At 31.8% G+C, this 51,084-nt stretch overlaps 4 protein-coding genes across 4 annotated transcripts; 1 reads left to right on the top strand and 3 right to left on the bottom strand.

Moving 5' to 3' along the window:
• Window positions 1-3,972: 3,972 nt before the first annotated feature.
• On the top strand, window positions 3,973-6,814 carry LOC120085068 (organelle RRM domain-containing protein 2, mitochondrial). Its single transcript, XM_039040915.1, has 4 exons — window positions 3,973-4,302; window positions 5,035-5,103; window positions 5,193-5,299; window positions 6,432-6,814. Exons 1-4 carry the CDS (start codon window positions 4,050-4,052, stop codon window positions 6,519-6,521), a joined length of 519 nt encoding a protein of 172 aa, XP_038896843.1. The 5' UTR covers window positions 3,973-4,049; the 3' UTR covers window positions 6,522-6,814.
• LOC120085069 (organic cation/carnitine transporter 4-like) lies at window positions 6,629-9,323 on the bottom strand. The gene is made up of 2 exons (XM_039040916.1): window positions 8,853-9,323; window positions 6,629-8,543 (listed from the first exon to the last, which is right to left on the bottom strand). Exons 1-2 carry the CDS (start codon window positions 9,292-9,294, stop codon window positions 7,384-7,386), a joined length of 1,602 nt encoding a protein of 533 aa, XP_038896844.1. The 5' UTR covers window positions 9,295-9,323; the 3' UTR covers window positions 6,629-7,383.
• A 3,003-nt stretch (window positions 9,324-12,326) lies between these two features.
• On the bottom strand, window positions 12,327-14,309 carry LOC120084797 (organic cation/carnitine transporter 4-like). The gene is made up of 2 exons (XM_039040617.1): window positions 13,925-14,309; window positions 12,327-13,531 (listed from the first exon to the last, which is right to left on the bottom strand). Exons 1-2 carry the CDS (start codon window positions 14,307-14,309, stop codon window positions 12,327-12,329), a joined length of 1,590 nt encoding a protein of 529 aa, XP_038896545.1.
• Window positions 14,310-19,276: 4,967 nt separating this feature from the next.
• LOC120086509 (scarecrow-like protein 21) lies at window positions 19,277-22,033 on the bottom strand. Its single transcript, XM_039043191.1, has 2 exons — window positions 21,782-22,033; window positions 19,277-21,590 (listed from the first exon to the last, which is right to left on the bottom strand). Exon 2 carries the CDS (start codon window positions 21,451-21,453, stop codon window positions 19,675-19,677), a length of 1,779 nt encoding a protein of 592 aa, XP_038899119.1. The 5' UTR covers window positions 21,454-21,590; window positions 21,782-22,033; the 3' UTR covers window positions 19,277-19,674.
• Between the last annotated feature and the right edge of the window lie 29,051 nt (window positions 22,034-51,084).

Here is a 51,084-nt window from a genome sequence, read left to right as displayed (position 1 = left end):
TTAAATTATTAATAAATATATAATATATTTATATTTTACCTTATAGTTTGATATCACATATCTACTATAGTAATTTTCCTCTACCTTTAGGCCATTATATCATATATAATTAAACCAGTCCAATTATATCATATGTAATCGAACTTTCTCTTGTCAATTTGAAACATTTCAAATTAACCCAAACACTGATTTTCAACTTTATCCAAGCTACCCAAGGAAACCTAATGGACCTGCTGAAGGACAATCAGATCTGAGATTTCTATGAGCAGACGCGAACAGGTCTATTCAAATTACATCATGAAGATTAACATACATTTTACAGTCCGGGGACTTCACAATAAACGGTTATGCGATGTATACAGAGAAATTACAGCATGAATAAACTCAATAAATTAGATGATCAAACTCTTACCCGCCACATATGATTATGCCGTCTCCACGCTCCGTTGCGCGACTCTATCGGAACAACAGCAACCACGAGTGCCTCGATCTATAAACGACCGCATCACAGCATGAACACCGGCGCCGAAACACTTCGCGCTGGTACCTCAACAAATCTCTCCTCGATCAGAAACTTCTTCGCAACAACGAACGGTACTCTCAGCACCACGAACAGCCTCCAGAAGACCTCGACGGTGTCAAGTTGAGTCTGACACACCAACAAGGCGACCTTGGTATTCCTTGGTATGGAGGTAGACAATGGAGGAAACCTCGCCCTGATCGGGGCAAGGCCCCACGAGGAATTTTGCCAACCCTATCGCACACTAAGTCCTAAACAATCGGTTAGCTTTCCTAAACGATCGTATAGTGTGTCTTGTTTGCTAAACGATCGTCTACTGTTTTCTAAACGATCGTTCAATAAAACCTACACGATCGTGTAGTTTCTTCTAAGCGATAAGCATCTTGCTATGCGATACCTTTATATTTTCTCCCACTTGCTTATCGTCTACATGATCAGTTATTCCTTCTACCTCTACCAAACTCACTAAAAACCACGCTTTGGTTCTCACTTCGAGAATACCTGGGGCTTCTTTCTGGTGGTGTCGTCCCCGCTGCATTCGTGTGTTTGCGGTTGTTCGTGCTGCTGTAGTCGACGCATCTGCTAGGCGTTGGTTGTTCGGGTAGAGGTCTTCCGCTGTGTTGAGTTCCATAGTTTGAAGAGCGTTTTCAACTGGTATGAAAACTCTCTCCCGTGTTTTTTTTCTATCCATAGCATGCCATTAATTATTGTTTGTTTGCATAATTGTGCGTTTGAATGTATCGGTGTATTTCGGTCACTGTGAAATTGGAGCGATCCGAACGCGCTCATAGAACTCTTCGTTAAGAGATCCTTCATGGACCTCACGGTGTGAACTTTCTAGAGACTAGAGTTGTAATAAATATATCGTATACTTGATTTTACATTGAACAACTTCCCTTCATTCACCCTTGATATTGACCCCATACAAACACTTTCCGAATGGAGCAGTTGAGGTTCATAATCGACAGGAAGCGTTACATGGATCTCACGTGTGAACATCTTAGGATGTGAGAATGAAAATCAAAACATTACTTTTGATTTTGCTTGTGAACAACTTCTCCTATTCACCTGATCTTGATTCATGCCAACAATTTCTTAATGGAGCAGTCGATGTTCATAATCGACATGAAGTGAAGCATGGATCTCGATGTGAACTCTTAGGGACGTGAGAGCTAAAAATAACATATCGTATACGTTATTAATCTCTAACTAAAGCATTCTAAATTTCCGTTGAAATGTTCTAATAATATATCATTAAACTCCCACTGAAGTGTCCTAATATTTATTTGGGTATATCTTTACTTAGGTTTGTTCTGGCTAATTAAACAACCTAAGTCTAGGTTTTTATCCAAGTATAACATTTATATTTGGATTCAATGTTTAAGTGATAAACCAGTTTTAAAACCTCACACCGCTCACATATTGCTCATAAAACTGGTTAACAACGCTTAATTATTCGGCCATAATCCCAAAGTAGAAGGTGTTCCATAGACCATCAACTTAAATACCTCCAACCTTAGACAAAATTATATACCGGTTGAGTTTGTAATCATATTTTACAAGATGTCGACCTATTTTAACTATTAAAACAGGTGATTAACCTACGTGAGCAAGTAACTTATCTTTGTTATGGATTTTAAATGTCTAACCTAATTTTATAACAATTTACAAAGTTTTAGACATGCTAAGCATCCAGAACATACATCAAAGGCATTCAAAATTTAATATAACTTTTATATTAAAACATATGAAACCCTGTGCATGCATACTATATATTATCACACTTTATAACATACTTTCAATGTATGTAACATGCTTCCTATGATGAGATTTTAAATTTACATGGCATACTTTATGCACATACAATTTATTTAATTATAATATATATCACATGCAAAAATAATTAAATACAAACTGATATGGTTTTCATTTTGGCATTTTTAAGCAAGCAAAAGCCTAGATATTACAAAAATCAGCAAAAACCGGCTCCAAACACTTGTGAAATGCTCGATGCCTGATACCATACTCGATGGTATTCGATGCTCATACTCGATGGTATTTAGTGAAATACTCTATACACGATGGTACTCGAAGGCATACTCGATGGTTTTTGCCCAGTGCTGGTATTTAGTGAAATACTCGATGTATGATGGTGCTTAAGGGCATACTCGATGAACAATTAGTTTGTAATCTGATCATCAAACTAAGTCCCTCTCGGGTCGATGAAAGGGTAAGCCCCTTGTTCAAGACCCGGAGTCAGCACTTAAGGGAACAACCTATCTACTATCCCTAAAAGCGGGTATGAGTGAACTCCATCTTGTACTCTATGTCCCCAGCTATCTACCTTGTCTTACCCTTGAAATGGGAGGCTTATTGAGCGGCGCTATTGAGCCAACCCTCACCTCTACAAATCTAAGGATAATCCCGAATAAATAGGAGTTCATAGTTAGCTTAGGATTAAGGTTAAGTTACTCAGGTCATCATTTTGAGACAGTTAGTCTTAAACAGTAAACAACGTTTTAAAGTAAGAGTGACTTATTTTGTGGTCTGATTTTGTGCAAACTCATTGTACAGGATGCCCCCACTTCTCATGTCATTACACGTACGAATTAGGATCACTTCGTTTGTAGCACTTTACAACTCCTTGTAACAACTACAGAGTGGGCCGCATCCGATAGTGTTATTAGAATAAGGCATCCAATCTTATTCATATACTATAGATCATTTTGACTATTTACTCGAACTTGATCCACTTTTATTTCTCCACATGAAGTTTAAGTACTCATATAATAGTCATGAATCTTTTAGTTTATTGGATTTATTTCTAAAACGAAATAAACAATTCATATATTCAATAACAGTTTATTGAATTTTCAGAATAAGTTTATTGTTTACAAACCACGAGTTTTAAGATATAAAACCCAACACTTTGGTCCCAAGACTCAATGCTTTATTTATTTTTTATTTTTTGGTTGTGTGGACTATTATAATGTCATTGGGCTTGGTCTTTGCCTAAGACTACTCTCAATAAGTCTACTTACTGTGAGAAATATTATTAAGATTCAATGAAATTTTTGATACATGTAAATTGATAAATTAATTAGAAATAAAAAAATATGTATAAATTATAAAGACTAAGTTATTATATATTAAAAAATATTGGGATTAAATCGTTACAACCAAACAAAATCATTATTTAAAGCCAAATTTATGGACGAAATGTGTTTTTACCCAACTCTAGAAACACTTATTGGGCCGGCAATTACAAACCAGAGGTCCATATGGCATATGAGACAGTTTGAAGGGCCTCAATTTCGTGCCCTACTAACGAAATGGCAGAAAGCCAAATTTACCCTTAAGAAGAATGCAAAACCTTTCTCCCAAATTCAGGACATGTCGGTAATTTCAATACCCTCTCTTTCTCTTTGCGTTAAAGAAGAGTTCCCCATTCGTCCAAAAAATCCACTTTTCTGTTCAATTTCTTCCTCGCTTCTTCCAGAAAGGGTTTAGTACCTTAAACCCCAAGGCCATGGCTCTCAGATCGGCGGCGGCGGCGGCTCCTCGGAGTTTGAGGCGGCTCATTACAGGGACCTCAACTCGTACTCTACCGATAATCTCCCAGACTATTCATGATTGGGAGAAACTGGAGCCAAGCACCAATGCTTTCCTTTCTGGCCGCCTCTTCTCTAGCGCTTCTACTTCCAGTTTCATTCCTCCGCCGCTCCCTCCGTCGGCTCAGCAGCGTGAGCAGCCTGAGCCTAGCACTAACCTTTTCGTTTCCGGTAACGTGTTCTTTCTTAATCTAGACGCCTTAAATTTATTTGCTTTAACAATCATGTATTTGCGTTTTGTATATCGCTTCTTTTGCTGGTAGTGAAGCTGCTAACGCTATTGTGCTTATGGTTTTATTCCTGCCTAATTATTTCTATGCAGTGTTGTTGTCGATATATATTGGATTCTGGGGAATTTCATTTTTCCCGTTCTTCGTTTGGTCCTATTTTAGCGATCTAGTAATGGAGAAATGCTTGGTTACCTTTCTTCCTCTTCTTTTTTAACCTTCAATGGTCAATTTGTTCGGTATCTTTTTAGTTTGTTTTAAGGCATTTTTTTTATTTTTATGCCCCTCCCCGTTCTTAACTTTGCTTTTCCCCTTGGTTTTGAATTATTGAGATTGAGATGCATCCGTATATTTTTCGAATTTCTAGATGCGAAAGTTAAATCGTTGGTAGAATAGTAAGTGTTGTGTACTAAAATTTATGCTTGACTTGACCTTACGAGGTGGCTATCCGTGCTCTGTGGGCGTTGGCCTCCTCTACTTTGATCTTTTTTAATGATTGATTCTTGGAAGCTGGAATTGAAATTTGGCTATGAATGTGTTGAGCTGTGTTTCTGTTTCTTTTCCAATAGAGGAATTATTCTGGTTTTTAATTATATAATTTTGAATTATCGTTATATTTCTAAAAGAAAGAACTCTGTTTGTGATGCATATAATGTTGATGTTTATCTTCTTTCAGGCCTCAGTAAACGCACTACTACTGAAAAACTTCATGAAGCCTTCGCAAAGTTTGGAGAAGTTGTTCATGGTCTGTCTATTCGCTGTTCTTATGTTTGATTTGTGCTTAAGCCTGAAAATTTTCCGTCTTTGACCTTTTGTTTTCCCTTCTGTTTACAGCAAGAGTTGTGACTGATCGAGTGACTGGATATTCTAAAGGATTTGGCTTTGTTAAATATGCCACTTTGGAGGATGCGGCTAAAGGCATAGAAGGCATGGATGGCAAGGTGAGTTGGCATCAAGTCCCTATTTACTCGTTTTTGATGTTGAAGTTTATATGGTATGTATTGTTATCCACTTTTATACAAGATCCCTCGATTCCGCACTCATGTTTTCCACATATGGTAAGAGAGAGGCCAAGGTTGTTGACTACACTTTAAACAGAAACATTAAGAAATTTGATAGAAAATAAATCAGAATGTGCCTTCATTGTGTTAATTGGCATATCCAAAATAATTACAAGATTCCTGAGTATCAAATATGGTCTGTAGTGTTATCCACATATGCGTACGGGATAGCATTTTAGAGTATTTGATTGGTATTTGGCAACATAGATAATATATTACATCTTACAGCCCTCACCTGTTGACTATGATACGTGCTTTGCAATTTTAAATCTTATTGTACCTGGCTTGTGCTGATAATTTTGCGGATTACTTGGGTATGCAATTTCTCCTCTATTCTCATGTGCAATGGTGTTTGCTTTATTTAATTCTTTCATAGTATTATCTGTGAAAATTCATAAATCTATTTATACGTGCTATAATTTGAATCTTTAGCCATTTGAGCAACATGGTGGTGAGAGTTGTTCCATTTTTTTTTTTTTTTGGTGTATGCTTGTGTGGTGTTGTGGGTGGGTGGGGGCAGGTCGAGTGGTGCATTTTTTTTAAACTGGGTCCTTGAGTTTTAAAATTATTATTACTATTATTATCATTTTTTAAAACTGTTGCCAATATGTGGCTAAATAATTGGTGAATCTATTATAGTCAAACGCTCTAGAAAGAACAGTCTTGACAATGCAAATCAGTTGTTATCGAACTATTTATTGATCCATGTTTCTTTTATATCCATTTTCTCAAACTATCTATTACTTCCCGTGGTTTGGTTCATTGTAAATTTTGAGATTTTAATAGAATACTCCTCCTGTTATTAGCCGTTCAAATTGATTTGATTCCATGTGTTTTACCTCCTTGATCTCTAATTAAAACATCTACTCTGATAAACCATACAATTATAATGCTTGGATATGATTTACGAACACTGGGTTGGATGCTTGCTTTTGAGCGCATGCTGCAATTTGTTAATTTATAATTGAATGATGATGAATCTCTTTTTGTTTTCCCTCTTAATGTTATCCAGTTCCTGGATGGTTGGGTTATATTTGCCGAGTATGCAAGGCCAAGACCGCCTCCCGAGAATAATGGTTTCCGTCCACATGGCCATCAATGACAAGTTAAGTTTCGCTAATGCTTCCCTGCCCACTGAACTCTCTCGGTCTGCAAAACGGCATGCAACTATATTTATATGATTTAAGTTCTTTCTTCAATGGAGGTTCGTTGTTGTTCTCTTCTATTGCTGATAGCTTTTTTGTTCTGCGGAACTGTAGATTAGCCGCAGGTGAGTATATTTAAATTGAGACAGAGCATTTATAGGTACCATGTATGACCTATTTTTGAACACATTTAGTTAAAAACTAGTTTATTTATATATATGTTACGCAAATAGACGTACTTTGCACTGCATTTTCGTTACTGATAAGCCTTATTGTTTGGTCTTGTCTTGTATGTTTTTGGATTGATTTCTAGTTTATGGCACATTGACTAAAGAGTAGCTACAATTAGATTCAAATATTGAAATGTTTTATTTATGGTTAAAGTACCATTTTGAGCTTTGGTTCAATTTTCATTTATGTAGTTTAATGGTTCAAGTTTAGTTTTATACTTTCTAACAAATTTTAACTTTAGAACTTGTACTTGTAATAAATCTTAAATTTAGTCTTTTCATATTTTCTCAATTTGTAGAGGGGAGAGTGTTCATACACCGATTTTCACCTCTTGATGATTCATTTATCTGTTTGGTTATTAAACTTCCTCTTTCATAGGACCATTTTCAAACCGAATCGAAAGGTAAAAAAAGTTTCTTCATGCCCGTTTGAAAGTAATACAAAGTAGTACCATATGTATGGATAAAGAACTTCAAACGGATGTAGAATAGTACATTTTTGTATTAACATAGAAGAGTATCTCAATCCTAAACTGAATTTACCTAGGTACTGTAAATTTTAATAGAGACTAATTCAAATGAGACTAATTCAAATGACTATCTTACCTCTTTCCCCGTACTCCAATCCAGCCATGGTATCATAGAGAGGCTTATTGAGTGTCTCCGGCATGAAAAATACCAATATCCCACCCAACAATCCACATCCTGCAAACACCCCAAATGCCAAACCACCCCCCAAAACCACCACAAATGGTGCCAAAACTGCCCCCGTTTGAATCGCCAAGGCTGCGCCGCCCATTGCCACATTCCTCACCACCGTTGGAAATAGCTCCTCCAAGTATAAAAACAGCAAGTTATAGTTCCCAGCCATCCCAAATACCCCCATAATCCCACACACCATCCTTCCTACCTTCCACCTCCCATCGTTTCTCATCAAGCTCCCAATAAAGCAGAACCCCCCACTGAACCAGAATGTCCCTACCCCTATCCCTTTCCTCCCAACCCTACTTAACAGAACTGCTGTAATGGCAAATGCCGGAGTCTCTGCAACAGCATTGAGTAGGACACTGAGATAGAGATTCGTCTTCAGGTTGATGACGTTTAAGCTTAAACCGTAATATATAACTGCCCCTACAAAGCTTATAGCCATTGCTAGTAGTAGTCGAATTCTTGTGATTGGTGAGCCAAGTAAGGCTACTAAGTTACCCTTTTCTACATGTTTGATCTCTGATATCCGGTCATCTTTGTTGAATGCTTCTCGATCGAGTAGAAGGATGACTCCTTCAGGGAGGTGTTTGCCATTGCATTTGGCTATGGACTTCATCACCTTCATGGCCTCGTCGATCTTCCCATGAACTAGATACCATCTTGGGGATTCAGAGACAAAAGGTAGGACGACAAGGAGGAAGACAAGAGAGGGAATTGAAGAAGCGATGTAGAGTTTACGCCATGGGCGAATGGTGTAGGCCAATCCTGATAGTATGGCAATCCCACCGGAAAAAAAGTAGAATGACGACATTCCAGCTGCCCCACGTTTTGTCGGGCCAATGGGTTCTGTGGCGAGTACGAAGGCGCATACGGCATTCCCACCTGTGCTGATTCCGGTCAAGGAACGGAGGAGGACATAAGTCCAGTAATATGGAGACGTTGCTGTTAATAAGCCAAATATGGCATTTAATGAAGAAACTAAAACAAGGGAGCGTTTCCTTCCCAAGACAGAGTTTGAGAGGTAGCCGAACAAAGTAGATCCTGATGATATATTAAGAATGATTAACTCATAGGGATTAAAACAAACTTCTTAAAAGCATAATTAAATCGAGACGAAATACAAAAACTTAAAGTATGTTTAGAGTTGAGATTACTTTTTCTTTAGGTCTAAAATCACTCTAAAGTATATCGTTATCATTAAAAAAATAACTTAATATTTGATTTTACACTTTTAAATTGATTTTTAAAGATGTTTTGGAGTGATATGAAACATTTTAAAAATATGATAAAAAAAAGTTATTTTAGTGGCAATCGTTGGCTAAATGAATAACAAATATGAGAGAGACTAACCCATCATGCAACCAAGAAAGAACATAGACTGAGCCAAGCCAACTTTATACTTATCACCACAGATCAAACTCCATTCTGCCACCGTCGAGCTCCGGCGGCCTTCTACCCATTCCCATGATCCAGGTTTCAACCCACAAATGCTCTTTGCAGCTGCGTCGCAGTCCGTTCCATCGACGCATCGCCAATGGGGGTGGTGGTCGGCAAAGATGACGACCATGGTGTGGAGAGCTTCTAAGGTCCAACTCAAATTGGCCAACACGAAGTTCTTCCATTGCCATGCCCCAAACTCGCCACAGTACTTTTCAAGCATGTCATCGATTGTAAGCCTCTCTGCTGCCGATTCTATGGTGGGTTCGATCACAGGCAATGGAGGTGGGTACTGTTCTTGGAGCTCAACTTGATGCGATGTCGATGTCGATGTCAATGCCGTCATGCCTGACATCTTGTTTGTAAGTGAGCTATAAATTTATAAGAAGGGAAACTTTTAAGGAAAATACTTGAGCTGCATCCAACTAAAAATTGACAATGCCATTTCTTTTAATGATTAAAAAAGTATATTTTTTTTATGTGTAGAAGAAGAGAAATATGAATAAAAGTAAATTTAAATCTAAAGCAAACTAGTAAATTGCCTTTCTTCTACAAGGTCATCAAAACAACATACACCTTCTAGCGATGGTTGGTTGTAGATTCAAAAGTTTTCATACAACACAAAAAAATTAGTTTTTGTGGACGTTTTTTTTCATAATAATATCTCACTAAGTCTACAAAAAGTTAAAAGTTCGCAAAAGCTCTCCCAACTAAGAACTAACGATGCCACTCTCAACAATTGATGTTTCGTCCTAAACATCTTTGTTGACGCTTTTTGACGTCGGACAATCTTTGAATTCATCTAGTGATACTTTTAATAACTATCAAATATAAATTTGAATCACTGTTATAGCTTATTTTGGCTTCTTCAAATAATTTATTCGTTAGACAACAAGAAAATGGAACAGATAAAAAAGAGAGGAGGGATTCATTTGATTACCTTGAAACTCAAAGGGTGTGTGGAATTTGTTGAAATATGGAGATTGGAGAGAATAATTGAAGCTTGGGTTTTTGATTTCTTGTTTTATGGACTGAAAGGCTTTTGTGCTTAAAGTGGCATTATTTGAGTTTGACAACAATGGAAGTTGGTGAGTTTTGTTTTTTCTTTTTTGAAACATTAAGAAAGAAGAGAAAGTGAAAAATGGCAGTGAGAGTCTATGAGTTGTTGCCATTAGGGAGCTTCAAAAAGGCAGATGGCAATGCCAGACATAAACTCTCAATTAATTTGGAAACTTTGAGATCTCTCTATACATTATTACTTTACTTTCTCAAGTTTGATTTTTCCAATATATCAAATATGAGAAATTTGGAGGGTAAGTTAAAAAATAGTGTATTTTTTTTAAGTAATAACAAAAATATGGTATATAGGAAATAAATTACAAAAGTAAGGTTAGCAAAATCGTGTATCCGGTACACGATTTTTATGTCAGCTAATAAACTCGTGGACGGGATCCACAAGTTCCATATTTTTATTATTTTTTATTACTTTTATTATTTTTTATTGCTTTTTGATTTAAGTGGATACAAAGGGGAACAAATATATTTGAATTTCACATTAAAACAAATCTATGTGAAAAAAAATCTACAAATGTACCATTAGCACTAGAAATTTGATTCAATTTTTATTTTACCACAGACCTTTAAAAATTTGAATTTTACAGTAAAAAATTCTCCAAAAATACAAAAAGCACTAAAAAAAAATAAAAGAAGACCAAAGTTGGGAAAAATGTGAAAAAAATAGATTTAACCTTAATTTGTGACTATAAATTTAATTCAATTTTTATTTTACCATAGGTCTTTAAGAATTTGAATTTTCACAGTAAAAGATTCTCCAAAAATGTAAAAAAAAAAAACACTAAAAAATAAAAGAAGAAGACGGAAGTTGGGAGAAAATGTGAAAAAAAAAGATTTCGTCTTAATTTGTGACAAAAAATTTGATTCAATTTTTTCGAAAATGCAAAAAAAAAAAAAAAAACACTAAAAAATAAAAGAAGAAGATAGAAGTTGGGGGAAATGTGAAAAAAAAATTTAGAATTAATTCTTGATTAGAAATTTAATTCAATTTTTATTTTACTATAGACTTTTAAAAATTTGAATTTCACAGTAAAAAATTCTCTGAAAATACAAAAAAAAATAAAAAAAAAATAAGACAGAGAAAATGTGAAAAAAAAATTAACTTTAATTGGTTGCTAGAAATTTGATTCAATTTTTATTTTACTATAGGCCTTTGAAAATTTGAATCACACTAAAAGATTTTTGGAAGATGCAAAGGCGCTAAAAAAATATAAGAAGACAAAAGTTGGGAGAAAATGTGAAAGAAAAATTTAGGTTTAATTCGTGGTTGCCTCAAAAATGGTGGACGACCCTATTTTTGTCAATAGTTTCAAACCAACTCTATTTTTGTCAATAAATAGTAAAATAACATTATTTTTTAAAAAAATTCGAAATTTTGATTGGTGTTGGTTATAAATTTGGTACAAAATACTTTCTATTCAAAAAAAAAAAAAATACAAGAAATAAATTACCAATTTTGAAATTTTAGCTTATAATAAATCCTAAGCAATTTTCAAATCAAAAGTGTTTTTGCCTTTGAAATTAGGTTAGACATTCAAAATTAAGAATTATTTATCAAAAATGGTAAATTTAAAATACTAGCAAAATTAAATTCTCCATTATTGTGATTATATAACTCAATAATATGCTCCATCTCCATGCTACATATTTGTTATACTCCATTCTTAAAACATATCATTTCTATAAGAAATGATCAAGACTTTATAAATTTTTATACCATTGAAATTGAGTTACAACAAATGATATAGACGTACACTTCAACGTTTGTTTAGACAAAGACACATCTCCATATATGCTATGCCTTTTCTTTGTAGTAACAGCTTTTGTGTGTGTTTTTGAAAAAAAATCACAAAATAGAATAGAGACATTTTCTTAAAGTTTGTTCAATATAGTTTTTTAACCTCCATTTAAGAGTTTTGAGAACGCGATATAAAGTGATCCATGGACCTTTTTCTTTAGAAAAAATTGATAGAAATCATTCTCGAGTAGGTATAACTCTTATACTTTTCCTTGTCTTACATTTTAGTAGAACATACATCAATAGTATAATACTAAATGTAGCCCCACATTAGTGAAGTAGTATAAATTTCCATCATATTCTCTCATTTTTATCTTATTATTCTTATTTTTGTAGAAGTTTTAGAATAAGTTTATCTATTCTTTTATGCTTCCGGTTGTTGATTCTGTTATATTTAGAACATGAACCGAGACTCGACAATATTTATACTAACATGCATTTGGTTGGATTGAATTTAGATCAATATAACTTTATCCCTAATCGAATGAGTGAAAGTAGATTTAGCCCTTAATAGATCAAATATTATTCAAACTCATTGGCACAACATTGATGGAAGAAGAAGAAGAAGCAACATTCGTATTATTCTCTCCATCTTCCAAACCAGCCAAAGTATCATAGAAAGGCCTATTAAGAGTTTCAGGTAGAAGAAACATAAGCATTCCACCCACAATTCCACACACTCCAAACACCAAAAATGGCCACCTTCCCCCTAATACCACCACAAAAGGTGCCAAAATTGCCCCCATTTGTGTGGCTTGTGAAGCACATCCCAAAGCCACATTCCTCACAACTGTCGGAAAAAGCTCAGCAACATATAACCCCAACAAATTGTAATTCCCAGCCATCCCTGATAACCCTAATAGCCCACAAACCATCTTCAACACTCTCCATTTCCCTTCATCACTACTACTACACTTAATCAAACTTCCCATCAAACAAAACACCCCACTAAACCATAAGGTCCAAATCCCCACCCCTCTCCTTCCCATCTTCCCCAACAACGCCGCCGTGACCGCGAACGCAGGCATCTCCACGACTGCATTTAGGAGAACGTTAATGTAGAGATTTGTTTCTAGGTTGACGACGTTTAAGCTCAACCCGTAATACACCACCGCATTCATGAAATTCACCCCCACTCCAATGACAAGTCGCGTTCGAGTGGTAGGCGAGCGTATTATGTCGATAATGCTGTTGTTGTTGTTGTTGTTATCAATTGTTTGATCGTTTTTTGTGTCGAGCGAGAGGATGACTCCTTTCGGAATGTGCTTTTTGTTGGAGTTTGCTATAGCGGTTAGAGCTTTCATGGCCTTGTCGGGCTTCCCTCTCACGAGAAACCACCGCGGGGACTCGGAGAGGAAGGGGATGACAAAAACGAGGTAAAAGAGCGAGGGAATTGAAGAGACAATATAGAGTTTGCGCCATGATTGGAATATGTAGGCAATGCCAGAGAGTAATGCAATGCCACCAGAGAAGAAATAGCATGAGGACATCGCTGCCATGCCCCGTCTTGTGGGGCCGATGGGCTCTGTCGAAAGAACAAAAGCGCAAAGTGCATTTCCGGCGGTGCCGACCCCGGTCAATAGGCGGAGGAGGACATATATCCAGTAAGAAGGGGAGAGAGCTGTTAAGCAGCCAAAAATGGTGTTTAGGATGCAAACTAGAATCAATGATCGTTTTCTTCCAAAGCTTGAGTCTGAGAGATGCCCAAAGATACCTGCACCTGTGGATTAAGCCTTACATATTAGATCAAAGTAAATGAAAAGAGGAAGATTTATACAATGTTGAAATATATATTTGTCCATAATAACTTCAATTTTTCTCGGGTCAAACTTTAGAAACTATCTCATAAATCTTGGAATAACTTTCAATTTTGTGTCATAAGTCTTTGGATATTTTGAAAACATCTAATAAATTTATCATAAATTTTCAACTTTATGCTTGATAGGTCCATGAATATTAAAAGTTTTGTATATCATCGAAAATCTATTAGTCGCAAAATTGAAATTTCAGAAATCTATTAGACAACAAATTGAAAACATGTTATCAAATTAAAAAGTTTAGGATTAAACTATAATAATGTATATATTATATATATACATAGTTTTAGAGAGACCTAATGTGCAACCAACGAAGAAAATGGCCTGAGCCAAACCAACTTTATACTTGTCCCCACAAACCAAACCCCACTCCACCACCGTTGAGCTTCCACGGCCACCAACCCACTCCCATGACCCAGGTTTTAGCCCACATACATCTTTTGCCGCCGCGTCGCAGCCGGAACGATCCGAACACTGCCACTCCACGTCCCGATCGGCGAAGATCATAACCATTGTATGGAAGGCCTCGAGGGTACAACTCAAATTGCTCAACAAGAAATTCCTCAACTGCCACGGCCCGAACTCACCGCAATACTTCTGAAGCATGGCGTCAACGGTAAGCCTCTCTAGCCCTGATTCCACAACGGGTTTTCGATCGGGTTCCTCTCGGGCGTCGACCATACCGGAACTATCAAATATCTAGGGGGTGAATGAGGTTGTCGGGAAGATTTGGTTGTAAATTGTAACAATGTAGGTTATCTTTTTTTTGGTCTTGGTTTTGTCATAGGAAAGATGTGTTTTAAGGTGAAGAAAGTGGTCGTGCATGCTTTACATGATACGTTGGTTGTTCGAGGGTTGAGATTTATAAGGTTAATTTTCGATCCTAATAACGTGTGTAAGGCATGAGCATTAACATATACACAAATTCAGACCTTTATTTTTGGTGTTTCAATAGTTATATCACTACTTTGTAGGTTCATCAAATATCATTTTTGGTTCCTATCATTCTTTTTTAGTTTATGCATTGATGTTTAATTTTTTTTAATAGATAATATTATTATACAAGAACAAGAGGGATCAAAGCACCACAACAAACAAAGCACCTACATAAATAATATATAGACGAAACAAGCATAATCATAGTATAAAGACAACCCAACCAGAAGAAGAAAAAAAAATTAATGTTTAATTTTAGTCCAATTATTGCAATATATCTTAAATTTAGTCAATGTTGTTAGTTTATTGTTGTAAAAAAAAGTTCTTTACCGGCATATTCCCTCAAAATTTTTGAAAATATATTTACATTGTTTTTTTACGTATAAAAATTATTATTATTATTTGTTTTGATAAAAAGATAAAATTTGATGGACTAGATTGAAGATTTATTAAAAGAACAAAGATTAAAATGAATTGTGTTGAGGGTTACTCCAAGCAACACCCAAAGTCCACCGACAGACCCAAGTCCAAGAGTTGAGGAGGTGGCATGGGAAAACTTGCATCACAAAAGTGGAAAAATTAGAGCATCGAGTTTGGGGCCTAGTAGTGCTAGAGTAGTCCACAGGTGGGCCCAAGTCCAAGAATATTAGAGATTGAGTAACCACCTAGCAAACGGTTACAAGTCTTTTGGTTCTTTAGTGACAGAGCTATCTTCAGAGGATTTAACCGCTATCTGTGGGGGAAAACAAAACATTTGAAAACGGGGCGAGCTTACGCCCAGTGAGTGACTGAGAAAACATAGTAAATTCTCATGCATGATTTTCCGACAGCCTCACCATGAACACTAGACTCTCTTATTTTTCAGATGGCTTTGGAATTATATCAAACGCTCGAGTAGATTGGGAGATCTCCTCATCTCAAGTTGATCTTCATTGCATGCGATTATCTTGTCTTATGTTGTGCCCAACACCCCTTTAGAGCTACTCGAGAGAGAGTCTAAAGAAAGAACCTAAGACTTGAGAGAGCTAGGTTAGAATCTAGACTTGAGAGAGCGAGAAAATAATAGTCTTTTAAAAAAGAAAATCACTCACAATCTCATAACAAAAATCACTTGAAAATTATCTATCAAATCGGGAATCACTTTCTCATAATTGCTAAACATCACAATTTTAGAAGAAAAATGTGATTTTAGGCTTGTCAAAAGTTCCTACTGGTCCTCTAATGAACAAGTGGTTTGTGATTCAATCACCAAACCAAACTCTCTTAGCCTAGTGAGATGGTGGGGCTCCTTGTTCAAGACCTGGATTCTAACTTATTTCACTATTTTAACACGTAACAATCCTACTATTTTAACACGTAACAATCCTACTATTTTAACACGTAACTTGTTCAACATAAACCTTATTAATCTTGATAGTGTTAGAGTAGGATGTTTATATATTATTTCTAACTTATTTGTTTTCACATTTATCCCAAGTAACAATCCTACTATTTTAACACGTAACTATTTTTTTTATACACAACCATCTTTTATAGGTTTTTTCCTTAAAAATTGGTGAACTCTAAATTATGGAAAAGGACACAAAATAAAAATGATGAAAATTTCGGATAAATTTAAGGATCTACAATAGCTTCACAAACTCCATTCCAATCATTGAAGAATTTAATTGCGTATGCCTTTAACTTAGTTTTGAGTAAAAATAAGTATGTTGCCTTTTTTCTGGATGTTCAGATTTTTCCATTTCTATCCCCGTTTAATAAACATTTGGATTTTAGTTCTTAATTTTGAAATTTTTTTAAAAAATATATATATAGTTTTCCAATTTTTTTTTTCTTGTTTTTGGAATTTTGGTAAGTATTTCACTATTTACTTAAGAAATATACATACCATTGTAATATTAAGATAAAATAGATTTAATTATCAAAATTCAAATGATTATCAAATGGGGCTTAAAGTTCTAATTAATTAACTTTGTTAGCGTAAGTACGATCCCATGTTTCAATTTTTTTTCTTTTACTTGAACTAGTTGTTGAAATGTTGATATGCAAAAAGGGAATGTGTTTAATTATTTAGGTTACATTACAAACGTGATTTCTATAATTTAAAGAAAATTAGAATTTAGTCCATCTTAATTTTAAAAGTTCGGATTTAGTTATTATAGTTTCATAAAATCCTTAGAAATAGGCCCTACTATAAGAACTATTTATGAGAGTTTTTTCAAGCCATAAAACTAAATTTTAATTATGAACTATGGAATTAAATTTAAGACTACTAACATGGCCATTACAAGCCAAACCCTTTAGCGAATTTAACCAAAATCAAACAAATTTTATAAAATAAATAATTTTAATAAATTAAATATTCAGATATCTCAAAACCTTTGTTCGGTGTCCTTAGAATATAAATTCAAAACAAGAAAAATACATAAAAGTTTCAAGAATGCAAATAAGGAAACTATAAGTTCAAACATTTCAAGGCTTGCAACATAAACACGAAAACTATGCAGAAGCTAGAACTGGCCCTAGTGTCGGAGCCAAGAATTTTGTATAAGGCGCACTATGTAAATAAAAAAATGCAAGAAAAATGTAAAAAAAAAATTCATAGTTCCATAAATTAATTAATTTAATACATATTACAACTGTGCTCTACGAGTTTTCATGTTCTGAAATCGATCTAAATTTCTTGAATTGAAAAATATGATTATAAGGCTGATAAGGACATTGTTGTAAATATGCTCTACAAACTTATTCTTAAATATTATCATTATATTTATAAATTTTAGTTCATAGACCATGATCTATAGGTAGTTCTCCTAAATTGATTTCTATATAAGATATATCAAAATCAGAAGTAAGTTTTATTTCTTTCAAATGATGACTATGGGGTTTCTATTGTTATTTTTCTTTTAAAATATCTCTTTATATTGATATAGACCCTACAAAAGTATTATCAATAAAACTATTATGATTTATTATACAGATTTAAAAATATGAAAATTAAAAAGGTTGAGAAAAATTTATGGTTCTTTGAATAATTTGGAGATGGAATGATTTTGTTGGGAGAGAAAAACATTTTTCCAAAATCTTCAACAATTTCAATATTTTCAATAGCTTACAACTCCAACACATTTTGAAGTATTTATAATAGTGCAAGTGGAAGATGAAATAATCTTTTTTTTCATCTTTCAAATAATAATGAGAGAATTTATTGAAGAAAATAAAAGGTTTATAAGTTATTTGAAGAAAATGAAAAGTAAAAATACATCTAATTTAATAAAACTAGTTTTCATTTAATTAATATGTACTTTAATTAACAACTAATTTTATCTAATAGAAAAATATACATGTAATTAAATAAAATGAATTTTTATTTAATTTTTATATATACTTTAATTTAATGTTATATATATATATAAACAAATTCTCTCAAATATTTAATATGCACCAAATTCATATTAAGATTGTTTTTTTTTTCTCTCAAATTATATCTCATACAATTTTATATAAATAATTTCCTTTGTTAATTTGAACAATTCAAATTAATCCGAATTAATTGATTATCATTTAATCCCAATTGAGCTCACGAGGAGACCGTATGGATCTATAGTTTGAAGCTCCAATGGTACTCGATTAATTAATCTAACTTTTTGATTAAATTAATCAATTTCCATTAACTGTTAGTCACTTCACTAAAGATTGACAACAACACTTTTTGCACTACAAATATATTTCTGTATCCATTGTATATAACCAATCAATGGTGCATTGATCCTTCACAAATTGCTCATGTGTTATATTGGATTTGAATTAGACTTTGGATCAATCTATATTGATTGACTGCCTGCATTATGTTGTGGACAACTAACGTGGATTGAGCTAGATGAAGGTGAAGTAAAAATCAACAACCAACGTACCAAAATAGTGGATGACCAAAATCTTGGATACAATTGAGATCATCTATACAAAATCACTTTACCACCTAATTTAAAACTGAAACCCTAGATTTTTTAGCATGGTTAACTTATTTGGTAGTCTAGTCGTCCAATAATACAAGTCATCTCACCATTATGTTTAAGAGTAAGCACTTTTTAAAATTTAAGGACTAGAATGAACATTTTCAAAAGTTTAGACTTCATTTGGTAACCATTTGGCTTTTTGTTTTCCGTTTCTAAAAAATTAAACCTATAAACACTTCTCACACCTCCAAATTTTTTCACTTGTTATCTATTTTTTACCAATTGTTTAAAAAACCAAGCAAAATTTTGAAAACAAAAAAAAAGTAGCTTTAAAATTTTGTTTTTGTTTTTAAAATTGGCTAAGAATTCAACCACGTATTTGAAGATGCAAATCATTGTAGGAAATGAGAATGAAATAGATTTAATTTTCAAAAGCCAAAATCTAAAAATAAAATGATTACCAAACGAGATTTTAGAGGTTAAAATAGGAAAAAAAAAAAATCAAAGTTCGGAAATCAAAGTAGGATTTAAATCTTATTTTTTTTTATTATTTATCTCTACTCACTTTCTATAGTATCTCTAATTCTCAAACTTTTCTTATTTAAAATTTTCTCATTTCCCTTTAATTTTTTTTCTCAACAGAATCTCTCTCGATCTCAGCATTCTTTTTTCACAAATGTAAAAGCATTGTCAAAAATACTTTTTACAATACTAGTTATAGTTCAATCATTCTTTATAAGAACAAAATATCAAATCTTTCTTGTTAATCAGATGCAAATAATTTTTTTCCCCTGATCAACACTGCTTGATTTTAAAGGTATATATTCCATCTTCAAATACAACTATTTCTTCTACAACTTTCACCATTGAAAGTCCAAAAAATAAATATGTAAAAATAAAATTACACTACTTAACAACGGATTCTTATGTCCAAAAGCTTTAAAGACCTTAAAACAGTTACACTTTTACACATAAACACAAAGCAGACATCATTTATCTTGTGCACAGTATTAACTTGAATGTCTGTCAGTTCAATTCAATGGTTGATATAGCAGCAGCTTCACTTGTGTACCACATCCGAGTGAGGCCACTGATGAGTCCCCGATACCCCAGTCTCATGAGCTCGGTCTTCGTTTTGCTGCATTCCCATGTTCTTAATACCAGGCCGATGCAGAAATCAGGTTCCTGTTTTTCCAACCCAGCAGCATTGCTCCATCCTTTTCAACGAGCGTGTAATGCTCCGAATAACATCTGAGCAGGGTCCTAATGACAGAGTTGACATAAGAGCTCAATGGGAACTGGCGGAATCCTGCCATTGTCAACCTCGATTTCCACTTGCCGAAGAGCTCATGGCGCTCTTCTCGTTCCCTACCCTCGCAAGCGATGACATTAACGATATCTTTCGCCAAACAATGTTGCTCGACGTTGATACGCTTCTTGTTGTTCCTTGGTAGAGTGACATCAATGGACTCAAAGATTGCCAAGTAGTAATCTAAAGTTTCCACAAACCTATTGAAGAAAGGAGTTGTGTTGGTGTTTGATTCTTGCTCTACCAAAGTTACTACCTTTGGGGATAATGACTTCACCATTCTCAGCAGACCATCACGTGGATTGTTCACGTCGACACTTTCGTCCGGGGTATGATGAAGTTGCAATGGGAAGTTTACAGCCAAAGCCTCCCCGGGTCTGATGTCGAGCATGTCACGCGTGATGTTCAGAGCAAAAACTGGTACTCCATGAAACTCCACTGGTATTCCATACTTCATTGAGATTTCAGCCAACCGTCTCTCCACAACCTCCAACCCATCGCCACGGGCATATTTAGAAACAGGGTCATCGATACCAGTTATCCTCACATGGGGAGCCCCACTAGGCCTTGCTGCAAGTGCCTGAAGAAGAGTTAACCACTGCGTCCCCTGAGTAATCTGGAAGTCTATGATGTGGATGCGGTCTTCGTTTCTACAGGCTTCGGCAATCGCCCCATTCGCCGCCATGTAACCGAACTTCAAATAAGGGCAGATTTCATATAGCATATGCATATAAGATAGCAAATCATCACTTGCAGGCTCTCTACAGTTTAGAGCCCGATATATATTCGCTCCAGATTCCTCTTTCCTCGCCACCAACCCTTCCACCATGTAAGCGCCAAGACGCTGGATCGGTTCTCCACCGATAGACACAGCACCCCTTGCTGTTGCTACCAAGTTATCAAAATCCATCATCCTGTTTTCAGCTAAAGCTTTTGCACAAGCAATCAACAACTCCTTCAAATTATCCGAAGGCAATCCTCCCTGCTTCAACATTGATTCATCCATCGATTTCTGCCGTTTCCCCAAGTGAACTGCCTCAGATTGCTGGCTTCTCGACACTGGCGATGTCTGAGACTGAACAACATACGACCTACCATGTCGATCTTGGCTCCATGAGTAGGACCTCTGCCCCATCATCTGTGGCCTGCCACTCATTTCCAATGAAACATCAGGCTTGCTAACAACTTCCTCATTATCCGGCCCCATCAGAACACTCTCCAATTGTTTCAAAGCGTAGCTTATGTTCTCAGCCGAGCATCCGTTGTAAGCAAACACATTCGACCCCGAATAGAATTGTCGACTCTCGTCGTCGCAATGATCCAAATAAGGCGAGGCTATTTGATTAAAGCTACTCGTTTCAAACGACGAATTGCAAGAAGCGCTAGGTCCAGAGAGATTATCAGGGGAGTTTCTTTGATCCTGACTATCACTCACAGTCGTCGTCGTAAGGGAATCCGATTCAAAATGCGATGAAAATAGCGGAGACAACCCCGGGGAACTACTTAAGTTGAATTTCAAGGGTCCAAGCAAAGTACTAGGTAAAGAAGGAACAGGGGAATAAGAAGATGTATATGAAAGACCTGCTCTACTAACCCCAAATCCAAACAGTTGATGAGAGTCCATGCTATACACTTAGCATCAGCTCTTGCAGCAGACAATTATATCCCCCGACAAAAACAAAAGATTCAACAATGTTTTTTTCACAAAAACCTAACAAGAAATTGTTGTCATCAATCTCCCACAGAAGAACAAAAAACAACCTGTGAGAAAGAAACAAACAAGAATGACATAAGCTTTTCTGATTATTTCAGACAGAATTGGTCAAAAGAAAACAAAAGAAAACAGAAATTCAATTCCCAATCTGATAAAACACTTTGCAGAACAGAATTTCAGAACATGAATCGATTCAAAAACAGAAACAGAGTATTGAAAAGGGGGTTTCGATTTTCACCTGAAATTTGGGGAGAAAATCGAAAAGATTACGATTCCGGAAGTGGGTTTTTGGTGAAGAATTAATGGAAGAAATTTTGGGTGTTTTTGTTTCTGAAGAATTTTAGTGAAGAACAAGTAGGGGTTGATGTTTGAAAAAATGGAGTTGAAGGGGAGAGGGCTTTTATTGTTTTGACGAGATTTAACGTTAACGGCGAGAAGGTCATTGTAGTACCGCGGAGAATGACGGAGGTTGGACAGAAGTTGACGGCGGAAGATTTCGCCGACCAAATGGTGGGGAAACGAGTCTGAAAATTCTTGGTTTTTTCTTCAAGGTTGCGATTTCGTCTGAGTTTTCAATCCACGCGCCTCTTTGGAAGGTGGGTAACTAACTTCCACTTTCACTGCCATTTATTCTTTTTATTTATTTTGATAGAATGTGATCATGTATGTCAATGTTATTACCACTAAGTCAAGCTCACTTTTTAAATTACTAAATTTACCTAATAATTATTGTTACCTTCTACTTAATTAAGTAATTGTTTAATTTTATTTTCTACATACCAAATTAGTAAAACAAACACATATTTATCTTCCATACATTAATTATCCTTCATATCCAAAAACAAAAGGATTAACTTAGAATCTTCACTTTAAATCTTTGATGGATCTAATGTTCCTTTATTTACCGTGGATAATTCTCAAGCCAAATTTGAATGTGTCAATGTCATTTAGCACGAACAGATAGATTATGCACGATAATATGTTTATATTCGGTGAATTAACATGAATCAATCCCAAACAATTTAGGAATCAATTTTCACAATCAAAGATCATGTAATATCAATTTTCATGAGTTAGTTGGAGTTCTAGCATTTCAACAACTTTATTCATCCTATCATTCACACTATTGTAAGAGTCTCAAACAATTTTTTCAAAACCAACATTAAGACTTATATTATATCATAGTCAATTCAACTATACTCATATTAGTGTTATATTTTTTTTATAAAAAAAAAATCAAATCTTGTATTCATTAAGGCCACACCAAAAATTAGTGACTAGTGAGTGGCCTTCACGTACAAGGAAGTGATAGTGGAGTTGAACACACATTCTTTTCCTCGTTGAAATTCTGACATACATAATATTATTTCAATTTTTGTTTTGCCAACAAGAGCGTAGCTCAATTGGTATATTGTTCATACTATCAATCTTGTGATTTGAAGTTCTATTTTTCCACCTTACATTTTAATTACAATACTTTTGTAAAAAGATCGACGGAATTGACATCACGTGACATGCACGTGCAGTTAAATAGACCAAAATCCCTCATACCAGACGGTATCACGTGGACTCTTATTTATTTTATTTTTATTGTGAAGAAACTGCCACGACAGCAGTGACACAATTTAAATTAAATCTGAAACGTGTAAGTCAAAATGAAGACCACTGACCATTCCTTATATGACATGGGACACGCTTCATTTATCATTCCAATAAAGCTTGTTAAAGAATAAGTCAAAATCCAATCATTTCACTCTTCAAAATAATAATAATAATAATTATAAAAAAATCCAATCATTTTCATTTTATCAACCATATTCTTTTTTTTTTTTTTTTTTTTTTTCTTTTAAACGCTTTTGGTCACGAACTTTCATCAAAATAACGATTTAATCCCGAATTTTGGTTTGTATCGACTTAGTTTCTGTACTTATAATTTTGTAATAATTTATTCTTTGGAATTTAGAATGTAATAATTTAATTCTTATACTTTCAAAATTGTAACAATTTAGTCCCTAAGGTAAAAAAAAAAAATCTTCAAAATTAGATGTCGATTTTTATTATTTTATGATGTAGACTTTGGAGTTAATAAAAATATTAAGTCTCTAATTAGTTCATCAATTTATTTACGTAAGAAAACTCATTAAATCTTCCCACTAATTTCTAGACAGAGATGAAATTGTTACAAATTTGAAACAATAAGAATTAAATTGTTACATACTAAAGTTCAAAAACTAAATTGTTATCGAATTGAAAATACAAGGACAAAATCATTATAAACCAATGTTCAGAGACTATATTGTTACTTTTATGAAATTTTAAGGACTGTAAGGGGCCGTTTGGTTGGAGGGAAAAGAGGGTGGGAATGGTAATAGGTTTACAAAGCCCATGTATTGGTTAGTTGGACTTGTTTATTTATCTTGAAAAAGACAATTCCTAGGTATTTTTTACCCACACAAATGAAGGAATTGTTTACCCATTGAGAAGTGTGGGTTTTCATTTCTTCTTTCGCTTCCTACCACGATTTTCCTTCCTTCCAGTCGTGAAATCGTATAGCATTTTGTTACTCGACGATCATGTAGCATTTGGTAAGCGATCGTATAACATTTTATTACTTAGCGATCGTGTGCATTTGGTAAGCGATCGTGTAGCATTTGGTAAGTGACCATATAGCATTTGGTAGGCGACCGTATAGCAATGGGTCAGCGATCGTATAGCATTTTGTTACTCAACGATTATGTAGTAGAGCTAAGCGATCGTGTAGCCGAGCTCAGCGATTGTGTAGCCGAGCTCAGCGATTGTGTAGCATTTGGTAAGCGAACGTATAGCATTGGGTAGGCGATCGTATAGCGTTTTGTTACTCAGTGATCGTGTAGATAATTTAAGCGATCGTATAGTATTTTGTAAAGGATCGTGTGCGAAGCTCAGCAATCGTGTAGATAATTTAAGCGATCGTATTGTTACGAAATCGACAATTAAAAAACACAAAAAAAATGGAACGTAGAGATAGAGAAGATCGACACACATATATACATGGTTCATTACCAGTGTGTTAGCTACGTTCATGGACAGAGGGAGAACAGTATTACTAGAGAGAATGTTTTCAAAAAATTACATCATAACGACACTTCTAGGGTTAGAGAGTTTATATAGCGCACTACTCTAAACCTTAGAGTCATAATTGCAAATAACTATAAATAAATAAATATGTTGAATAGTGCTTACAACAAATGCTTGATAGGGACAAGACCCTTAAACTATCTCTACAATGGTATGATATTGTCCACATTGGGTATAAAACCGCATGGACAAGACCCTGAGCGAGACCCCGTACTTGGTTGTTCGAAACACAACAAACAGATTCAAGGCATTTCAACAAATGCTTGATAGGGACAAGACCCTCAAACTATCTCCACAATGGTATGATATTGTCCACTTTGGACATAAAACCTCATGGAGTTGTTTTCACAATCTCAATTTTTTTTTTTTAATTCTCACCTACTATTCTCAGACATTGTTTTCCTATGCACAACTAAACATAGTCATCTTTGATTCCCAGTAATTTTATTCCCAGACATCCTTAAACCTCAATCCAAACGACCCCTAAGTGATATTTTTTTTTTTCTTTTTTCTTTTTTTGCCTTCAATCTCAATTATTTATTTTTTATATTCCTTCAAAAATAAAAACTATATATTTTTTATCCATTAAATTATGTTAATAAACTTTTAAATTATGAAATTAGATATAAAAAAAAAAAGTTAATTTTAAGAAGTCTCGTAAATTTCAAATTTTTATTTTGTATTTAAAGTTGGTTTGAAATGACTATCTAGATAGTTAATAATTATTTTTTATATGTATGGAAGTGACAAAAGGCTTTTGTCATAGCTAAAAGTGTCTTTTTTTTTAAGAAAAATTAATGTAGGAAAAAATTCGAAATTGATTTCAGAAAAATCTAAACCCATTAAGAGAATTGATTTTCAACAAATAATTGAAATGTACTTTTAATGAAGTGATTGAGCGAATTACCCCACAAAATTTGTCCCCATTTTTTTTTTCTTTTGGTAAATGTTGCCTCACTTATGTATTGATCCTTTATTTAAATACAAAATTTCAGTTTTAGTAATTCGACTCAAATAATTTGAAATCAAATATAATAATTTCAAAATCAATTTTAAATATATGAAACAATTTTTTAAAATTTGAAACCAAATGTTAATATAATTGTATGAAAGATAATACGTCTTCAAGAAAAATAATTTTATGTTAATTATTATGAATTAATCTCACTTTAAAAATATTTAATATTTTACACATTAAAAGTTTATCATATTAAATATATATTTTTTCGAAATTCAAAGTCAAACTTGGAGTTTAACCTTTTTTTTCTCTCATTTTCTTTTTACATTACATTTTTTGTGGTGAAGGTAAAATGGATAAATTAAAGAAGCTTATTTATATAAAATAATAATAATAATAATAAATTAATGTCTCATCTTTGCCCAACTTGAGATTTCAATACATGTCCACATCAGCTCACTAATACTCATATTTCAAAATCATATCATCCATCTCAAATTTTGGCGATAAAATTTTTTAAAACACACACAAAAAAAAAATGATTTTCTAAAATCATATCATCCATCTCTTCAAGTTCGATAGCAAATGAGGTGAAAGTGAATTTGGCTGAGTGGCATTGACATGATCTCCATCTCTAGAGATTGGAGGTTCGATTCTCTATTTTTTGTTGTACTAAAAAATAAATAAAATACCAGATAAGATAAGGGGAAGAGATTTAATTCTTAGGCTTGTAAAAGAATATTTATAAATGTCTAACTATCGTGGTGTTTACAAAATTTTGAAAAAATGACCCAACCGACCAACAAACAACTCTATTACAAACATGATCACAGTTCAATTGACGTGAACTCTATCAACTTCGAAGTCTGAGATTCAATATCTCCACACCACATACTTCAAAGAAAGAATACTATTGACTACTTAAGAGATTTTTTTTCTATAAATTACACATTTAGTCTTTGAAATTTTAGATTTGTGTCAGATAGGTCTTGAACTTTAAAAAAGATTTAATAGGTTTTAGAAATTTCAATTTTGTATCTAATAGATATCTAGATTTTATAAAGTTTATAATAAATTTCTAAAATTTTTCAATTTTTGACTAGTAAGTCTCTTATGTATTAATTTTTTGTTTCATGGTTCTTGACCTATTCGACGATTTCAAATTCATAAATATGTCAGATAAAAAGTCAAAAAATTAATAATATTTTAGATACACAAAATTTAAATTTATGTTTAATATATTTGTTAAACATTTTTTTTTAATAATAATTAAAGTGAATCCAATTATTATTGAGTGATTGAAGGGGAAATAGTGATCATATCAATATTGAAAGGGCTTTAGTGATGTGATGGCAATCTTTTGAAGAAAACAAAAGGAGAAGTTGGTCAAGTGAATCCCCCAAACTCATTCAATTGATTTAAGGATAATAATGTTGTACAACTTAAGCTACACCTAATTTTTTGTATCTTCCTTTTTTTTATACAGTTAAAAAGAAATAAAAGAATCAATTTAAAGAATTATCGCATGATAGATTTTTATCAGATATTGTTACGTATAGATGGGAGCAACTCAAATTGCATCCAAATTTTATTCTTAATTTAAAAGCTATTTTGAATGAGGTAAAATATAACATCATTTTCAAGATATTGTATGATCTTGATGGTGATATGAAATTGATAGGAAACTTATATTTTAAAAAAGAAATTGTCCTAATTTTCTCTTTCTTCTTGAGTGGTCAATACTCAAAGAGCTCTAACAACAGTACATCACTTTAAATTTGAAAATTGGAATGTGACAAAGGTTAAAATCTTCAATCACTTTCATTTCTCTGTTCATTTTGAGGCTTTTCAAGGAATTTTCATGGCTTTCTAAGAGTTATCTTTCCTTCAATTATTTTATAACTTGGAGTCATCTACTTTTGTACTTTTCTTTTTCATTTTTGCAATTATGATTGTTACCTAATTAATCATTGAAGTTGGGAAACTTTATGGTTTGGGTAAAATTAAATATTTAGAATGACTAAATTGTATCTATCCAATATTTTTACTTTAATAAGTTTCTAATAAGAGTTTTTATATGTATTTCAATTATTATTTAACAAGTAATTGAACTCTCTCTTTCTCCATTTATTTTTCCTATACTAAATGTTTGAACACCCTAACTTCTTTTAAATCAACTTATCATGTAATCTTTGAATAGTGTATATAATAAGCTTGTTCTTAATCATTAAACTAGCAAAATTAATCAAATAAATTTATTAGACACAAAATTAAAAATTTTAAAGATTACTAGAAATTAGATTTTGTTAAATTATTGTGTTGACCTTTGTACTTTGTGTTTTGTTCCATCTTTATTCTAGTACTTTTTATCTCTGTATTTTCAATTATCCAAGTTTAGTTTTTGATATTTTTAATAAATTTTAAATTTAGTCATTGTACTTTCGGTAACTTAAATTTAGTCCTTTAAAGTTCATTTTTATTTAAATTAATTAAATAATAATAATAATAATAATTTTCATATAAGAAAATACACACTAAGTGACATGCATATTTTCACAATTTATAAAGGAAATGCTTATAGAAACTAAATTTAAAAAAAAAAAAAAAACTAAATATATGAATTAATTTTAAGATTTATTATAGAACTAAACTTGAAGGATAAAAATATAGGATCAAAACAAAACAATATCATAATCAAAATGATGCGTTCACCAAATATGAAGGGTAAATAGATTTCAAATATTGTATTGAAAAATCATTTATTTGCTTCCTTGATTTTTTTTGCTGAAAAAGATTAAGGGATTGTTAGGAAATTGTTGTCCAACATAACTTTTTCAAGGTTCTAGAAAAAAGACTTTTAAAAGGTGTTCCAACAACTATTTTTCAGAAGTTTTTTTCCCTAACAAGAAAAAATAAATTGTGGTTTGAGTTTTCTTTTCTTTTTTTTTTTTATTATTACTGTTAATGTAACGGCTCGAGTCTCTAAGACTTATACTAGGTCGTTAATACATGCATGCATACATTTCAAATTAACATTTTTTCATGATTTGGTAAAAACAAACTAAATACTATGAAATAAATAACTTTATTATAAGTAAATAATTGAAATTCATTTAATATGGTACCCTTAAATCCATAAAACAAAATCAGAAAATTCTCTTAAAAAGTTTAAAAGTATAAATACCAAAACTTCAAATTCAAACATCGAGACTAGTTTTTTTTTTTTTTTTAAAAAAAAAAACACTAAATCTTGAAAACATAAGCATAAGCATATGACTGGTCCCAGTGGGTCGATCACGCATTTCGTCTGTCATTCGCTATTGTACTTCTATCTTTTCTTGAAAAAGAAATATGAGAAAGAATGAGTATAAAATACTCAATAAGTAACCACACTACTGGGTCAAGCTAAGCATTTATGTCCACTAAATGCAACATAAACTGAATATCCTGAATTGGTAGGACCTAATCTGAAATGCTAAAGCTGTACATGGACTGTCATTTGAGTGAACAATTTAACCCGCCCTACCGTAGGTGAGATGAACTCATATTAACTAGTGAACCCGAAGGAATACATAACTGGTGGACCCGAGGGTGTACATAAACTAGTGGACCCAAAAGCGCACCTAATTTGGTGGACCCGAAGGCGCACATAACCTGATGGACACGAAGGCGCACATAACTAAATTTGAGGTGTACATAGCTATGGGTAGGAAGACAATTGTCACTAATTTGGTCTTTCAAGAAACATGCAATAAAATGGTCTCTTATCATGAAATCATAACATACATTCAACAAACTCATGAATCCATAGCATAATATCTCATAAACTCATAGCATGCATAACTAAATTCCTTTCAACAATAAAAATATATCTTTTTTGAAACTATTGGGCAAAATTAAGAATAATAGTTTAAATCTATTTTTGCCTAGCACAAAGGTCGCTCCAACATTATGTAGTATAGCTATTCTTAGTATAGGCCTATGCCCAATTATCCTTTTAATGTATCCCATAAAACTCAAAATCATGCTCATACTTACAACGTACTTCGAACATACTTATCACATGCTTATATATATCCTTTCTAAAATGTTCATAAAATCTCAGAACCAACAAAATTATCCCTAAATCTATTTGTTCGGCATGAAGACGATTCCAATAGTAAGATTACTTACCTCAAATAAAGCCCAAAAATTAATCCAAGCAAATTCAAACTTCGTAAAAATCTTGAATCCTGAATCAAATCTAAACATCATACAAATTTAAAATCAAATACTAAAAGCTTAGTTCCAATCACCAAATTAACCAAAATTTATCTAAATTTCTCCAATTTAACTTACCAAAATTATGACTTGGTCCAAAATTAGTTCCAAAACTTAATCCCATTGGCCAACCAAAGTTTTATCATAATCAAACCTAAACGTGTTGGACAACGACCAAAAACGCTCCCAAACTCCAATCTTAAAGCAAAATGCAAAGGGTATCATTAAATTGGAGAAAGAAGTTAAAGGGTAAACAATAATTCTCTCAAACAGAAATTTGTTGGATTTTATATCCTAAAACTCGTCGTTTGTAAACAATAAACTTATTCTGAAAATTCAATAAAGTTGTAATTGAATATATGAATTACTTATTTCGTTTTAGAAATAAATCCAATAAACTAAAAGATGCATGACTATTACATGAGTACTTGAATTTTATGTGGAGATATAAGAGTGGATTAGATTCAGGTAAATAGTTAAAATGATCTATAGTATATGAATAGAGTTAGGTGCCTTATTCTGGTAACACTATCGGATGCAGCCTACTCTGTAGTTGTTACAAGGAGTTGTAAAGTGCTACAGATGAAGTGATCCTGATTCGTACATGTAGTGACATGAGGAGTGGGGGTGTCCTGTGCAATGAGTTTGCACAAGATCAGACCACGAAATAAGTCACTCTTACTTTATAACGTTGTTTATTTTTCAAGACTGACTATTTCAAAATGATGACCTAGGTAACTTAACCTGAATCTTGAGCTAACTATGAACTTCTGTTTATTCGAGATTATCCTTAAATTTGTATGGGTGAAGGTTGGCTCAATAGCGACGACTCAATAAGTCTTCCATTTTAGGGTAAGACTGGGTAGATAGCTGGAGACATAGGGTGCAAGATGGAATTCACCCCTACCCTCTTTTAGGAATAGTATAGAAGTTGTTCCTTTAAATGCTGACTTCGGGTCTTGAACAAGGGTTTTTCATCCTCTCATTGACACGAGAGGGATTTGGTTTGATGATTGGATCAGAAACATATTGTTCATTAGAGGATTAGTGGGACTTAAACAAGAGGTAATGTTGGTGGTAAAACAACCATTTGACCTAGCCATTATTAAAACAACCTGTAAAGGGTTAACTTGCTGATCATGGTTATATCGAGTGTAACTTTGGGCTTTAATAAAGGGTTAACTTGCTAATCATGGTTATATCGAGTGTAAATTTGGGCTTTAATGAAGTGACGTAGTAGTTAGCCAATTAATCTCGGATCGTTTGAACCCATGATCTTTAGATCCACTAGGTCCCTCTACTAGCTCACAAATGGATTAACTTTAGAGTAGCGTGATAAGTTGATTTGAAACGTTCAAATTAGAATTAAGAGAAATAGTAATTATATGTGATATAATTATACATTAATTTTGGAATTATACGGAATTGAAGAATCAATTAATATTTAAATATGATTTAAATATTAAATTTATGAATAGAGAGATTCGTGGTAGTGGAAATGGTGATTAATTAATTTAAAATTTGATATTAAATTAATTAGAATTAATTAAATTATTAATTATTAATTATTAATTTTATTAGAAAAATTAATTTTGAATTAATTTTTGTAAAATTAATATAATTTTAATTTTAAATGTAAAATTAAAAACTGAAATTAATTTGTAATGTTGAAATTTGTTTCAAAATTGAAAAAATAAAGAAAAATTGAAAAAAAATCTCAAAATGGGATTTTCCCACTTCTTCTTGGAATAGCTTAGTCACTTTCTACTCAGTTTCCAACTCAAATTGAAGTTGAAGCTGGAATGTTTTCAGGCATTTGAATGTTTGCATGAAAGACTGGTATATGTCACTCAATTTTGAGTAAAAATCGTGCATGCAATTGACTGAAAATTGCTGAGAAATCTTGAGTTTGAAGAAGGTCTTCAACCATGGTGATCTCATGAGTAAGGAAGACTTTGTGGTGGTTTAAGGTTTTTATTTAGTTGCATGTTTTTTAACTCTATCAAAATTCTTCCAATTGCCATAACTCACCCACAAAAATCCCAAAATCCGGTGAAACTCGAGAACTGATGAGATAGAGGACTAGGTGAACGACCTCACCGCAACTAAATCACGATCGGCGACACTGGATTTGCAACAAGACGAATTGGAATCGACGTTCTGACCTGCGAAAAAGGCATGGCGTGCGACGGGCTCTGATCGCCGGCTAGGGCTAAAGTGAGGCGGCGTCGACGAAGTAGGGGCGAGTGCGATGGTTGGCTGGATGGAGGAAACGAGCAGTGGCTGGTCGGACTCGAGTTGGCTTTGCTCGACGACGTACGACTGAGACCGAGGGTAGGCAAGCGTGGGTCGACGCCTGGGCAGGTGGCTCATGCAGACGGTGGTTGCGATTGGTTCGACTGCTGATCATGAGTGAGAGGGAGGCGGCGCGGCTAGGGCTGGACTGTTGCACGGAAGAGATTCAGGGGGGCTGGCTCGCGTATGCGTGAGAGAAGAAGTTTCCTATATATATATATATATATATATATATATATTCTCTTTTAAATTCCAAATCTAAATTAAATTTCTTTAGGAATCCAAATCTCCAAATCTCTTAAAATCTTTAATCCTTAACTAAATAAAATAATCCAATTTTCTTCTCTAATTATAAACAAATTCTAATTCTCTTCATTTTAATTTAATTTTTCAAATTAAATTAGAATTGAAATCAATTCCAAATTCTCCTTAATTTAAAACTTAAATTCCAAAATTCCTTTATTGAAGCAAAAAAAAATATATATTTTTACAATAATACAATTTAATTTCAAAATTCAAAATAATTATCAAATATGACAAAAATAACTGAATTTAGATTAACATAAAAATTTGGGATGTCATAGTTAATAACCATTAAAGATGAATGATTATGTCTTCCCCATCCCATCATTTTGCCACGTGTCTAAAAATGAAATTTAAGAATTTGATTAATAAGATATGGGCCACTCACTTGAATTTATCTTCCAATTATTTGACTAAAATAAGATTATTTCAAGAGTGTAAAAATTAGTTTTTAGCAAAAAGAAGAAAAGAAAAAAATGATATAGTTTATGATAATAAGGTAAACTTTAACTGTACTTACCTCATCTAATATTTATTAATTTTGCTAAGTTGAACATAGGTCAATTGACGTATGAGTGTTAGTAACCACAAAGTTCGTGATTTGAATCTCCATATCTCCAACTGTATTAAAAAAATATTTATTAATTTTTCATGTAAAAAATAATATAAGTTATTTTTAAATTATAAAATTCAAAAACAAAATTTTAATATATGAATGCATTTAAACTTTATTCCTTACCTTTTAACTATTTTAACTGATCAGACGTTGAAATCTTTGGTAGTAGAATCCGACTCCAAAGATATCATTTGTGTTCTTAATGAGCACTCAGTTGATATCTCTTAAACAAAAAACGTGGTGAATACCTAGTTGGTTCTTGCGCGTCTGGTTGGAGTACACTCTTTTGTGAAGTGTAATTGTACATATAATTCTGTTGCTCACATTTTGGTGCGTGTTGTAACTAATTTGTTGTTCATCATTCTTCTTCAAGTATAGAAGATCACGAATAGAGATGTTTATTCTCCCCATGGAACCCCAATCTGCCCTGAACGAGATGGAGAGTTCCCAATTGGACGGAGAATGGAGGAGGGAGTATGGAGAATTTTCACCCTATTGGCTAAACGGGAACAAGGACGGAGATTACATTCTCCATCTCCGACCTCGATCTCGACCCCGTCCCCATCCGCCCCGATGAGTATAACACCCATAATACATACACACATAATAATAATAATAATAACAACAACAACAATAATAATAATAAACTCACATTCTGTTTACAAAAATCATAACTTGAACATTTTCATCCCAACTTTTACATACTTTAATATACTTTTAAAATGATTTAATATTCAAGATTTTCTTATTTATGTAATTTAAGAGAGAGAGAGAAAACTACTCTTAGAAATAAAGAAATTTTTTGCTATTTTATTATATTTTGTAAATAAATTGATCGGTTTTCTATATATGAAAACAACTCCATAAAATATTGTTATTTTCATAAGAATATTTGGTAGTATTTTATTTGAATAAAAAAATATTGAAAATAATTCATTTAATATATAAAATCTTATTTTGTTGAAAGTAAATTTAAAAATTTGTTAAAAATAATAACCGAAAAATCTTTAAAACCCCGATCCCCGCGAATTTCTCATAGGAAATTTTGCGGAGACGGAGATTGAAATAGGGGGCAGGGATGGGAACGGAGAAGGCTTCTCCGTCCCCGTCCCGCCCTGTCCGTGGACATCTCTAATCACGAAGTATGTTGTCGTCATATCATAAAGCTCTAGATGATCCAACAAAATAAGGAAATTAAATTAATCAAACAAAATTGCAAAAGGAGAAAAAAAAATGGAAGAAGGAAATGAAAGTGACAAGCAACTTTTTAGGGGTGGATAATATTTTATTAAAAATTTTCGACTATATGTTTTTATGGCTGAAAAAGTTTCTAATAAGTATTTTAACTTTCAAACTGCATTGAATAGATTATTATTTCTAATTTTGTTAATTTATTATTTACACTATCAAATGTTTTAACTTATTCTAAATCAATTCACAATGTATAGAGTCAATATGACGTAGAGACGAATTCAACAAGTTAAAACTATCGAGCTAATGAGTACTCTAAACTACGTTTGAGAACCAAACTTACATAATTTAAATAAAAGGGAAAATAAATTTTGACGGTCAAGTTATGTATCAAGTTTAATTATAAACTTTTAATTTCATCAAATTGTATTAATTTAAATAAGTATAATAATCTTAAGCTTAAAACATAGATAGAATTATTGATATGGATTTAAAAAAAAAAAAAAAAAAGCACTGGAGTTTTCGTTAAAAATGAATTTTGGCTAAGTTATTCCCGAAATAAATTTGTGCATTTGAATTTTTTTTTTCACAACTTTATTTTATTGAAGTTAGTGAGTTTATAAAGAATTTTACACTATTTTTCATATAAAATTTAGTAGACGAATTATTAAAAACTGAACCCCGTTTATTTATCATTATGGTCTTATTTAATATAATTAAAAGTTGAATATTCAAATTGATAAAACTTGACATGTTCATAGTAAACTTAAAATTGATTTTTTACTAAAATATTATTTTGATCCTTAGAATATGAGTTTGTCATTTTAGTCCCTATATTTTCAATGATTTTTCTTAATTTACTATTGTTGATTTTTTTCAAAAAAAAAATTAGATTTTAATAGCATTTTTCTCCTGAATTGTAAAAAATATATTCACATAACATATTTCATGAAAATTAAAAAGAACTTTCGAACTTATTGAGAGTAAATATATTTAAATTATATAAAATTCAAAACACATGGATAAAAATGATATTTTAATCTTGATTTTTCTATTAAATTATTACTTTTTATAATTTTTTTAAAAAGAAAAAAAAATCTAAATCTGGAAAAGAGATTCTGAATTTGAAACGAAAAATTGTTTTGACTTATTACAGGATACGACAAATCGGCGATCCCTAGAAATCTTTTTGAAAAACAATTCCCATTGCACGTTTATTATTAAGATTTAAAATGGTGTAGAAATATATAAAATGTCGGTGCTCATGAATATTTCTATAAATTCCTACAAATAAATAAATAATTTAAAATTTATATAAGTCAATAAATAAATATTGTATATTTTTTAAACACATTAACATATTTGTTATTTTTTTTTAACTATATTTAATGATATTCTGTTATTTATTTATTTTTTTATATTTTATAGATTTTTTAACAATATAATACAAATAACGATTTATCATATATCAACAAAAATTTAATATCATTATTACAATTAGCTTTTTAACACCATTAATTAATAACATGTCTCGAAGTAATTCTAAAATTATTAAAATCACTATCATCATTTTTAAAATTCATTACGAGACACAATTTTTAATGATTCAAAACCAATATTGATTATATGAAAACTGTACTTAAAATCGTAAAATAAAATATTAAATTAATTTAAAGTGATTAAAGATAGATTTCAACGTGATTTTGAACATTAAAAAAATGTGATTTTAATAATTTTAAAATCATTCCCAAATATGTATTTAAGAAAATGTTTGAAATAAGATTTTGCTAATTTAGTCGGCCGTAATTTATGCAAACTTTTTATTTGATTCTTAAAGTTAAATATTATATTTTAATATTATATATATATAATATATATATATATATTTAGTTATAATCCGATTTTGTCTTGGGTTATGTAATCCTACTTTTGTCTTGAGATTTACGTATTAAATAAGTTGTTGAACAATATGATTTAAAAATATAATAGTGTAACATGTTTGAAATATATTGTAATAATAATCTTTACTGAGTCTATATACATTTTGATGATGAAAGGGAAATGATAATTAAAAGAGAGTGGGATTTATCTCGTTTGTGTTGTTATTGTAGCCCATGTGTTGATTTGAATAAAAAATAAATGAGAGAGAAAAGGACGTGAAATCTATGGGTGGGAAATATTATTTTTTTTAATATACTTTTAATACATTGTTTGGAATAAGACTGAAGTGACATTACATGGAATAATTATTTGGAGAGTTGAACTTTTAAATTGTGGTTTTATATTTTTGTAAATTATACATTCTTTTAGTCAAAAGTAATCTTGCTTTCACACTTGAAATCATATCTTCAAGTTTTGATTTCCCAATTCATACTATTAAGTCTGGTTTATTATAGGAGAAACATAATCAAAATTGATAATCTGAAAAATCAGTTACATTTAATCATTATTTTTTTTTTTTGTTGTCTACTTGTGGTTCGTACATATACTAATATTTAGGTCCACTTCTATATTTGTATAAAAATACAAATTGATTAATGAGTGGAGATGCTCAATCTAATTGCATTTGAAAAATGTCAATGTCGTTATAGTTACTATTATGGTTACTGTTACAATATATGAAAATTATAAATTTGTCACATTCACTATTTCCGTTTGATCCTAAACGATAACAATAAATGAGGTAGATTCATAATTCTAAGTAAATGTAATCAAAAGTAGTCCATTACGATTGATCTATTGATAGAATTTCATTACGATTAAAATAATTTTCGTTACGAATTTGTAGACATGACTTAAGTGTATCTTTAAGGTTGCATGTTAGTAATTGAAAAACCGATAAATTTGATTAAATTATGCATTCATATAAATAGATTGTGAGGATTTAATTGAGTGATTTTGTAGAAAGGACAAATTTTCAAGTGCAACATTGGGACTTGATTGCATGGTTTTGAAACCTATAATCTGAATTGACACAAACCCAAACCTCATGGCCTAAAAAGTATTTTACCCTTCATCATTTACAAAATTATCTTTCTTAAATCAATACTTTAACCATAAGTTTTATCAAAATTACAGGTATAATCCAAGTTGTATTATCAATTGAACAAAGAAATAGTCATATTGTCCAAGTAAAGGAATTACAAGAATTTAATTTCTGTCAAGGATGTGAGATCATTACAATGAACAAAACAATCAATTTTTCATACCTTGCACTACAAGAAAAATGGATTTCCATAACCCAAGAGACAAGTTAAATTAAAGGTGGAGAAAAAAGTGTCATAAAAACCAAAAGAAAAAAAACACGATTGAAATTGTATAATTATAGAAGCTGCCCAAATGAGAATAGTAACCATATATATAGCATATATGATTATCTCATCCCAAAATAGAACATTTAATTAACAAAAAATGTATTGACTAAGTTCATTTCAAGAAAAAGAAGCTACCCATAAAATAAACACTTTTTTCTAGATTCATTATGAATTATGAGTTCTACGAATGCAAGGTAAATTAGTGCGTATCATTAACTTTACCCATAATGAAACTGGTTCAATTTGACTTTTTATTCCAAAAATTCTAATTAATAAATTCATTCAATTAAGAAGAAAGTCACAATAAAGAAGAATTAGTATTCATTTTAGAAAAGAGTAGTGAGCTAGAAACCTAAACTTTTCCAAATAAGTGCTACTTAAACACATCATTTCCAATAATTTGAGGTGACCAATCATTATAGTCCACTTTTACACCAAATAGACTCAATTCAACATTTGAACCGTGTTTAAAATAGTTCATATGACAATCTTATTGTAATCTACCTAATATGCATACATAATGAATATAATCATTACATTTGATTAATTACAATAACGCTATATAATATTCACAACATACAATATTTTTTTTTGTAATCTTGTTCTTCATTATTTCAATTCAAAATTCTAATTTGTACAAAGTTGGTCAAAATGCAATCGCGTAAGAAGGATTAACACAAATTAAACGTCTTTCCTAAATTAAAATTAAAATCTTAATGATGGGACCTTTGTCCAAATAGAATTTATTTACATTATTATTTTTCTTCATTATTTAAAATTTGAAACTATGACTTAGTCTTCATATTCAATATAAGTCAATAGAGTATAAAAAGGAAAAAGAAAAAGCTAAAGGTGTGTATTAATTGAAATAAAATAATTTGGTTGTTAGCTTTCGTACTTAAAAAGGTAAAGATTATTTGATGCTTGCTTTTATTTAGGTAGTAATTATCTTTTTAACCTAACTAATGTGAGACTTTGGTAGCATTTTCAATAATTCTCTTCTCGAATTTACATCACCAAATCTCTTCTCATATAGTCAAGGTGATAATATTACATAATACAAAATTAAAATAGATGTCCCCTAGGTATATTATTTTATTTCATAAAGATTATAAACTAAATATATAAATAAATTGTTTTGTTTTCTCATTACAGCAAAGACAAAGCTATTAAACGAAAATAAGTTTAGATAAGACATAAAGTGTATTAGAAATACATTTTCAAGTGATTAATTTAAAAAATAAATCATTTTGAAAAAAATTCAAATGTTTGACAACCACTTAAAATAGAGTTCTAAAAAATGAGTTTATAAAATAAGTTGGTTTAATTAGGACAAATACCTGAAACTAATTTTTTGAAAAAAATGAATGTTGAGTATAATAGTTAATCTTTACCTAATTTGAGAAACTTTGGCCACCACCTCTAACGCTATTGGCAAACCTCTGACCAATATCTTCAACGATCACCTCCAACGATGGCTGCCACAAACTTCCGATCACCACTATTGTCGAAAATTTTCTTTATAGTACTTTTATATTAATAAAACTATTTTTAATATATAACAAATCAAATATTACGAACACTTCTGAAAAAGAATTGTCACACGTATATTTATTTTCAGAAAATTTTATAAAAAATATTGAAATAAAAATGAATTCTTGAATAACATATTTTGTCTAAGCCATTCCATATAGACCGTACAGTTTTGAAAATAATAAATTTGCCCATGACAAAAAAATAACAATAATAATAAATTTGACTCGGTCAAAATTCAACCTAAATTAATTTAAGATTATGTCTCGATATAAATTCTAAGAATTTTTAATCTTTCCCCGTAAAATCTAAATAAATGCGATAAAGATAAAGGGAGGTCTTGAAAGTTTAATATATTATTATAATAATAATATAAATAAATAAATGAAAACTAATGATCCATTAATAACTCAACGCCATTAACAATGTTTTTTTTTAAATCTCTCCTCTGCACAGAAAAAAAAAAAGAAGGTTTTTGCTTTTAAAAAAACTAAAAAACTAAATCTCTTTGTAAATCCATTTTTACATTCTCACAAATAATAATAATAATAATAATAAATGAAGATTAAATTCCCACTATTTTTAATATACTTCAAATAAATTCATTTTCAATAAATATGTTATTAAAAAATATAAAAATATAAAAATATTCTATCAACTAGGAGTGCAATAAAAAAACCAAAACCTCAGAAATCAATCCGAATCAAATTGATCCACTAATTGAGTTGGAGTGGACAAATTTATTTGTTTTTAGAGAAAACAAAAAGTTATTGGTTTGGTCATTCTTTATTTAAAAATAGTAGATGAATGGTGCAGGTATATTTTGATATATATATTAAAAAAGACCCCATTGTTATCTATACGAAAAAAACAAAAATGCCCACTTTTAATCTTAAAAAAAGAAATAAACTAAATTTTATTATGAGAAAAACAAAAGTAAAATTGAAAATTTCGGGAGAAAAAAAAGAAGAACAAGAAAACCCAATTTGAACCAAACTCGAAGACCAAAACCAAGCCAACACGGAATCAAACCAATAAAAATTCAGACCATTAATTTTATCATTTATTTAACATTAGTTTGGTTCCTTATTCATAAAATCAATATATTCGGTTTGGTTTTAACTAAAAAAAAATCGAATTGAATATCACTCTTACTATCAACCTAACACCACATTGCCGAAAGCCGTTAATAAACTTTGATTAAAAGATTTTAAATAATTTAGAGCATATTTGATAGTTAATCTAAGACATAAATTTGAAAACAAAAGATTCAAAAAACATAATTGTATTTCATGTTTTTAGATATGATAAGAGATTCAGAAATTTGATTGTAATTTAAATAATTATTTTAAATGTGTTTGCTAATATATTTATAATTATAAAACTAGTTGTAGTTATTCATTAAATATTAAGTTAAATATAAATTATTATTAATTAATTTATAAACACATTTTATGTAAAAAAAAATTGTATAATTACTATTTTTCAATATTATATAATTTATATTAGGTTACATAATACATATTTAAAAATGAATTGTGTTCATGAAACACTTTATTTGTAAACGTTTTTATTTTTTTTAGAAAAATATGATTATGCATTTTAACATTTAAAATTTAGAATTTAAATAAACAGAAACATAAAAATGTTATTTTGAAAAATAAAATTTAGATGTTCTGTCAAATACTTTTTTTTTTTTAACAATTTGAATCTAAAAATATAAAATAGAATGGAGATTGCAAATAAAAAATTGTTCTTAATGAGGTTAGAATTTTAAAAAAGAATTAAGGGACGAAATATCCACGTGAGAAATGTGATTTGTGAAGTCGGTGAAGAGGCGAAAAAATGGCGTTCGGTGTTCACATTTATTAATCCACGTGTTTCTCACGATAACCATAATTAGCTTTATTTATTAATATTGCCACGTCACCTTTTTAACGGCATTTTTTTTTCAGCATTTTAAGGCACACCACAATTATATATATATATATATATATATATCCATTTTATACTTTTTTTTTCTAATTTTTTTTCACTCTTTTTAAAATTTTCAATTTAAATTTATTTTTTTGTTTCACATTACTCTTTACGATTTTGCTTGGTCGTTTATTTGAATCTATTTGTTTTATTTTATTTTGGTTAAATTCTACAAGTTACCCTAAATTTTGAAGTGGATTTTAATTTTGTTCATAGAATTTGGATGTTTTTATTTTTTTTTCCTTTCTAACTTAGAACTTTGTTTTTAAAATATCCTTAAACTTTGATTTTTTTAAAATACGCACATATATATAAAATGATAGATGAGATAGCTAATTTGTAAATGTTAGAAGGTGCATGATCTTATTTATAGTTATGTAAAAGATTAAGTTCACTGTTGCCATTTTTATATGTTAGTTGTAAGCTTAGTTATGTGAATGATGTTATAAATGATATCTCGTATGTCTTTCAATTTTTACATGAGTCATTGCATCAATTCTCATCTAATTTTAATGGGAAAAAATCTCAAACCACATTTTAATGGGAAATATTATAGATACAAGAGGAAGAAACTTTAAAAATATTTTGAATTCATATCTTATGATTATTAGAAGGCATGTGTTAGCAATGATCAAGGGTCGAAATATTAATGTCGATGAAAATATTGAGGTTCCAATTTTATAGAAATATCGATATTGATGGAAATTTTAGGAAACTTTATGGAAATTGTTATAATTAGTTCATGAAACTTTAATTGTAGCTGAATTAGACTATAACTATTCATTTTCTATAAAATAAGACAACATTTAGATATATATTGTAAAATATTTGTGTAAATGTCGATGTGAGAGCAGAAATTTAAAACAATGAAAAATAATTACAAAATAATATTGAATATTGGAAATTAATTATAAAATTAAAGGACATGAAATATTTGCATATAAAATAATTGTAAATTGTTTATTATAAAATGAAGTGGATACAAAATGAAAAATCATAGCAATAAACTTGAATAATTTGAATTCCTTGCGGAAGCGTGTGAACGTCATGCCAATGTATAATCAATTTTGAAAAACACATAAATCAGAGAAAACGAATAGAATAAACATCAATATATAAGCATGTTGTTAAGAGGATAACGGAGAAGAGAGAAACTTACCTTCGAAGACTCTACTTCTCGCAACTCCTCTCCACAATACAAGACAACACAAACCTCGAACTCATCATACTCCAATTTCTTCCCACGAACCACCGATCACGAATAGAGGACACCACCAAAAGATCTTCCTTGCTATTCTTTGACAAGAAATACAGGATTATGGGGTCCTCTTGTCTTTTGTGAAAGGGAAGATAATAAATTTACAGAGAGAAAAGAGAGAGCTTTTTTTTTTCCTCATGAGTTCTTTTGGTAACTCTTACAGAATTCTCCCTCCATTCAACGTGATAGAGAGTGATAATGAAAGAGAAGTTACAACTCCCTTCCAGGTAATGCTTGGGAGATATTTTTATTGAGTTTAATATATATTAAATTTTATTTTAATATAATTAAATTAATAATAGATTCAAATATCATATATTTAAATTTTCATTTGAATCATATTCAAATGACATCCTCTCATATTACAGTTTTATTATGAATCTCATGAATCTTATTTAAATATATTACCTCTTATATATTATATAGTATTAATCATAAATCATATTTATAATTAACTATATATAATAATGTATTAGTATATATAATAATTTGAATCTCATTCAAATATTTATCTCTTTCATTAATTATAAATCAAATTTATAATTGACTATAATGTATCAATTTATATTATATTAATTTGAATCTTTTTCATATATTTATCTCCCTTATACATATTATTAATTATAAATCATATTTATAATTAACTATGTATTATAATGTATCAATATACATTATATTTTATATTAATCACATTAATATAATTTTTTTCTTAAATAATTTGAATAATTCAAATTATTCCAAAACCATTTATTCCTTGTTTTATCCTTAGTGAACTAGGAAGGAGACCTAATGGACCTACATATTGGAAGCTCCGATGATAGGAGATTAATTAATTAATCAACATTCATTAACTGTAGGTCACCCAATAAAGATCTACAACTGCCTTTTTGCACTGTAGATAAATTTATGTGTCCATAGATATAACCAATCAATAGTAAGTCGACCATTCACAAATTGCTCATAACTATAGTTGGGTCAAATTACCATTTTATTCCTATAATTATATCTAACTGCTTAAGTACCATTGATTCTTCTAGTGAAGAATTAGTTATAGTCTAACTATAAACTAGACCCCTCTCTAGCCAGTGAGAGGATGAGGCGCTTCATTGTTCAAGACTCGGAATCAACACTTAAAGGAGCAATTCATCTACTTGTCCTAAAATCGAGAATAAGCGAATTCCATCTTATGTAGCTATGTTCCCAGTTTCCTAGTCGGACAAATCCCCAAAATGGTAGGCATATTGAGTCGGCGTATCTAGCCACTTTCACCCATACAGATTAAAAGATTTTTCTCATGGACAGGAGTTCATAATCATTCAGGATTAAGGTCGAGTCACCTATAATCATCCTATGAAATGTTAGTCTCTTAAGTAACGGTGTTATAAAGAGGGACTAATCATTTCACGATCCGGTCATATACAAACTCTTTGTATAGGATACTCCTCTCACATGTCTTCACATGAACGATTAGGATCACATTATTTGTGACGCTTTATAACTATTGTAACAATTACAAAGTGGGTCGCATCCGTAGTGTTACCATGATAAAGCACCCAACTTTATTCATATACTACAGATCATTTATGTTATTACTTAAACATGATCCACCTGTATGTCAACCACATACATATTTAAATTACATAAAATAACCTCGGATCTTAGTTTATTGAATTCAGTTAATGCACAAATAAAATAACTCTAATTTTATTAATAACAAATTATTTATGCAAGTTTATAAACTACGAGAACTATGAGATTTAGGACACTGATCCCAACAATCTCCTAAAGCTAGTGGGGAATACAGTACAAAGTACGATACAAGTAAAGTACACGACATAATAAACTAAAGCATACATTATAGTCAGTAATATCTTCCACTTGCTCTAGACAATGTGATGCATATCCCATAAACCTAGACTTTCTAGGTGACCTTCGAACACTTTAACCGTGAGAGCCTTTGTAAATGTATTAGCAACATTGTGCTCAAGTAATATTCATGACTATCACGTCACCTTGTTGCACAATCTTCTAAATCAAGTGATATTTCCTTTCAATGTGTTTGTATCTTTTATGACCATTGAGTTCATTTGAATTTTTCACAGCACCACTGTTATCACAATAAGTGTGATGGGCAAAGACATGTTTGGAACAACATCCAAATCAGTCGGAAACTTCCTTAGCCAAACAACTTCCTTAGTAGCTTCATAAGCAGCTACATATTCAACTTCCATTGTGGAGTCTGCGATGCATCCTTGCTTGATGCTTCGTCACATTATAGCTCTTTCATTAAGAGTGAACAATGATCCTGATGTGGATTTTCTAGAATCCTTATCAATCTGAAAATCAGAGTCCGTATATCCTGTAAGGATCAAATCCTTGGCTTCATACACAAGCATATAGTCCCTCGTTCTCTGTAAATACTTGAGGGGTTTTATTTTTACCACTGTCCAATGATCTAATCCTGGATTGGATTGTTATCTACTAACAATCCTTCCTACATAGAAAATGTCAAGAAAATATCAGGCCTTGTATACATCATGGTATACATTAGGTTGTCCACAGCCGATGCATAAGAAATCTGTCTCATTTCCTCAGCCTATTGAGGAATCTTAGGATATTGTTCCTTCGACGATACAATTTCGTGCCTGAAGGGTAATAAACCCTTCTTGGAATTGTGCATCGTATATTTGAAAAACATCTTATCATTATACAATGACTAAGACAAGGCCAACATTTTGTTCTTATGATCTTTGATGATCTGAATCCCTAGAACAAACTATGTCTCATCTAAATCTTTGATTTGGAGTTGGGCGCCTAGCTATTTCTTTACATCTATCAGTAAACCTACATCTTTCCTAATGAGTAGGATATCATCCATATACAATACTAGAAAAACTACTGACTGTTAATGATTTTCTTGTAGAGACAAGGTTCATCAACATTTTGATTAAAGTCATAAGAATTGATCGTAGTATCAAATCTTATATTCCAAGATCGAGATGCTTGTTTCAATCCATAAATGAACCGATTAAATCTGCAAACATTTTGTTTTTGACCTTGTTCAATGAATCCCTCTGGTTGATTCATATACATAGTCTTTTCAAGATTACCATTCAGAAAGGCAATCTTGACGTCCATTTGTCATATCTCATAGTCGTAATATATGGCAATTGACAAGAAAATCTGATGGAAAGCATGGCAACATGTGAGAAAGTTTCTTCATAATCTACTCACTCAACCTAGGTATAACTCTTTGCCATCAGTCTAGCCTTAAAGATTTGTACCTTACCATCTACATCATTTTTCCTCTTGTAGATCCATTTATGACCTATAGATTTTATCCCATCAGGTTGATTTACAACATCCTAGACAGAATTGAAGTACATCAACTCTATTTCTAGATTCATGGCTTTAATCCACTCATCTTTGTCTACATCTTCCATTGCTTGTTTGTAAATCAATGGATCCTCAATGCCATCATCAGGTATGATGTTCTAGGCTTCTATTAAACCCATATAGAGAAAAGTGGGTTCATAACCCTTCCACTATGTCGAGACATTCTCAAATTTTGTTGATATACTAGCCTCTTCAACAACTCATGGTGAAGTTTCAGTAGCTTCATTGAAAATTTCACTTAACACTATTTTTTTTTCTGGTTTGTGGTCCCTCATTTGGTCTTCTTCTAAAAAGGTAGCATTTGTCGATACAAATACTTTATTCTCTTTAGCATCGAAGAAGTACCCACCTTTCGTTTCCTTAAGGTAGCCTACAAATAGGCACACTCTTGAACGAGGTTTCAACTTCTTTGGATTTGTTATTATTGTTGGGGTTAGTGCCCTAAATCTCGTAGGGTTTTGTAGTTTATAATTGTATTATACAAACATTTTATTTATTTAATAAAATATGAGATGTTTTATTTGACATTTAGTAGTATTAAACCCACAAACCAATAAACTAACATCTAAGGTTATCTTCGGTAACTTAACATGTATGATATAATTAATATAATGTATTTGATACATTATAATATAAAGTTTATTTTGAGAGGAAATAAATATTTGAATATGATTCGAATATTAATTATATGGATTAGGTTCATATAATTAAATTTAATATGAATTTGATTTATATTAAATATTGTAATTGATTGAGAGAATTCAAACTATAGGTAATATTGTATTTGATATAATATAAAAACTATGGTTATGTGCTATATTCGATATAACATATAGTTTAATATATACTATATGATAAGGTGGTTATCATATATATATATTAAATAATTATATAACATTGATTAAAATAAAGTAGTTTTAATTTAATTACCTATTATTTGAATTTAATTGAGGAGGGAGTTACATAACTCCCTTCCCTTATTTCTCTTTTAACCGATACGTGGGGAATGGAAGGTTAGGAATGATATTTTTCTTCCTTCCAAATGTTACAGAGAGTCTATGATCCAAAAAGGCCTCTCCCCAAGAATAACGATTTCTATCAAAATTTTCTCTCAAATACTTCCTCTCTCTCTCTTTCATAATTTAGAACACAGAGCCCACACACTCCTGTGATTCTTAACCCCTAAGGAGAATACGAAGGTCTCACTTTTGGTGGTGTTCCAAATTGGTTTTGGGTTGCTGGTTTGTTCGTGATCAAAAGGAGAATTTGTGATTGATAAAGGAGAGGAATTTGTAAAGATTCTTCTGGCTTCAAGGGTAAGTGTGACTAGCACTAAATTCTTCTCTGTATTTAGTCTAAGCATGCTGTAAATTATGATAAAATGTGTAACGTTGATCTCTGTAATTTTAATTCACTGTGAAATTTGAAAATTGGAACACGATCCACTTCCGCTTTGGACTTCATAGCCTCTTCAATTGGTATCAGAGCGGCATTCTAGGTATTAGAGCGGCATTCTAAGTCCCAAATTTTTAAAATTTGTAGTATTACAATTCTTTTTATGGTGGGTATTGCAAATTATATGCATTTATGTTGATGAATATATGGTTTTTTCAATTTTGGATGTTTTCGGGATTGGACTGTAGATTTATTGCTTTTATTTACAAATTGGTTTGTAAGGGTCTATTGTTTTGGGCATAATCATTGCAATAGAGTCTATATTTGTTATGTCCTGTGTCCATCGTGATTTTTCTGGTGAAGTTCTGAAGAAAACGAGGCCCAATTGAAGCAAAATCGATGGAAGACGCTTCTGTATAGTAGAAGACTGTACAACAGCGTCGTGACGTTGTGCCCTAGCGTCGCAAGGCTGCGATGCGGCAAATGGAAATGGAATTCTATAGTGTCGTAACACTAGGGCACAGTGTTGCGATATTCCGAGACACGAAGAAATACACAGTTTGCATCTAGTTTGCATGCAGTTTGAGCAGTTCACCTGTTTTGGTCTAGTTCAGCTTCTTATTTTATGTAATAATTATTTTTCTAATTAATTAATTAATATTAAAAGTTATATTAATTTAATTAATGTTTTAGGATTCTAATCTCGGTCTATTAATTGCTCTTTAAATTATGTATTTGATGTATGATTTAATTATTATATATATATATATATATATATATATATATATATATATATATATATATATGTCATAATGTATGCCATATAAAAAATTCTATCATAGGTTATGCATTTAATCATGCATCATGTTATAATATGGTTGCATGATGTAATTTTATAGCATGCTCATGCATCATATCTTATAAATGTTATAATATGTTTGCATGCATTAATAACATAGTCATGCATAATTTATATTATAAGGGTTATTGTTCGTGAAAAGGGGGAATAATTTGGTTTTGTGTTAATGGATATGTGTTGATGGTCATGCGATGATCATACATTGATCTGAAGAATATGCAGTATGTGTTAATTGTGTATGCGATGATCATGCATTCCTGTCACAAGTTTTCTTCCTCTCTCACCAAATATAATGAAATAACAAGTTTCTTGAGATGATCCGAGGTCGAACACGGGGACTTGCGACTAAAAGATGATTGTAAAGTAATGTGTTTAAGGCGGAGAATAAAAATAACAAAAAAGAAGCTGATTACTATGCGCTACTCCTACTCTTAGCTAAACAGATTGGACAATTGAAGTTTGACTATGAGAATCGGTAGAGATACGACAACTGTTAATGTGTGATAAGATGCATGGAGAAGTAGGGTTGGGGGAGGAGATTTCACCAAGTCCTTAAGTTTGGTTGAAGGGATAATCCCAACTTGCCACACACGCGTATCGCACACCTCTCGGTGGTCAGCCACATGCTTTATATCTCTATAACGCATGGTTGCGTTGAGCATAAGGTTATTCCTATCTCTAGGAACACTGCTTACTTTTCTTAGTGAGTTCCACTACTTACCCTCTCGAGCAGTTGGTTATAGCTACTCCGCTTATAGACAAGCAATGTGATAACTCACACTAAGCAAACAGGATTGACTCATTATATTTGTGCAACGCACACCTCTCGGTGGTTTGCTACATGTGTCATATCTTTATGCGACAACTCTTGCAATCTACACATAACTCATTGCGGTCAAAGAAAAAGATGATAAAGTAGAAGAAGATGATGAAAATGATGTTCAAGGAATTAAAGAGATCCATTGATTACAAAATATATTAATGTCTTAAGCCAAAATGTAATACAATACAGTGGAGAGAAGAGAGATGGATGGCTAGATGTAGGCAATCTCTTGCTTCTATCAGATATGTGTCGAGGCTGTCAGGGGTGCAATGGATAGGCAGTGGAGTAGTCCCTCTCGAGATCTATCTCTTGCAAAGCTCCAATCGTCAATCGAAGGAAGTTATGGAAGTGAAGAACTCTCAAAGAATGTCTTGCTCATGCTTTCGTCTGTGATCACAGGAATCTGCCCAAGGTAAAAGTCCCAGATGTTTGTATTTGGGCTTCAAGACTCTATTTATAGAGCTCAAACACTGACAACTTTGGTAATCTCGCTCTGAATCACTACCATTACTGACGCATTTGTGAGAATTGTCATCATGATCTTATCTCTTTGATACTTCCGAGGTATGCATTCATACTCATTTCTTCTGCAAGATCAACGTATCCCACCTACTCTTTGCGATCATACCTTCTATCGTGGCTATCACTCTGTAGTTGCGGCATTTTATACGACCAACTTGTCTTCATTAAGATAAACGCATGCAATCAACTTTGCGATAGTTTGGGATCAATGCATGCGATCGACTCCTGCGACAACTACAAAATAGACATTTTTACGCAAAATAATGTATGATATAGGGTTAACGGGGATTTTTAGTGCTGATCAACGCAAGTTCATTATTCTACATGAATTCTTAGTAATATTAACGCATGTTCTACTCAGCAACCTTCATAATTCTAAGTAAAAGGCTGCAATAGCTTGTATTTCTACAAGCTATCACACCCCCAAATTTAGATTCATGCTTGTCCTCAAGCATGCTTTATAGTAAGGAAACTCAAAACTTGCCCTTTGACTTTTCATCTGCGTTGATCAGCTTCTCAAAATATAATTCATTTGCACTTCTAACCTAGGTCTCAACACTCTCCTCAAACTTAGCGTCTAAGTTAAATTCCGACAAACCTCCGCTCAAAACTTTCTACTCATCCTAGACAACTTTTCTTTTAGCTTTTTAAAATGCGATCGTTCAAAATGATCCAAAGCTTTGCAACTCATTATTAGATTGAGGATGGAACCTGGTTATACTCTTCATTTTGACTTGCCCCCATGGGTGTCATGCAGGCATCCGACTTCAGTTGCGTGCCATATTCAATCAACTCTTATCTTAGCTAAATTTAATTTGTGCCAGATAGAGCAGTTGTTATAATGCGGTAATTCTGGTCACCTACTTTCGTTTTGGCTTACCTGCATGGGTGTCATGCGAAGTATCCAACTACGGGTAGGTACCTTTCACAACTTAACTCTTATCAGCTTGGGTTTTCCCTTTGCGCTGACAACAGAGCTTTTATTATGATTATTATTATTTTTATCTATTTAATGTTATCGCAATGTTTATGTAGAACGCATTTGCTCAAATCGATCCCACCTCTAAATTTAGAGAGTGTTAGGGTCTTTGCGAAAATGCTAAAGAAAAAATTGCTCAGAGATGCGATAAAAGAGGTTTGAGCAGAGGTTTACACACAATAAAACTTAGACTGTCAAACTTTGAAAAAGCTACTAAAGCGAGGTGAGCTATGCATCTTTTAGTGAGTGGATTTAGTGAATTTACATAAGTTTCATCATGGATACTAATTTATCAACGCAAAAGAAGGCAAACAAGCAAAAGAGAATTTCAAAAGGATAACGCATGCAAGATGACAAGAAAAGAATAGATGCAGGCGGAGTGGTGATTGCCTCAATACTTAGAATTCATGCGGAAGAAATCATCATATGTTGAATAAGGGAAAGAATTCTTCTTTTGAAACAACATATCGAGAAGAAATTATTATCGCACCAAAAAGGAACGAGTGCAACACTACATCCAAGAAAAGCAATCGTAAATCCAAAACAAAAATCATCAAATAAATCAACTAAAGAAGTTGACTAGGAAAGCAAAGTAAAGATAGAGTAAAAGACATTCCTAGAGAAATTGGAGTGAAGTCACTGCAAGGACTCTTCCATGCAGGGGATCGAACTCGCCTGCTTAGGTCAAGGAACTCATTGTCCCGACCACCAGAGTTTCCAGCAATCATTGGCCACATGACGGTCA

The sequence above is a fragment of the Benincasa hispida genome, chromosome 9, assembly GCF_009727055.1.
Source record: "Benincasa hispida cultivar B227 chromosome 9, ASM972705v1, whole genome shotgun sequence".
Lineage (NCBI taxonomy): Eukaryota > Viridiplantae > Streptophyta > Magnoliopsida > Cucurbitales > Cucurbitaceae > Benincasa > Benincasa hispida.
Note: the sequence above shows the minus strand (reverse complement) of the source record. Positions and strands in the feature narration are given on the sequence as shown.

Bases quoted from the DNA above. Each gene is read 5' to 3' on its own strand.
- LOC120085068 (XM_039040915.1), top strand. From the start codon at position 4,050: ATGGCTCTCAGATCGGCGGCGGCGGCGGCTCCTCGGAGTTTGAGGCGG. The intron at 4,303-5,034 runs GTAACGTGTTCT...ATCTTCTTTCAG, and splicing joins CACTAACCTTTTCGTTTCCG to GCCTCAGTAAACGCACTACT. The intron at 5,104-5,192 runs GTCTGTCTATTC...TTCTGTTTACAG, and splicing joins GTTTGGAGAAGTTGTTCATG to CAAGAGTTGTGACTGATCGA.
- LOC120085069 (XM_039040916.1), bottom strand. From the start codon at position 9,294: ATGTCAGGCATGACGGCATTGACATCGACATCGACATCGCATCAAGTT. The intron at 8,544-8,852 runs GTTAGTCTCTCT...ATATATCATCAG, and splicing joins CTTTCTTGGTTGCATGATGG to GATCTACTTTGTTCGGCTAC.
- LOC120084797 (XM_039040617.1), bottom strand. From the start codon at position 14,309: ATGGTCGACGCCCGAGAGGAACCCGATCGAAAACCCGTTGTGGAATCA. The intron at 13,532-13,924 runs GTCTCTCTAAAA...CTTAATCCACAG, and splicing joins CTTCGTTGGTTGCACATTAG to GTGCAGGTATCTTTGGGCAT.
- LOC120086509 (XM_039043191.1), bottom strand. From the start codon at position 21,453: ATGGACTCTCATCAACTGTTTGGATTTGGGGTTAGTAGAGCAGGTCTT.